The sequence below is a fragment of the Ammospiza caudacuta genome, chromosome 3, assembly GCF_027887145.1.
Source record: "Ammospiza caudacuta isolate bAmmCau1 chromosome 3, bAmmCau1.pri, whole genome shotgun sequence".
NCBI lineage: Eukaryota > Metazoa > Chordata > Aves > Passeriformes > Passerellidae > Ammospiza > Ammospiza caudacuta.
In genome coordinates this window covers 77,456,743-77,520,549 of record NC_080595.1, presented here as the reverse complement: position 1 = coordinate 77,520,549, position 63,807 = coordinate 77,456,743, and the positions used below count along the sequence as shown (strand labels likewise).

Below are 63,807 nucleotides of genomic sequence, written 5' to 3'. Positions count from 1 at the left end.
GTGTGAAAAATACCCAGGCTGAAAGTATGGATTGACTTTTTGCTTCCTTAAAAAAAGAGAAGAACGTACTAGAGTAAAAGCAATACATTAACATATCAATGAGAGGAAAAAAACCATCATATAAATTAGTCAGGGAGAAGCTTTCCTGTTGGTGACTCATACAGCAAAATCACAGATATCCTGAAGTCAGCATTAACAAATTTTACCATCCTTTTTCTCCAAGATGAATTTTGTAGGAAAACAGCCTAATTTGGAAGATCAGTGGTTTCTTGTAAAAAGGACTAGAAAGTAATAAGAATGTATCACAGTGAGTTTTGTGATTATTGAATTTTACTCTTGTTTACTGAATTAATCAACTTCATTTTGGGATTCCTAATGTAATGTTCCAAGCTTCTGTACTATTTGTTCTAGTTGGTTGCTGTTAACAATATGAATTATCTTTTACCAGTATGAGTCAGTTTAACTCAGTTCCAAACCTTTTAAACTCATAACAGATGGGTCACAAAGTCAGGGTTAGAAAATAAGCTGAAATATGACAGCATGATATAAAGTTTCTCCAAACCCAGGACTGTTTGTGGGTTACTCACTGTATGCTCAGATTTTCTTTAAAAATCCTAAACACTGAACAAAAATTCTTCATTTAGAGAATCAAAATATTCAAAACTAAAAGAGCTGTGTTTCATTTATAGCAGCCTCCACACAGTTGAGGAGCTATGAAAATGTCTAAAAATAACATGATCTAAAATGGTACTTGCAATATCTCAGTGCTTTCACGTGAACAACAGTGAGCACTGGAAATGGAAAGTCTCCTGTACTCACTGGCAGCTTCCCCCTTCCAGCCTCAGCCTGGACTTGCCCCTCCATGAATCTTGGCAGGGTGAGCAGGAGGAGCCTGAGCACCTGAACACTGCCTCCTCAGTGAGGCAGGGAGTCACCTCCTAATGGCTGTGACTTCTTCACACGTGTGCTCCTTGACTGGCTTTGCAGCTGGGGACGCCAGCAGGCGTCCAGGAGGAACACTGTGGCAGGAGACTGGTGCTGCCAGAAGAGCTCGATGAAGCTGTTTACACAGAACCACCATCAAAGGAAAAGTGTATGTACAAAAAGGAATCAAAATCTGAGAGAAAACAGTGTTTGCCAAATTTCTGCTATTCTCTTGGTGGGACGACACAGGCCAGCAGGTGTCCAGGAGGAACCCTGTGGCAGGAGACTGGTGCTGCAGAAGAGCTCGATGAAGCCGGTTATTGTGAGTCCCTGCAAGGTGTGCTGCACAGAACCACCACCAAAGGAAAATCATGTGTACTAAGAGAATCAAAGTTTGATAGAAAATAGTGTTTGCCAAATCTCTGATATTCCCTTGGTGGGATGACACAGGTCAATTTTACAGTGGCCTTTTCCCCAGAAGACACAGAGTTGTTTCTGAGATCAATGCATTACAGTGTCTGTGCAGTCAGTACGGGAGGATCTTTCCTTTGCAAGAACACCTGCAGGGCTGAATGTCAGGGATGGCACATGCTAGAAAGTTCATTTTACCTTGAAAAGATCCGTGGGCCTGGGTCTCATTCAGTACAATCAAAGAAGGACAAGGTTTCCTATATCTGATTTTTGTGGCCCATGACTTCAAAACCCTCTCTCACAACATCCAGCTACCCTTAGAAAATACTCAGCACTACAGAGTAGCCCATAGCTACTCTGCTATAGTAAAGCATAATAAAGAAATTATTTCCTGCCAGGCAATTAGCATGTCTACCTGCTAGTCAGCTTGTGCACATGTTGGCTGTGCCACCGATCTCCACATTGGGTGGGACCTTGATAATTATAGACAATTACAGTTATGGATAATTATGGAACAGCAGGCCAAATTCCTCTCTATGGGTTGCCTGTCTTTACCCTGGCAGTGTTACACCATGGTTTGAGTGTGAAACTTCAGCCTCTACATCTGCATCCTGCTGTCTGCCTGCAAGTAAACACAACTTTGTAGGTCAGGAGCGTGTCAGTTACATAATCAGCCACGTCTTAATGCCAATGGATTCATCACATCTGGACATGGCTCTTTTATTAGGGATATAGCCAATCTCCCCCCTTCAAGAGCTGCCCACAAGAAAGAGCATCATTAGAAAAATAGAGCAGACTGAGTTTAAGAGAAAGTGGAAACTTAAAGCCATGTATTTCATCATTTACAGCTGCTGCTGTAACAATTAATTGCTTGCCCCTAACGAGATCATAGATGTTTGCCAGCCACACTTCATCCCACATCCCACACTGTGGCTGCACCAGAGGCTCGATTTCCAGCTGCTGGGCCATTTGCAGGCATGTGGAGAGCTTTTGGCTGTTCCTAAGGCAAGTGCCCCTCAAGCAGCTAATGAATTGCTGAGGGAAAAGGCAGGGGGTGCCAGCTGGACCTGGCCCATGAACTGGCAATTAGACTACACTGAGTTATTGAATGACCAGAGAGCTACTCTCTATTTACTCTTCTAAGGAATAACATTCAGTTATAGCTCAAGCAGTGCTTCAGCATGTTGGGGGGATGTTGAATCTTCTGTCTGAAGATTTTCAATAGTCTCCAGCTGGCAAAGATCAGAGACTGGGAGAATGCACACATCCAGCACACCCAGTTATGCCTCCTGAAGCCAGGAGCAGCAGAGCAGGCTGATGATCTGCACAGCCTCTGTCCTAAAAGCACAGAAACCAGGGATTCACCTGAACATGTGGCGATGAAGGCGAGTTTCTTCAGAAACTCAAAGCTTTGTCTGATTTTCAAAGCAACTGCAGAGACCATTTATTAAGCTGTGCAATTATTTTTCAGCCTCTGACAAATGGGAAGTGAAAGAATGGAAGTTGACAGAGTTGCTTAGAGTTTTGTGTTCTGATTTGGTTGTTTTTGTAAATTCAGTTCTCTCACTCTGCATCCTTGGGAGCCTGTGCAGCAGCACTGCTGGGGGACATGGTACTGGAAGGTTCCAGGCACTGCCACAGCCATATCAAACAAGCAACAACCAACATACCCTTTCCTAACTGCTGACAAAAGAGATTAATCACACAGGCATGCTGTACATTGCCACCTAATTTACCCTAAAAGGTGCTTTTCAATTATTTAGGAAAGCCTATGATCAAGAACATTTAGTTGTAGAAGGGAATTCTTTTTTGCCTACATTAGAGAGTGGTATTAAATAATGTGCTGCTGTAAACTATTGAGCCCATCTCTGTATTAATGTGATGAATTCCCAGGGGTGAAACAGTGAAGCCAGAAGGAAAATGCAACCCTCAGACACCACTGAAGTCAGGAAGAGGGGTACTGAAGAATTTGACACAAAAACAGTAATATCATTTGTGCTGCTTGTCATCAGCACCTCATTCAGCTTGTCAGCGTTATAAGTCTGGATTGTTATTTCATCCCAACAACAAAAGAATGTCACTCGGATTTCCTAAACATTGAAGAGTTCAGATGAAGGGAATCTCTTAAAAAAATTACAGTACCTCAAAAAAGCTTGAAAATTGAATGGTTCTAGCAAAAAACACGTGCTCTTACTCAAACACATACAAATTAAATAAAATACCTCATGAGTGTTGGGCTCTGGACAAAAGTTTTAATGTTTTATTATAAAAACAGTGGCATTTGAAATACTGAAAAATGTTGAAATAAAGCATAATTACAAAGACATCAAAACGTTTACAAGCAGATATAGAGAAAAAAAAAAGCAGAAGAAATCTGTAGTCCATCAAGAGCTTCTCTTTATCTCTTTTTTTTCTTTCTTTCTTTTTTAGATGACAGTGCTTCAATGCTAAGCAAAGGCCATGGGCAACATCCTGGCCCCAATGAGGTCAATGAATGTTTTCCATTGGCTTCAGAGATAGCAGAACTTTGTTCATTACCCACATACTCATTACCACATCTTCTAAATCCTTGAACTTGCTGTACCTGTTCCTCCAGCAAGGCCATGTATTTTCTTGTTATGCATCCATTCCAAACCAGTTACTTTCCCCATAAAAGGTCTTTGGTCTGTTCAGTCCATTCATGAACTGCCAATATTTCACCTACACTGAGACACAAACACCAAGATGTGCAGATCCTAGACAGTGGGCTGTTAACTGGCATAAGTTAAGATTACCCCTCCCTTGCCTTCTGAAACAACCCTACTGTGCTAAATTTCAGGGCACACAGTACAGCTAACTACCCCAAAAATCACAGCACAAGAGTGATTCAACATATAGTAGCTTCAACATATAGTAGCTAAACTCTAAACACAAATACATTACTGCAGTTAATTGCTTCTCTGAAGGGTACAGCCAATCTGACAGCTATGCAACAGATGAAGGCCATCAGGGAAAAGTGTTGAGCTGCAAGTAAAGCTTAGACAAGCTGGGACTGGGGATCAGGGATGCAATGGCAGAAGCACAGAGCTCTCCTCTGGCTCCATGATGCAAACAGGAGTGCAGCTGTGGCACTGTAAAGCCACTGACATCCCTGGTTATTCACTGTCCTAGTGAAGAGTTTCACAGCATCAGCCCAAAGTCTACAAATGTGCACACATTTAACATGCATTAGTAACTGTCCCCCACCATCTCCAAAGGCACAGAGTCAAATGCAGATGGAGATTTGAGAAAAACGCTCTCATCCTGTGAAGCAGCACTTCTGGGATGGGTCAGGCACAGTCTCAGGACTGTCTACCAGCTACAGAAGACCCCCCAGCTACCAACAAAGCTGCAGCTCCTCTGGGGATAAAGGGCTTCTGCTTTTAATGGTGTCAGTTCAGCATTGCTTATAAACCACAGTATTCTATTGTAACACATTCTCCTCCATACTATGAGCCCTCTGACAAGGAGAAATACACACCCTTCAATAAATACTAAACTGACTTAAAAACTTCATTCACAAATTTAGTTTATATTAGAATATTCAAGTGACAAAATGATAAAATCTTCCAAACATCAGATTAAGAAAAATAATTTTTAAAAGTTACCTCAGCCTACTATAAGTACAAATGCAACATGCTTTGGACATACAGACTTTAAACTTTAGCCCACCATGAAATCCAGGGGAAAAAATGGGTTTAGACCATCTTTCCAAACAAGTTAAAAACCTCCTTTAGAAATGTTCTGTGAGGAGCAAACTAGTCTGATGTGGGGTAAAAAGTATAAATATGGCAAGGTAAGAGGCAAAAGTCTGACAAATAGCAGCCACCAAGGATTTAAAAGAGTTAGGAAGTTGGAGAATGATCCATGTTATTCTCCCTTTGTTTCTGAACAGTGCTTCCTTCTGTACATTACCAGCCTGTCGATGAGCACCTCTGCAGAAATGCCAGGGGAGACCAGACTAGCTGGGGGATCCTCCATGGGACCAAAGTACAATCACAGTCAGGTACAGCCCCACTATTTCTACAATGGCATAGAACACTACAAGTTGACAAACAACGTGACAGCAAAAAACTGAAAGGACTTAATGCAACCAGTCAAACCCCATTCAACAGCTTTTGATCAAGGGCAGCAGCTTGCAATGAACAGCCACTCTGTTTCAAAACCACCTCCTGTGCACAGCCTGCTCCCTCTCTCCTCTCTCACACACTCACGCTCTCTGGCTCACTGCTCCTCTTCTCTTCCTCTCGCTGGGAGGTCTCCCAGAGCCTCTCTTTGCCTGGGGCTCAGCGGCATCGCAGAAAGCAGAATCCTTGCAGCTCATTGGCATGTCTGCCCCATCAGGTTGGCACTCTGGCAGCTACACAGCTCCCTCAAGTCTCTTTCTTCATTTTCTTCCTCTTCCTCCTCTCCTTTTTTCCAGGTACACCTGCCATACAAACAACAGGGACGATGCTTCCACCTTCCACATGCAATTGCATCTCTGAGAACTGTTGGCTTTTTGCCTGATGAAGAGGATTTAAAGGTTTTTAGGTGTGTTTCACAAGGGCCACCTACTTTCTAGGGTAATTCAAAATCATGGGGAGGACTCAGTGTTTTTAAGTGGGCTCTGACTCATTCATATTTGCTTCTGTTTCATGTTGAAAAGAGCTGTGCAAAAATTACAGTCACTAAATGCAATTGTAGCTTTTTTTTTTTGCTCAGGAACTCTGAGAGGAACAGCAACAAGTATTTGTCAGAATAGCCTCTGAGTAATACAGAGCCTCTCAAAGAATTAAAATATGCAGCTAAAGGAGAAACATTTCACATATTCACTTAAAAATACATTTGTGAATACTTCTTAGATTACACATTATTCTGAAAATTCATCAGATGTGCAAAAACAATCACTTACCATTATTGGGTGAATTATTAACAATGTCCAAGGATTTTTCGAAGGAAGCACTGACCGCATCACTGCTATCTCTTGTAGATATCAAGTCCCTGGGGCCTTCTTCCATTCTTGTTTGCAAACCTTGCTGGGGCTTAATTGAAACAATATGCTTCACTAAGCATATGAGTTAAACGAAGCATATGCAAGTACAAAATATGAGAGAAAATGTCATTATTGTGGGGCATTTAAAGAAACTGCAGGACAAATTAGTTTTTATATTATTAGAATAGTTTGCCATGTTATCTACCTACCTCTTATTTATTTGTTTTAGAGGGGATTAAAGTGTTGAAATTGTCCTTCAGTGTTATTTTTCCCCTTGCTTCTCCCAGTGAACAGAAGAGCAAAGAAATACTGAGATGAAAGTACTGTCATTGTGTAGTGACACTGAAGAGTAATGTGTCCAGTAACTGCTAAGTGACTAGAGTCCACAGAAACACTGCAGGCAGCACAAGGAGTGGGATGAGCAATTTTGTGGATCTGGCTTCATAAGTAATTTCATTTTTTATGTCCAAAAATGATTTTAAAAGGTATGGCAGCACTCTGGGAACTCTGGGATATCCTGATGATTATGTGGACTGTGGTCAGTCAGGCAGTTAAAACCTTTCCCTTAAAATGGGAGCATCAGGAGATCTGGGAGCAAAATCATCTCAACGATCATGAGACCACAGTGGGTGTGAGGGAAAGACAAATGATTTAAAAAAAAAAAAAGCAGCTGTACACGTCCAGAACACATTCTGTGACAAGTGAATGAAATACAATTTGGACATTTCGGGCATTTCCCCCACAATTTCTCATTTCACTGAACACCAGTCACAGGCAAGCACTGGACCAAAAGCCAGTCAACACTCTGTTCCTGGCACTTCCCATCCCAAATGAACTGACATTCTCCACAGCCTTTCTTTGTTACACTCTGAGACATTTTTCTCTAAATAAGCTTTTTAGTGGTATAACAATGGCCTTGTTTTATCTTCACTGACTTTGGGAACCACCTTTTCATTACTGTTGATATCTCTTATCTCTGGGTGACCCTCAGCTACAGATGAAACACAGGCCAATTGTACACTAAATTTGGAGTGCATCTGGTTTTAATCATGAATGAAAAAATGTTTAGGCAGATGCATTCCAAGTTTAGTGCACAACATTCTGTACTGCAAATTCAAAGTGTTTTGAAAATATGTTAGGGAATACCATGTTGCAAAACTCCACTGTTCCCCGTGCTCATAACTGCTTTTTATGGGAAGACAGGGAGAAAAGAGAAGAGAAAGCCAGAAGACAGAGAGGAAGAAAAGTCTCCCTTAGGTCATCCTAACAGAGAAGAATCCCCCTCTGCTAATGGAAAACCAAACACTACTCTTGGAATACAAAATACTCACATGCCTCAGTCCAGCTCCACCCTTTGTTTCCTTCACTTCCATCTTCTTCTTCTTCCGTTGTGTTTTGCTTTCAGGTCCACAAAGACAGAAACGAATGCCTACTTTGCCTTTTGGCAAATCCTGCAATCATCAGAGATTTTGTAAGAGGAGTCATGGGACAGCTAATTTTGGTTTTTTTCAGGAAAACTGATTACCTCCAGGAGTATGTGTTGACAGTGTACAAAGGGCTGTCTCTCTGGATAGGGTGCACACCTCAGCTTAACAGGTATCTTTGCAAAAAGCTCAGCCTGCTCTTCCCATGTTGCCCGAAGGGAACATTTCTCTGGGCTTCTAGAAAGCATTTAAACAGCAAGACGTCTGCTTCTATATCTCCACCCAAGATACCACTGTATCACTGTCACCAAACCCTCTTATCAGCAAACTTAAATAAATATGTCCTGGCTGCCTGAGATGCTGTGAAGGTTGTGTCAGCTCTGGGCTCCATACCTCTTTTAAGGCCTGGGTATTTGAGAAGGTCAGCAGCAGTAGGGTGCAAACACCCAAGGTTTGGTGCTTAGGGCAGTCACCACAGGGGGATGATGAATTCCCAGAACCAATCAGCTCCCCCCAGCCCATCTCATGCCTCCTGCAAGTGTGTTCCCCAGCTCCAGCTATCACAGACAAGTGAGGCAGGGATCATGCCAAGCATTTCCTCCCAGCATGAGAAAGCCCCCACAACCAAATGAGCCTGGCTCCAGGGCTGGACTGGAGACCCCAGTGTGGATGAGACTGACCCCATTGGATCAGGTCTCCCTTGGCCATCCAGAGCACTGCCTCACCTTCTTCTCATCCCTCGTCTGATGCTCCTCATCTCCAGTCCAGTTTCCCCACTCCTCCGTGGGAGCCTTCCAGTCTGAGTCCAGGTCAATCATGGAAGGGTCACCTATTAGGGCAAGCATATGAATGAATTATGTTCAAATCCATACTACTTCCCAGCCTCACATGAGCAGCACAAATGCTGCAAAAAATACCTTCTTGCTTGCTCAAGTGATATTTGGATGTGCATGTATTCATGTCTTAAATGTGTTAAAACATTTACAAATTTATTTTTAAAATTAATTAAGACATATACACTGACTGCCAATTCACAATAAGTGACAGCACTCTGCAGGACAGGAGAAAAATTAAAGAAAGGCAGAAAAGCACATAGAAAACCAAAAGCCCTTCTAGTTCTGTAAAGCTTGTTTTTCAAGAAAACAAGCTTTACAAAACTAATAGAGTGGCTTGTCAAATATTTCCTTTTAATTTTATGAAGAAGGATTGAGGCATATCCAGAAACACTGGCAGACACAGCAGGCTCTTCCATTCACTGCAACACACCATCCTCTGGGCAATTATTCATATGGAAGAGTAACATTAACAAAGGATTTGTGCGTTCATTATTGCTCTCTTTGTTGTTTTCTTTCTTACAAAAAATAGAACCAACTACATTCTCAACTTCATCTTCCTTTTCTATTTTCTTTTCTTGAATGTAAGCCAGAAAAGCACCATTCCAGCACTGATTTCCAAACCTCCTTAATATACAACTCTAAACAGGCATGAAATAGAGAACACCTCCCCTGCGTCAATTCTGATAATTTCATGGGAACCGGGCAAAAAACTTTTCAAAATAGTTTAGGTTTCTCTATCTTTCAGCATCTGGTACCTTTGAAGATCTGGCTGCAAGCCCTCAGCTGCCTCTCCACAAAGCACTGGCAAACTATCCTCAGTCAAGAAGGCAAAACAGACCAGTTTAATTCCTTCACTCAAACTGAATGAGGTGCAAAAAAGCAGATAAATCAGCATAAGATGTTGAAAGGACTACTTGATTATTTTTTAACAATTTGAATGTAACAATCTTAAGTCTTATCCTAACAGGAAGAATGACTTTAAAAACACAATATAAGTTTGAAAACATATAATAATAACTCTTAGCTGATTACTTCTCTTAAAAAAAAATTCCCAAGCGGGATGGAAAGACTTCTACTTGAAGCAGGGCCAAAACCAAAAGCATGCTGGGAATGATAAAAGAAAACTGTTTCCAAAAAGTTGCTCTAACCAGTTTGCTGCCAAATGTTATAAACATGATTATAAACATTATTCAAGCTTCTCAGTTTAAAATCCATGGCATCTATATAGACAATATCTCTTTCCTTCTTCAAAGGGGAAAGGAACAACTAATTTTGAATGCATTCCCTCATCAAATTCCAGTCCAAAACAGAATTCAGCCCTCCTGAGCTGCAAGACAGCAGCTCTGCTCATGGATGTTCTTGTGGGTGTGCAAGCAAAACAGACCATAACTTAACACATGGAAAGCCACAACTGTTGTTTTCACCTTTTTAACTTCTGATATCTCAAAAAGTGCATTTATGTATATGCTTCTAAACATGAAAATAGTTTTGATGGCAAATTGCCTGCAATGGGCTTACATTAATGCTTCACCCTTGTCACATGTGGGCATGAAACTTTGCCAGACAGCAGTGACTGCCTCATCTCAGAATTACTTGTCCCAAAGTACTGTGTCCCAGGGGTGTTTAAAATCAACTCAGACTAAAATTAAGGGCAATATAAGATTCTCTGCAATTTGCTGGATTTGATGGGGAAATCGGATTAAATGTACTTATCCCAAAGCTCTGATTAAATGTACTTATCCCAAAGCTCTGACTTAAAATCTCTTCTGTTGTGTAGCATATTTCCCTTCAGTGACATCTCCCACAGTGTCCTTAAACTTTGAATACTCTCTAGTATTTTTAAATCTGATTCTCCTTGGGTCATCAATTCTCCAACAGGCTAAAACTGATCATTAATGCCTGTGAGCATAAACACTAAAAGAAATGTGCCCTGCATGTCCTCCTGCTCCCCATGTGGGTTTAGCCCTGACAGAGGTGATATCTCTCTCAGCACCAACACAGGCCAACGTCTTGGCAATTCCTGCTGTTCATTTTTACAAAAGCAATGATGTTAAATGTCATTTTCCATTTCAGTTCTTGCTTGCAACCCACCCTAGTCCTCCAGCAAACTCCACCCAGACAAAGCTGTACTTTTCTGTTGGCAGCAAATTTGCAGAGTGCATTTCAAGGCCAAGGTGGTTTCCACGCACCCCATGCAATGAAAACACATTTAGATCCTGAAAGGCACAACACTGAAGACGTCTTCAGAAACCAGGGAGGCTGCCAGCACCTCTGCAGGCAGAAAGTCCATCCCAGCACCAACTGCCTGAATGCCCTTGGTCTCCAGTCTCTCCCCTGTGTAACAAGGAGAGGACAGGGAGCGGATGGCTGCGCCCTGGGGGGTGTTGGGGAGCAGGAAAATAGGGCCCCAAGCAGCAGGATCTGCTCAAAGGGGACAGTCAGCAACTTCTCTGTGCCTGCTGATAGACAGGGTGGAGTGCAGTACTGTACAGGCTGAACCTAATTATCTGGCCTGGAAAATGAAACTGGAAAGTACTGCAGCAAAACAGTCTGTGTCACCAAGACGGGGATTCAAAATTTTCTAATCTGGAGTTGTACATTCGGATTCTAATCTACCAGCACCTCTCTTGCACGCTGTCACAAAATATGGGCAGCAGAAACTTAAGGGAGGCTCATCTGGCAGGGCAAACCCCTCAGTAGGCTGCATATTGTCCATGGCACTGAGCTTTTCTGTGGCTGCTGTAAAAAACCCATCCCTTTGCAAAGGGCAGTTTACTGTGTTAGGAACACAGTCCTAACCCAAATCCTTGCCAAGACATCACTTGTAGACTAAGTGTAATACATTCAGTTAAAATGGGTAGATAATTTCCAGTCTAAAGCTTGAATTTCTGTGTTACAGGTCAATAGCTGGGTGGAAGAATCCCTTATTTGGCGCCTTCCTTCAGCATAATTCAGTAGAGGCAAAATATCAAATAAACCCCAGACTGAAGACTTCTTTTAGTGGAAAAAAGCTACTGATTCCCATAAAACAATTGATTGTAACAATTAGTTACAATTGATTGTAACTCTGGAACAGAAGAAAGGTTGGGACTCAGGAGACATAGGATCAGGAGACATCGAACTTTTCTTAAGGTTATGGGGAAAATTTGCTTTGGCAATCAAGAGATTCATTGGGAGGATGCCAAGACACAGATAAAAAGTGACTCTCGTGGTCATGAGCTGTTGCATTTGCAAAGCAGAATGTGGATTTTCTGAGATTGCACTGCGCTGTTGCCAAAGCACAGGTCTGCTGCACTTGGAAGCAGATGCGTGGGATAAAATTAGTATTCCCTTGCCTTGGAACCAGACACAAGTGCTCTAAAACAGCCCAGCTGGCCACACTGTGTGGGTTACATGTTTTATAACAGCAGAACCAGCCACAGCTTGCAATGCATTCTGTGGGACAGCAAGGCTCAAGCACATAAATGTCACCACAGGGGCAGTGGCAGATGTGTGCCATAGGTACACAAAGGGAGTATTAGGAAGCACATGCAAGTAAAGCTTCCCAGGCAGAGAACAACTCTGCAGAACAGGAACAAGAAAGGCACCTGGTGAAAGCAGAGCACTTCCTGGGCTCAAAAATGAAGTGAATTATGTCAGGACCAGAAGAGGTTCAGCCCCCTTTCTTTCTCTTTGTGACAGGAATGAAAAGTATGCAAACACTAATGATGAGTAGGGGAAAAAGATGACAAGCAAAGCTTTCCACTTTGGGGCTCTCATGGCAGAGTCCTGGCCACCTCACCCTGCTGGTGGGACTGGTGGGACAGCAGCCATCAGTGCTGACCATGTGGCTTCAACTCCAAGACACTGAATGCCCCCAGCTAACAAAGACTTAGATTGCTAAGGACTAATTGTTTGAATATGCAGAGACAATGACTGATGACAGAATGAGAATTTCAGAATCAATGAGGTCGGAAGTGGCCTCTGGAAATTGTCTAGTCCCACCTCATGTCTCTCAGAGGGCTCAACTACAGCAGGTTTCTCAGGAATGCAGCAAAGTTTTGAATAGTTTGAAAGGTGGAAAGTCTGCAACCTCTCTGGGCAAACTGTTCTGTTGCCTGACCACTTTCCCCATAACAAAAAGTTTTCACTTATGGATAAGTGGAAATTCACCTGTTACCCATTTGCCTGTTCCCCACTCTCCAGGCCATGACCCCATGAGGTGCTCATACACAGGCATGGCTGGACCTTCTCCAGCATATCCCTGTCTTGTACTGGGGAGCCCAGAAATGGACACAGGACTCCAGATATGACAATAATTGAGAATTAACCACCAGCAAGCATGTATCATTAATGAATGTCAACACAGGAGTGTGTTGTTTGGAAATCAGCCTGATTGAGAGTCTTTTAAATATTCCAAAAGTGACTGCCTAGCTCCCTTTACCACTAACTCCCTCTCTCCCTCTGTGTATATATGCTTTCAGTTGTGCCAACACTTAAATCTCAAGCCTTTTGTAAGTGAGGGTGTTATTATTGCTGGTACTTCACAAAAAGATAACCTGATGTAGAGCAGGGAGCAGGCCAAGGCAGCTCCACCAGCCAGGCTAGAGGCAGGAGTCCAGCATGCATCTCCTTTGGCTGTACCAGCCCAGCACAGAACAAAGAGACTCATTACATGTACTGCCCTGGATTTGATGAAATGACACCAGGTCATATTTAGGCTATGAATGGCTTTTTTTTTTTTTTAGTTCCCAAGCCTGCAAGAGCCAACAGGCCGTGTTTAACTGTCTAAGAGCTCATTTTGCTTGCAGCGCCAACCTTCATGCCAACCATTACCTCATCTAAATTCAGGGAATACATGTTTCTGACGCACCCCTCCCCTGCATCGAGAGCAAGGCTGATGAGTCAAAGGAAAAAAAATACCAGAACAGAAAAGCAAGCTGTAAGACAGACTGAATCCTCTAAACACTTCTACTCTGATGTTTGCAGAAGCAAGCTCCTGAATTTGCTCCTATCATTCTACTCTCAACAGATATGGAACTCCAAAAGCAGAGCTCTGCTTGGCTGTGCAAGTGCAGATCAAGCCCAGAGTGTGTAGCCTGACATGTAGCACGAGAACACTGCTGAAGAGCTGCCCACACTGCCTCCCTCCATCCCGCGTGGGCGCAACAGGGCTCCGAAGTTGGAAAGGGCCAGGCACCCTTTGCAGCAACGCAGGGGTGAAGAAACACAGCACCAAGGGAAGGGAAGGCTCAGGGCTGGAGGTTTTGTTTTTATTCTTTTTAAAGCAAACTGTGTTATTTATAAAATCACGGCCAAAATGGTGCATCTGCTGCAGAGCTTCAGTTACCGCTGGGCAGAGAAGGAAGACAACCACAATCTTTTCTCCTTAATGCATTCCACCCCTCTGGGTTCTCCTGCAGTTAAGCAATCAGAGCAGCTAGAGCACAAAGAGGTTTGCTCAGCTCATCAGCCATCATTCCTGCAAGAGCAGGGAAAGGCTTCCCAACAACAGGGGTATATATATATGTATAAATACTTCACTCGATCCTGACCAAAAGGTCAAGTGAAAAGGTCATCTAATACCCACACTGTTCATGCCAAATTATTCCAGCCACTCAGAACCCATGCTTGTCTTTCTTTTAAAACTAAAAAAACCCATTACCAGTCATAAAAAGACTGAAATCCTGACTACCACAATGCACTGGAGTTGTATTCTGCATCTGGGTTCAGGGCATTTCCAAGGAAATTTAAGGTTTTGGCAAAGGTACATGGAGCTTGAAAAGCACCCTGTCCTCCCATGGCTCTCCCCCAGCCACCAAACTGAGCCCAGGCTGCAGCTGCCTGGAAAAGGCCACTCAGCTCCACCTTCCCACACAACCATAGGAGGGAGGGAGGGAAATACAATGCTTCAGTTATGAAACCCAAACACAGCTTTGAACTCGTTTCACAAATTCAGTAATCCGAGTTGACTGCTAACACATGGGGCTTTTTGAAACACAGAGCCCATCCTGCTGCCTCTGGCTCAGGAAGTCCCTGACCCACCCTCTGCAGGGTGTGGGGAGGGATCACCCTGTGCTTGCCCTGTTCCTGTGCTTATCTGCCCACAGCTGATAGCAGGGCACTGCTGCAGAGCCTGCAGACAGCCCCCTACAGCTGCTGCTGCTGCTGCCCAGCAGCTCTAGTTACACTTTGCACCAGTATGTACATACCAAAACACACACTACCTACCACATTATTTGTTTTTCTTCAGAGGGAAAACATAAATGAAATGCACTTTCTTGCCTTAAAGGTTCCACCTGGACAACCGCTGCCCTGACTGACTCACAGCGGCTCTGGGCACCTGCTCAAAACCAACCCACATGGGATTTCTCCCTGAGCAGCAAATGAGCCACGTGGGAAGTGGACCCTGATGTCTGAGGCTTAGGGAATGGACTGAAGAGAGTTCCTGCATTGGTGCACTTGTCTGTCTACAGAAGAAGGGCAAAAAAGACGTACCCTGCCCCTGCCAAGCATCATCTGCTGGGAGGAAAGTCGAGCTGCCATGCCAACAGCATCTGGAAGGACTGTCCTCAGATGATTTACTCTTCACGTTATCTGCACACAGGAAAGCATCTTCATTAAAAAATTAAACCAAAAAAAGCCCAAATCCCAAACCTAAAAGATAATCACATAGGTATATTCACATTATTAAAACCAATTAATCATATCTCTGTCTGCTCGCTATGTCACGATGCCTGGATGTTATGTAATTTAAGCCACACATTAATCTCATCACTGTGGATTTATTAACAAAGGCTGGACGAGGACACTACATGTATAAGTTACTAAAAGCAACTCACTCAGGAGTGGCTACGCTAACAGCATTCAGAAAAGTAAACTTCTGGCACATCTCTGTTGGGGACCTAAGGAGGGAGCTGTAGTTCCTGCAGAACAAAAGCTGCATCCAGAGTATCCAGCTCCAACTCCCACCACCTTCAGTGAGAAGGCTTCTGCTCAAGCTAACAGAAATCCATAATTACCAAATTAATTGCTCCATGAAAGAGCACAGGTGAGAGAGCTGCTGGAGGAAAAAGTTGCTTTGATGATTACTTTCAGTAACTAAAGCAACCAGTAAGATTCACATGCCTCCCTGAATGACTCCCCTTAGCCCTTTCTAAGGCCTGTACAAAATAGACCAGGGTATTCTTCACATCTTTCATAAATTGGGTTTTTTTTTCCTTTCTTCCTTTCACTTAATAAACTCTGAGGTTTATGCAGTTGTGTATCAGTTTGTTTTTTTGGTGCATAAATGCAGATGTTAAAAAATATTTCTCCTTGTTGAGTACTTATACATTAGGAACTGCTAGAATCCACTGACAAAGTATTGGAAAACAGATGGTTAAATATGGCATATGTTATATTAATTGCCTTATCTGGCTTTAGAAGCTGATATCATCATTCTGGCTAACATCACACACACTGTTTTGTGCACAGATATCTATATATATCTGTGCTTGTCTTTAGCATCTCTAATAGATTCAGGACCAGACTTTGCATTCATCATCCAGCTAAACTTTCAATCAAAGTGAGTTTCTGCTAGGCAGGGAATGTATGAATCAGGGGTGTGTGCAGTCAATCAGTGAAGACTGACAGGTGCAGAGATGCAAAGTGAAAGCCAAAAATGAGGCTTAACTCAATGCAAAATGAGGAGATGCTCCATCCTTCTCAAGGCCATGCATGGAGAGGCTCAGGCAAGAAACCCCTCACTGTGCTGGATGAGAAGGTGCTGGCTAGGCAGCCTCTAACACAGCCTTTCCAAGTGCACATTCACTCCCTCCCTCGCTCTGGAATTCTCTGAATTTGTTGGTTATCAGAGCACAACAGAAACCTTCTGTGTGAGTCAACCTAACAGAAAGAATCTGCAGGGGAGGCAGTATTTTTTAAAATTTGTACCAAGATGAGTACATGAGTTTTGGAAAGCACTCAGTAAAGGTTCTAATGTTGCTCCCTAAAACATCTGCTGGATTGCAGATGCAAGAAGCTATGCAAGGGAGAGTGACTAATGAGACGTGGCTCCAGGGGAGACGACTCATGTATGATCAATGAGAGCTCTTTTCAGCCAAGCAGCTAAGAAAGTGATAGAGGAATTCAGACAGAAGTACAAGAGGCCACTCACCTAAATCCCTGGAGAGATCTGACAATGTCCCAAAGGTCACAGGGCAGGATTTTACATCTGCAATATCCCATGTTCCTGAATTTAAAATGAAAACAAAATCTCATGTCATGTTCATAGTTCCTACCTTTTGCTCCCAAGCTCATTACAGCCCTTCCATGTTCTCTTCATTCCAAGCCTACACCCACTGCTGTTGCTGGACAAGCCTCCAGCAAGAAGAAATCACCTTTATGGACAGGGAGAGTCCAGCCCCATCACCACATTCACCTTCTCAGACTTTCAACATGCATGTCACACCAGCATGGCACTTCTCTGGACTAAAATTCCTCACTCATCTGAACTGCTGCCCCCTTTCTCCACTGCTGGCAAAGTTCTCATCATGTATTGGAATTTGGCCTTTTGAAAGCATTAGAGTAAAAATGGTGCTAATGTCCTCCCCCACCAACCCTGTACTTGGCAAGAAAAGGACTCTAGCAGAGAAGGCAACTCACATGAGGGCAACCTAAGAGCATTTTCTGACTCATCAGAGTACTGGATTACTGCTGCTGAAGGTGAGTCATCATGTGGCCTTATATACCATTCAGTTCAACCACCATGCTCAATAATCACTGAGAATGTAGTCAAAATCAAATGCTTTCAGTTTAGGAATATCCTGCCTTTTCCTTTTTTGAAATACATGGATATACCCTGCAGCCTAACTCTGACCATGTGTGAGCATCCTCAGAAGGCAAGGCTTTGGTTGTAAAAGACACAAATAGTACCTGTGGGTAGAAAACAACTTGCACCCAGCAGGTAGTCTGCAACACAAGGGATTCCTGCCATAAGGACCCCTCTTTTCACATTGCTGGGAAATAAAGGGTCCTAGGAGGGTGGACAACACTGTGTGTGCAGGATGAATGTCAGTGGGGCTTCAGCAAGGACACAGCAATTTGCGAAGCTTCACCTCAGCAATACTGGAATGTCAACACTCACCTACATTGGAGAAAACATCATCTTCTAATCTGGAGGTTGCCAATTCTTCCCGTAGAGCTCCTGAGCCCTTCAGCACAGTCCCACACTCTGCCTTGGCAAAGAAAGCACCTTTTCCACCACCACCAGTGTCCTCTGTGAGCGGCCACACTGCTCTCTTCTCATCCCAGTCAAAGGCTGGCTCAGCCACTGAGCTACCCAGAGATGCTCTGCTGGGGTCTTCTCGGGAACAAACATTACCACAGATCATTGTTATTCTTAGTTACAAGGAAGAGTTTGTTCAAGAGAGAAAACAGAACAAAGCCTGATCTAAACCCATCAGACTCTCTCCAACTGAAATTATTTACAGACATGGTGGCAGTGAAACACAGCTCCTGGGACGGGACACTGAAGTGGAGAAAAGGAAGGCCAATGTGAGAAGGACAGCACCACAGTGGCCTTGGGCATCCCTCCCTGGAGGGGAGGCTCAAAGCCTCCAGAGTCCTGCTGGGGGCCCAGAGCAGTGAAGGGAGAAAAAGAGAACAGCTGGACCTCCAAGAAAAAAGAAAGGAAACTTCTTGGATGTTGGTCATTCAAGGCTGCTACAGAAATCAGTGCAGGCATATGAATATTTTAAAAAATGACAGTTATCTCCAACATTTTTGTTCCAAAGGACTCCTCAAGAGTTTCATGACTCCAGCCTTCAGAATAGCTCCATTTTCTGGAGCTCTGGTGAGGAGGAGACCACCAACTGCTGACACCAACTCCACCTTCACATCCCTTAATGGTGATGCTGCTGTTTCTCCCCTGCCAGGGAACAGCAGCCAGCACTCGGCAGGGTTAGCGCTTCTTCCTGGATCAGATCTCACTACCCTGGAAATGCCCATGCCAGCATGATCAGGGGGTCAGCATACTGCACAGCCCAGGCTGCAGGACTGCACCAAAGACTTCTGGTGCTTCAAATGAGACTTGGTGAACTGAGCTCCCTTTCCTGGGTCAGCAAAGCCCTTAACACCTGAACGACCTTAGGGTTAATCCCTATGGGGTTCTGCAGATGGAGCTGGCACCATTGATGTCAAGAGGTCAACTTACATGAAGATGAAATGTGGACCCACTCACTTTGCTGGAGAAAAAGTGGAGACCTCAGCACCTCCAGCCTCCAAAGACCCTTGATAAACCCAGAGTTAAAAATCTAAACTCTTGATATTTAACTGTATATAACCCAAATGATAGATAAAGTGGTCCCAAGGTGTCTGCATATTTTTCTATTGAAATTTCCTGTTCCCTTACCCTTCAATTTTAATAGAGCACCTGAGAGCACTTTAAGAGCCTTACTGCAAACAGTGCACTCTCAGACATATATCCAGCTACTTCTCCTAATCCACTTACGTCCCTCCAATATCCAAACTCCTATCTTAGCTTCTAAATTACTCTAATATTATAAACCTAAAGTTATTTTGATCATTTTATCACAGATAATGAAAATACTTCCAAATGTCTTAATTCCATGATCTGCTTTCATATAGTGGTTATTACATATAACATGATTAGCAGACGTGTATAGGCATAAGTGCACAGCAGACACCCTGAAATCCCCAGAAAAAAAAGGTGGAGTGAGCACCAAGTGTTGTGTCATTTTATCTCATTAGGATAAGAGTATATTCTTTTTACAGTTCTTTAGTCTGGGCAATCCTGGACTAAAGAACCTGTTTGGAACTGAGAAAATTATTTGTGTTTTTAAACATCCAATATCCGAATTCCATCCAATTTTCCATATCAGAAAACTTCTGTCAAGCCATGCAAAAACAACAAGCCCACATGACACCAAGCCTTCCGCAGATCTACCATCTAAGCGACATCTGCTTTCCAAGTCCTGTGGGTAATGCTGTGTGCTCTGCTGTGTGTTTTAATGAGAGCATGGAGTAAAAGGCAAGCTCCAAGTAAAAGCTCCCAAAGCTGTTTTTTCTTAAGTAAATAGCCTCAGTAAGTGCCTGGATTTTGCTGCCAAGTGATGAAGAGAGCAAACAGACACTGGGCTGTGGGGAGGGGTAAGCAGCCCAGCCAGATCAGGTGCGTAAATTGAGCCTGTACATTTACCTTTTTGTTTCAGCCTTTCCTTCCTTAAGTGTCTCTTTTCACGGCTGCTGATCTTGGTCTGCCAAACTCCTGCAACAGAGAGCAAAGTTCATTTTTAAGCTATCAAACAACTTTCTTCATTGCCTTTACTGCTCAGCACCAAGGTAAATAGCCATCTGAAAGTTTCTGATGCTGGCTGTAAAAGAGGCATCAGATCTTGTGCAGCATGTCTCCTGTGTGCAGCCTTTGCTCCCTCTGCAGAGATGTGTTACATAAGAAATCCCCATCACAGACCTGTCTGTTGTGTCCTGACCCATGTAACTGCACATATTCTTCTGTCCCGTGTGTCAGCCTGATGTGACACCCATTCCCTTGGGGGAGGTGTCACAGCAGAGCATGTGACACCTTATATGTCTCACAGTGGGGAGAAGTTAATGTAAATCTTAACCATTAAATAAGGCTTCTATTTACTGGGCTCCATATCCCTAAGACCTGTCCTACAATGTGGACACTCTCTCCCACTAATCTGGTTTACATGCACATTCATTCCCACCTGTGGGGCCACATCCTGTCTCCATCCATGCCCTCCATGGCCCAAGAAGTCAGAGGAGGTGCTGGCAAAAATGGTTAACGAAGAAAAAAACACAGCCCTGGAGCTGACCAAAACACTTCCTTTCTCTGAAGCATCCCTGAAGAGCACATGAAGCATTCTTGAAAAACACATGAAACAGTTCAGCTGGCTCATCCATTCAAAAAATTACAGTTCCATTTGCAGGAAGCCTCTGCTGTGTCCCCTCCTCCCCCAGCAGCCTCACAGGCCCCACGAAGGACTCTGGTCCAACAGCAGTGAGGGCTTCTCTCGCTCTCACCACCACACTAATCACAGTGTAATCTTTTAAGCCCAGAAAAGCTTAGAATTTGTTGTTTTCAGTGCAGCCCTTGGTGGGGGGAGGCAGAGAGGGGCTCATGGGATGTAATGTATTTTCCAGTGAATTCTAGCTGCCTGAGCCTTGCTGGCCTCTGCCAGATTTCTCTGCAGATCTGCTTGAAACAAAGGTCTTGGCTCTGCTCACAGGCGTGCTACAAGCTGGCTGTGAATTGCCCCAGCACCTTTACCAGCCTCAGTCATGGGCACAATAGTGTGCTGCTCCATCTGTGCATCAGCATGGCAGAGGCCACAGGATTAGGGGAAGGACCCCCTGACCACTGGGCCTCTGACCACTTCAGAGATCCCTCCTCACCTGCAGATTTGCCCTCCCTGTGTACACAGTCAGGACTTGGAGAGTGGGGCAGGAAACATTTCATTCTCTGGCCCATGTCTGAGACCGAAATGTTGTGGTTTATGCCTTAAAAATGTTTATGAAGGACTTTTGCCCTTTATAAGAAAAGTGCATAATGAAACTGCACCCCCAAAGCCCTCCCTGGATGGGCCTCCTGACTGAAACCCCAAACTGTGAGTTAAACCCATAGGACAAGTTGAGATAAGGAAAGTGACACTATTGTTCAGAGCATCTGGAAGAGCACCCCTGGCCCAGCCCAGCACATGCTTTGAGGTGGAGGCCACAGTCCCAGGTTTATCAGCTGCCAAGCTCACACAGACCCTGCAGCAAAGGGGAGAGGAGGAAAGGGTCTGGGTGTGTGGCACAGCCTCTGGCCAGTGAGTGCTCATCCTCTGCTGGGCACACCAGCTCAGCTGTGGGGCCCCTTCACCCAGGACAGCCACATTCAAGGGACATCTATGTGAGGGACAGCAGAGAGGGTGTCATGGCCCATCAAAGGCCCCTCCCAAAGAGCCCTCAGACCCTGCACCAGAGCACTGCATGTAATGCAAGAGATCCACAGTACTGCAAGGGACAGTGTCAAACCTGCCCCCCTCAGGGGAGGGACATGGCCATTCCCACCTGCCCAAATGTATATTAATCTATGGGATTCCAAGCTTTAAGGCAGGGGACCACCAAGAAGAACAGATGGAGGGAAACAACGAGGCATCCTTGGAACCCATGGAGGGGTGATACGTTTCTAATCTTTGTCACTCTCCCTGTTCCCTCAGACACCTCATTTTCTATTTTTCTTTCTTTCTTTTCTCTTTCTTTCTTTTTGCCTCTTTTACTATTAAATGAAATATATCAAGTTTTTTTATATCAACATCTAAGTTTGTTTGGTTTGAATCACATTTTTTGGGTATATTCAAATCTTCCAGGGTTTGATCCATTTTATTCAAGGAGAGTTTAAAAAGTTCCCTTTACACCTCTGTAATTAAACCAGATCACAACAGCACCTGTCCACGTAGCTACACATAGGAAGGAGCAGGTGATAAAATAACTCTCAAACTGGCAGCTTTCCCCACTAACACAGAACTCTAGAATAGTGGAGAAAGCCTCCCTTTTGACATATTTCATCCCATGTTATTATTTGGTAATATGCATCAGATAACAGAAGAATCAGATCTTTTGTTACCTTCTTCCTCTTGCAGTTTGTCTTTTTCCACAGAAAGCAGATCTTTTGGCACTTCCTTTTCTGAGCACTGGGTTTTCCTCTTCTTCTTAGGCTGCAGTATGGAGGAGATATAGAGCAGCAAGATAAAACAAGTATTTGTTATGTTTCATCCAGAAGAAAAAAAGAGTCAGGGCAATAGTTGTGAAATGGATACAACCCATGATACTCAGAGAGAGTAGAGGGTTGCTGGAGTCTTTTCAGTATGTGCAAAAGTCTTCCTGAGCAGATTTTATTGTAAATTCCAAACCAATAAATGCTATTGCTTTGGACCTACAAATCTTAATTTATCTGCTAGATTAGAAAGTTCACATTTTTCAGGTACCTGCTCTGTAGTAAGATTTGCATTAATTCTTCCTAAATTCTAATGTTCTTCCTCTGAAGGAGGAAAGTCTAAAGTATTTACCCCCTTTAAAATCAGGAATGCAGTAATCAAGAGTTAGGACCCTGCCAATGCTTAACAAAAAAACCCCAGCCCCACCTTCCCCCCCCACACTTCAAACCATGGAACAGCCTATTTTTAATGAAGGTATCTGCAGTTTGCACTAATCTGAAAGGGCACAGGAGTAACTGAGGCCATTTGCATACAGCTTGATGAAATGGTAGCACTAACCCTAAACCATAAATTTTAAATGTTCTAGTTTAAACAGTGGCTCTTGATTTGTCCAAGGTTTGAAACCCCTGCCAGAAAATACAGTTCCCTGCCCAGGCTCAGGAGCTGCTCCTCACTTAGAGTCACAAAATCACAGAATGGTTTGGAAGTGACCTTAAAGTCCATCCAGTTCCAACCCCCCTGCCACCTTCCACTAGCCCAGGCTGCTCAGAGCCCCATCCAGCCTGGCCTAGAACACCGTCAGGGACAGGGCAGGCAGCTTCTCTGGGCAACTTGGAACTTGCTGTAAAGCCTTGGAGGCTCTTTAAAGCATTAGCCTCTTCTTCCCTACCAGTACAAGTGCTCAATGCCCAAGGTAAAACCCTTATACAGACCCAAGGAAATGTCCCTGTCAGAGCTGGAATGGAAATACCGGAGATTCCAGCACCCACTTCTGGGCTTGGATGATGAGACCATCCCCCTTGTGGTGACAGTGACAAACTTTACAGTGTGGTTGTGCCAGAAAATTACATGGTCATATATTCCTGCATCATCTGCAGCAAACCAAGGAAGAACAAACTATCTCAAAAAAGGAACATTCTTAAAACAACTGTCTCTTAAAAGACAGTATGTAAACTCTAAAACTCTTGCTGGTACCTTGAGGAGCTTTTTCTCTCTGATGTTGACTGATGTGATAAGATGGCCATTCACTGGAACCTAGGAAGAGGATAATAACAAAATGCATTATAGTACATATACATGTGTGTGTATGTGTAAATAAATATAAAAATATATTTATTTCAATACCTTTCTATAATACATTTAATAGTCTGAAAGATACAGCTAAGTAACCCCCTGTACAAATCTGGGCTAGAATTTGTGGCCTTGTTCCAACTGGAGTAATTTATTCCAAATTAATTAGTGTATGCTAAGCCTTTATGAATGTAAATCCAGAAACTCCACAAAGACTTATTCCAAAGCAGACATATTTGTGGTTTATCATAAGATTTGTCTAGGATCAAAGTTGTTTTTCAAATAGGGTAAGCCTGTCTTAAAGAAACAGCATAGACATGAGAGGGCTTATTTTAATATTCTTATTTTTAATTCTTGTTTACCAGTTGGGGTGGGCCTTATGTTCCCTCTCAAGTCTATCTGACCAACTAAAAGAATAGATTTTATCCTACCTAGATCCAGTAAAGTAAACAAGAAATGTTTAAGGACTTTTCAAATTATAGTCTAACTAATGTCTCAGCTGTCTCAGAATTCCCTGGGAATTGCCAGCCACAGCTACAGGGATGGAAGGCTGTAAATCTGCAGCTGAGACAGCAAGGGCCACTGCACACTATGCAGAGCCAGCAGCATCCAAGACAAGGCTGAAGCTCCCTCCACAGGTGCCTCTGGCACACAGAGCAGCTCCTTGCTGGATGTAAGGCACTTCTCTGACTTATGCAGGTTGCTCTCCCTGTGCAATGCACCTGCTGCTCAGCCCTGCCCAGGCTTCCTTCACCATCAGACCTGTTGGGCTGCCCAGCCAAACCCACATCTCCCAGAAGGGAGCCTGACTCAGGCAGTCACCCAAATCCCTGATCCATCCTCTGCCTCCTCTGCTGGGGACAAGGGGGTCCCTGGCACATGAGGGCAGCCCTGCCTGGATCCAAATCCTGTTGAATTCAGGGGCCCAGTCCCCTTGGGGAAGGGAAGGCAGCTGATGCTTCCTCCTGCCTCCTCCCTCTCCCCACTCTCACAGGTCATCTCTGTCCCTGAGATGGGGCCATGACTAGTTAGCAGCAGATAAAATCCTGTGGGTGACTGCCCATGTCTCTCCCCAGCAGACCCAGTGGGGCTGTGTCGCAGATATCTTTTGTGAAAATCGTTTTCTTTAGGATTTTTTCCCTTCTGAGAAGCTGAGGCCTCAGACACAAAATGTAAACAATGGTTATCTGCTGCTGTGGAATGCATCAAGTGGATTTTTGATTGGGCCATCTTGAATGTTTACAATTAATGGCCAACCACAGACCAGATAGCTTGGACTCTCTGTCCAGGCCACAGATCTTTGTTATTCATTGTTTTCTCTTCTTAGCTTAGCTAGCCTTCTGAGGAAACCTTTCTTTCTATTCTTTTTAGTATAGTTATAATGTAATACAGATATATCATAAAATAATAAATCAAGCCTTCTGAACGTGAAGTCAACATTCCCGTCTCTTCCCTCATCCAAGAACCCCTGTGACCACTGTCACTGTCTGAATCCTTCAGACTCTTAATAGTCATCTCTTTGATATTTTGAGGATTTTAGAGCCATTTTTCACAAGTCTCAGAAAGGTCTGGTTTGAAGTGCATGACAGGCACCTGTATGCTGGCAAATGCTTCATCCCTGGAGGTGTTTGCTTGGAATTCCAGACCAGCTACAAACCCATGGTGGACACAGACCCAGCAGGCTGGTGTTCATCCCAAGTTCCACAATGATTAGGAAAGGAAGCCCCAAAATGGTGGAATTTGCACACAAACAATACTGATTCAGGGTCTTCCAGTAAAACATCACAGCAGCAGGAGGCAAAACCCTGCCTGTTATATCAGTAATTCCACCAGCTTCACATTACAAGCTTAAGCCAAAATCTCCTCCGTCTCCCTCGGCTGTCAAACGCAAACAATAGAATTGTTTACAATTATGTTATTCTGAACATTAGTAAAATAATTACTTCTCTGTTAAAACCCAGCAACATTTGTCAGTAGCTAGCAAGGCTGTCTTGTTTTTTCCCATGGGCACTCTCTTCTAAGCCTCTCAGGTTCATTTACTAGAGGCACTCCATAAATCCCACCACAAAGCAAATAATTTTCCATCTCCTGCTCTGCTCAAGGGAAAAATTCCACTCTACCTGCAGCAGGGAGGGAAGCAGCTTCTCACATAAAATGTGGGATATAAAATACAAAACCAGGGGCATTTTGGTGAAAATTTGAACCATGTAGATATGGAAAATCTTGAGTTTATATTATTCTTTCTTTCTCAGCATATATTTCTGTCCAATTAAATATGTGAAAATACAGATGGATCTTGTCTCAGAAGACAACAATTCCTATGCAATATAGAATCCTGGGGGAATGACTTTCAATCATACAACAGCACTTCAGGAAAACTGAATTTTATCGGATGAATGCAAGAAAAGATGACTGAGGGAAGTCAAACAACATGTAAGTGAAATATTCCTTCCTGGTGTCATCAAACCCTGGTGATTTTCCTGTTTTTCCCATAATGAAATCTTCACTGTTTTCTAAAAGCTTTGCAAATGGACCTCCCAAGTGAAGGCACTTTGAGCAAGACTGCCACCATGGGCACAGAAATAGCAACACCAGCTTAGGAGGCAAGGAGGAGGATGCTTTACTGCCGTCTTTCAGAAACACAGAGATGAGAGGATAAGAGACAGCCCACCTCCTGTTAGACTCTCTTTATATCAAGATGCTTCTGCAAGCACGAGGGACTGCAGGCAGAGACAAGGAAATGTCAGGATTAAGGACATGAAAGTGCCTTCCTCCCCAGGCCGTGTGAGCGAGCACAGCCTGAGGCTGTACAGGGCCCTCACACAGGCAGGCAGAATCCAGAAGGAAAATGCTGAGTGCAATAACAGATCAGGGAAGATGCAAACGATATTGGCTCTGACAGACTTGTCTCAGCTGGGGCAGGATCACGTTCCTGGACCTTCTCTCTATAAATGACAACAAGCAAGGAGCTGGAAAATTGCAGCACTTGGTTTTAGTGCTTTGCCAACCTGACTGCTGCGTACTTTTACCAGACAAGCACAACTTTTGCTACTGAAATGCTATTTCACCTGCTAGACAAACGTCCCCCTGTCTCTCCATCACTGACTAAGAGGTTAAATATATACTGTTGACAGTCATTTACTATGTCCCAGGGATCTTCATGATGACTGAGTGGCTATTCAGCCCTAAGTGCCCACCTGGGACTCCTCAACCTTGTTGCATCCCTCCTAACAAGCAGCTGAGTGCAAAAAAATGCCAAACCTGACCACTGACTGATGCTCAGCAAATGTCCCACCACTGTGGTGATGCTTTTTTCTAACCTGAAATATCTCTTGCTTCTCTGCCATCCTTCAGTAATGCCAGCAACTCCCTTTCTTTCATCACCAAGAATTTTTACTGAGTTCTATTTCCTTTCAGTGGAAATGTATTATGTCAGCCTGACCTTTTGTATTAAATCCTGCCCTTATCCAACCCTTTTTCAGGCAGTAAGCTGGCTGTGTGGCTGAGGAACCCCTTTCTTTCCTTTTGAAGCCCTTAGGGTAGGGGATTAGTCATGCCTCTTTATCGTGCCATTTGGCCACTATGAAAAGGAAAAAGGAATTTTCATTATTTTATTTCATTTAACCTAATGCAATCATTAAAGAGAAATTAATATTGTCAGGAGAATTTTTTCCTTAATGAAAAATGTCGTTTTGTATGGGGAAAACACATCTAAATCCACCACATTAAATGACTATATTAAGTCATAAGTGCAATTCCAAATACATTAAATATATGCAGAGAAAAAGAATCAGGAATTTTAGTGGAATCAGACTTAGCATATTAATTTCTACTCACATTCTATGGAACAATAGAAAGATTATTTTTAGTTCATGGCCATTTGGTTCGTGACCCAGTGGAACAGGATTTCCCCCCCCACCCCCTGCATTTTTTTCCTTTTTCTATGTAACTTAAGGTTATATTTCTGATGATAGTTCTGAACCTAGCAATTTCTGATTCTCTTGAGCTAGTGTTTAATTTATTTCATTCTTTTAATATAGTTCTACATAAAGTCACAAAGGAAGGAGGCAAAGTGATACAACTCCAAGTACTAAATAATGCTGAGTTTAGTATATAAGCCTTGTATTCAAAGTCATAAAGCTGTACATCTAGAAACTTAACCTTTATGCATTTTAATAGTTTTGCTAGACTAGTCATTTTTATAAAACCCAACACCTTTGTGTCTATCAGATCAGGCTGCCTGCTTTCACATCTCAGTGCCACCAACTGGTTAGAGGAGTAATTAAAAATTGTGTGAATATCACCTTCAGGTTCACTAACTACCCTTTGTCCCTCTTGGGAAAGGTGCTTAAAATTGCCCTCCTGAGGAAGGCATGGAAAAGTTTGCCCAGTAGAGGGATACTAGGACAAAATAAACTCAGCCTATGAAACCCAAAGGGAGCTATTATATGCTTCCTGATTGGAAATCAGGAAATTCATTTAAGAACATGAATAAAGATTCAGAAAATTGTTCTCAGCTACCACTTTCAGAAAACTCAAATTAAGTGGGTTGGACACTGGAAATGAAAGGAAGCAAAGCTACCCCATTCTGGCAGGGGGTCTGTGAACACAAAACCATTTCCAGATTTAAGAAGTACTTCAATTAAATTGTTTCATAGTGCTCAATTCCAGTGAAAAAAACTGGAGTTTTTTTTTCACTTTGTTACAACACATGAAAAATGTCATGGATGTAGGCCAAAAGGCAATATTGGTATGACAAAAGTAACACCAACACGCATTAAATTAAAATGTTAAGGGAGGGAGTGGGAGAAAAGAACAAAAAGGACTTTCTAAGCAGGGAAATAAATAATCTCCCTTAAACATGCTCTGTTACAACTGAACAAAGTATGACTGCACTTTTCAGCTTTCCCAGTAGATCTTCAACAAGCTGAAAAGTGAGCAGGAAGGCTTCATCCCTCTCAGCATCCTCTGGAAGATCTGATCCTTGCTCCCTACACTCCATGCTCTGAGTCAGATTGCTCACAGCACCACTTGCAGTTCACTGCTGGCTCTCTGCAGGTGGGTTCTTGTCTCCAGTGCACAGAAGCAGGGGCTGGACCACAGGGAGAGCAAACCTAAGTGCTGCTGCTGCTGCTGCTGCAGCCAGACACGGCTTGCATTTCTCCATCCACGGACAGCGAGCCATCGGCAAGACAAACGTGTTGGGAAACAAAGCAGGGCTGGCTTTCATTAACTCTGACTCATAAATGGAAGCAGACATCCTGGCCAGCCTGGCTTTGCCACATGGTCTCGTCCTGATAATGGACTTTGCTCTGGGAGACCAATTCCCTAAACCAATGGGAACCAGGTGAATGGGAAAAGACAAGCCTGCATTTGTCAGAGGAGAAAGGATGGGGTTTAGGCAGAGGCCATCAGAGAAACAGGAAAGTAGCAGCTTCAAAGAAAATCACTCATTCTAACAGCTAGAGAAAGGATAACAAAATGGCAATTTCTGCTCAGGTAAAAATGGAAAGCCAAAAAAAACATTGGGTTTGTTAGCAAAGGAAACTGAGTGGCTCTCCATGCATGGCAGAAGGACATAAAGGATCTTCTTTGGGACATGGCTGCTCACAACGCTACAAAGACATGTCTGCAAAGGGGAGGGAAAAGAGAGCAGAATCCTGGGTTTTGATCAATACCGTAAGTACTAATAATTTTATTGTTAATAGCTGTTATTGATATATAGTAACACAAAGTTTTCCCTGGCAAAATCATTTAAAATCACAGACAAACATGTTCCCAGTAGGAAAAAAGAGTCTGTTGGAAAGGAAAATTATATGGGAAACACATGCAACGAACAGACAGAACTAAATAGAACTACACACTAGGAATATGTGAAATTTTCCCTTTCCCTTAAGGCACCTAATGTAGAAAAGAAAGGGGCAGTTCTCCCATCAAATGGATATTCCAAGAACCTTGTGGAAAAGGATCTGGGCCATCAGCACAGAAAACCCACTCATCTGCACATATTCCCAGGGATGGAGTTGCCCATAGGAACCCCTTGAGCACAAACACAGGTTGATAACAAGGAGTGGGAGCCAGGACTGCATATGTATGTAGCCATTCACATCCAAAAGCATCTGCACAAGAAAATTTAGGGAAACATCCTTAAGATGATGCTGCCTGCATTACATGTCCTCCAGCTGGCCAGCCTTCCCTGGACACATGAGAAGCCACACAGCAGCCAAAAACACAATCACACATGACACATACCTGCCTCAGTTCAGCTGCCCTCGTCATCGGGGGAAAAAATATATCTGGGGAAAGAGTTTCTGCAGCATGAGTAGATTAAAACTACTGTTGTGAGGAGAGATGAAGAAATCAGTTTCCTGGCATCTTCTATTCTGATTAATTAGAGATCCATCTCAACAAGGGATAAAGGTTCCATTTTAAGGAGGCAATTACCAAACTCCAACACCTTCCAGAATGCTTCAAAAATCAATGCTCATCCAAGACAGCTGTATAAAATTAATTGTGCAAGTGTGTTGCATTGGCATGAAAAATACTGTGTAACCTGAAAGGGTAAAAGAAAACTTCTATTTGCTATTTGTGAAACTCTGGAGCTGAAGGGATGGATATGAAGTTCTGGTACTGTTAAGCAATCCTGCAAGATGCAAAAAGTATCTCCAGTTTATAAAGACACTTCAGAAAAGCAGAAAGCTTTCTTTTGGAATGTATAAGATGGTGCATATTTTTAGAAGCTTTTTAAGGAAGATGATGTCACTGCATTTGTAAAAAATGTTCTCCTTTACAACTGATCAATTCGCAGAACAGCCCAAAAACTTTGAATAAACACAAACCACCCAACTCAACAACTGCCATTCAGATCAGCTGGCTTACAGCAAGTCTCATTAGCAATTTCCCAAAATTAAGGAAAAGGCAATTCTGAAAAAGACTAAACACACTCAGTATAATTTCTAGATTTTTTTTTTTTGTGTGTATGGCTGTGTGACAACAGCCAGAATGTAACTTTTTCTTCTATGCATAATGAGATCACATTCAAAATGTGTTTTTGTGATTGTGTGGAGGCCATGTATCCATTGGAACAAAGTGGTGGGTGAGAGGCTGGACATGACACAGCCATGTGCTCTCACAGCTCAGAAAGCCAAGTTTGTCCTGGGCAGCACCCAAAGCACCAGGGGAGGGGATTCTGCCCCTCTGCTCTGCTGAGACCCCACCTGCAGTGCTGCATCCAGCCCTGGGGCCCCAGCACAGGGAGGACATGGACCTGTTGGAGTGAGTCCAGAGGAGGCCAGCAAATCGATCAGAGGGATGGAGAGCCGCTGCTATGAGGAAAGTCTCAGAGAACTGGGGTTGTTCAGCTTGCAAAAGAGACAACTTCAGGGTGATTATCCTGGTTCTGGACAGGACAGGGTTAATTTTTTGCAGAAGCTGTCAGGTGGTGTGACCAGGACTCGGGAGCCCTTTCTATCCCACCTTACAGTCATGACCAGGGGTGCCAGAGGAAGGGACTCTCTTTTGGGGAGAAGGGGCTCCTTCCAGTCTGGTATTGTCTATTGTCAAGGGGCTTCTGTGTAAATAATTTCTTTTCTTGTAGCCTCTGTCATTAGTATTACTCCTGTTCCTGTTTGTTTTCTTATCTGGTTGCTGTTTCCAGTAGATTGATCTTATGTCAGTTTATGATCTTTACCTTTTGTGCCTCCAAGTCTCAAGTCCATCCCACGGCAGATGGGAGGGGAAAAGCAGCGGAGCAGGAGGGAGGAGCACGTGGTTTTAGGGAATCTTGGCGGGCACACTAAATTGGGCACTACCATTCCTAAACCACGACAGTGATCCAACTGAGGCCTTCCTCCACCTGAAGGGAACTTCAAGGGAACATAGGGCAGAACTATTTACAAGAGCATGTAGTAAGAGGACAAGGGGGAATGAGTTCAAATTGGAAGAGAGGAGCTTTAGATTAGATATTTAGAAGTTGTTCTTTACCATGAGTGTGGTGAGGCACTGGAACAGGTTGCCCAGGGAAGTGGTGGGTGCCCCATCCCTGCAGGTGTTCAAGGACAGACTGGACGGAGCTCTGAGCAACCTGGTCTAGTGAAAGGTGTTCCTACCCATGGCAAGGGAGTTGGAACCAGATGATCTTCAAGGTCCCCTTCCAACCCAAACCATTCCATGATTCTATGAAAGTTTGTTCAACAGACTGATTTCACAAGAGCTGTTGAAGCCACCCAGTCTGGGTCTAACAGGGCACTGTGGCTCCTGGACATTTGCTATGGGGAGCAGGGACACACAAAGGGATGAAGATCAGTCCTACACCATACTGCAGCCAAGAAAGAGCAGATTTCATGGGAAGGCAACCTGACAGCCTACCCCTGGGGCAGCAACTGGGAATCACTGGCAAACATGCATTCCCAAACTGAAAAAATAATTAACCACCTAGGTTCTTTTAATTAAGATCTTGACTTATCCACCACTCCAGGAAATGCAGATGTTTGGCCGCTGGGATGTATCAACACACCTGAGCACTGGAGGCAATTTGTTTCTTGTTTTTTTCATATCTCAGCAGGCAGCAGAGAGGGGGTCCCATCCTGCACACCCCATCTTATCACATTGGCCATGTGTATGAATGGGAGACTTTGTTATTAATGACACCTCTGCTGCTGCTTTGGTGGAGATTTTCATATGCAAATTTCAGCATATCAAAGGTGTTTGGCTGTTCTGGCATCCTCCCATCAGCTAAGTGCCAAAGCAGTGCAGCGTTTTACACTTAAGTAAGGAGATACAGTTTTTGCCCCAAGGATATGATGTTCCAAAGGCAGAGAGAATCTGATGGGAAATGACAAGGAGCAGTGGAGAAGGCACATGGGGAAAAGCAAACAAAAGAGACAAACAAATAAAGGAAAGGGCACAGTACTGTCATGGGAGGACAAGCCTTCGTTTTTCTTTTCAGTATGCAAGATATTTTCTCTGGGTTATCTATCTTTAGGATCTTTTAAGTTATTTTTCTTGATCATCCTCTTCTCATCCTCCACCTCCTCAGGACCATGTTTTCCATACTCTCCACAATAATCAGTGGGTCTCATACAGAAGATGATGCTACTGTGTAAATGCAACTGCTAGAACCCAGTCCCTAAAGAGTAGGGATTGCTCAGCACTGGAAAAGATGAGATTAATGGCAGAAACTGCACATGACTGTAAACAAATTTATCCCTTCAGTTTATCCCTCCTCCTCTTTGGTTTCTGTTACTTAGGCCTGTGAGATGCAGCATCTCTGACTAGAAGGTATCTATTCAAATCAATGCCTTCAGCTTGAACTAATAACCCTGCCACCATCACAGCACCTGGACTGTCTCTGACACATTTCTGTTCATGAAGAACAAAACCACTTATTTTATAGAGCACATTTAAAAAATCCCTGCAAATTCATTTTGCTTGTCTTTTTCCCAACTGAGACTTAGGAGATATTAGTAACAGATTAAACAATAAAGTGGGTGTCTCCCCTTCCTGTCCCACACTGCCTCCAGTATTGGTGGCTCTGGAAAATTTTCATTTGTTCTGCAGGCAATTCAAGTTATCTGGTATTGATGATTATAAAGGTATGATAAAATTGTTACTGAAATCCTTCTTCACCCCTTGACACTGGCAGCTCTATTCAGATTGCTTTTGGATTTAATTGTTCTTTACTAATTCAGGGGTACTTGTGCTGCCAGGTCAAGATTCTGCTCTGACTGATGAAAAAAAAATGCCCTAAAATGGAATAGTTATTTAAAATATAACTATAATACAACTAAAAGCTAAAGCTTCCATGACAAAATAATAAACCCTTGAAAACTAGCGTTACAATGGAAAGCCTGACACATTTCTGTTCCTGAGGAACAAACCCACTTATTTTATAGCACACTTAGAAAAAATCCTGCAAATACATTTTGTTTGTCTTGCTCAGAAATGAGACCTAGGAGACAACAGTAACAGATTAAAATGTTAAAAAAGCTCGATGCATTAATTTTAAGTACATACTTGTGTTTGGTAAGTTATTCTGTTACCTTTACTTTCCATATTGCAGTGCCTCAGTGAAATTGTTTTCTGTAATTTACACTGAGATTTTCTGCTACATACAGCTTACAGTGTGTCAAAGCAACAGTCATGACAATGTCATACAGAAACTTCAACACTGCATCAAATCAAACTCACAGCACGTATTCAACAGGGTGGCCATGGTCATCAGCTCACAGCCAGGTATTCATGCTGCAACAAGAGAGCTTTGATTTGGAGTAAATACACACAATTAGCACATTGTATTAACACCGTAGTATGGATACTATTCGTGTATATTCCTTCTTAACATGATGGACATTAACTGGAGTTTTCTCAATTCCCTGCAAAGAAAATCAATCTCAAATGGAGCTGTGCTGTCAGACAGAACGGCGGATGAAAGGCCGGTGCCAGCACCCCCAGCCAGGTGCTCGGGCAACCTGCTGCCCTGCACTGTCATCTTGATGGCACCACAGGGTTCAGCGGGGAATGCTGAGCCCCTCACCCCTGAATCCCACCGAGAGGTTCGGGACGGTGCGTCCAGGGCGGGACGGGATGGGATGGGACGAGACAGGGTGAGATGGGATGGCAGCAGCCCGGCGGGGCCGGACGCAGAGAGTGCAGGACTGTTCTCTGCCCTGAGAAGGTGCGGGGAGGGAAGAGGGAAGGATGCTCGTCCCGTCCCGGGGAGCCGGCCAGGCGCGACCCCGCACTAACCTTACCTGCGCCGTGCGCCTTTGTTCCTCCGGCTGCCGCGCCGGCAGCGCCCCGGCCGCCCGGCCGCCGGCCCCCGCGGGGCCATCCCCCTCCTCCTCCTCCTCCTCTTCCTCCTCCTCCTCCTCCTGCGCCTCCCCGGCGCTGCGGCGGCGGGGGGGTCCCGGCACGGCCCCTCGGTCCCGCAGCCCCCGCAGGACGAGCAGCGCGGCCGCGGCGGCCGCCAGCACCAGCACCGGCCAGAGCAGCGCCAGCAGCCGCCCCGGCAGCTCCCCCGCGCCCAGCGCCATCCGCGCCGCCGGCCCCAGCATGGCCGCGCCGCCCCCGCCGGGGATGCTCTGCTCGCTCCGCTCCCAAAGTTGGTGCCGGAGCCGCGCTCGCCGCCGCCGCCCCGAGCGGCACCAGCGCGGCCGCGGAGCAGGCGGGGGACCGGCCGGGCGGTGCGGGGGGGGCGGGGGGCGCGGACGCGTCGGTGCTTACGGGAGCCTCGCGGCGAAGGGCGGGGGCGCCGTGCGGGGGGCGGGAGTGGGACCCCGGGCGCGGCCGATCCCTGCTGCGGGGCAGGAAGAGGTTAATGCACGGATTGGGTCTCCCCTGTGCAAGGATGAGAGTGCTACGCGATGAAAGGTGAAGGCGATGCGATTGGAAGCAGCAGCGCTGGTTTGAGAGCAGATGTTTGGCCGGCGATTGGGGTATGCGGGGATGCTCACAAGTGATGCTTTTCTGCAAAATTCCCCGGTCTAGACGGAGCAGTGTTTTGGGATGTACTTGTGTTGTCAGGCAGCGCTACAAACATGTCGTTATCGAGCACCATCGCTGTGATGATGACAGGCGCTGCCATGTAACGCAGCGCGAGATGCGCTCTCATCTCCCAGAAGCAGCGTCTCACCGCCGCCAGCCGAGCGGAGCGGAGCGCCTCCAACCGCAGACCCCTCTGCCGTGCTCGATGGAAAATGTCTACAGCCACCTGATGAATAAGTGCAGATGATGCTCTCTGAAAGTATTTTTTTTTCAAAGTCACCGAGTTTCTTTTAAAGAGGAAAGCTGAGTTTTGCCGTGGTCAGTCTAGGGGGACAGCCTCTGAGCAATTAATAAACGTTGAATAGCAGTGAAGGGAAGGAGTGAGCTCCTCGTTCTCTCAGCATGGTTGTGTCTTGCACCTGGCACAAACACAGAGGGACTTACCAGGGGCCATAACTACCAAAAAAAAACCCAACCCCAACCCTCTCCCCCAAAGAACCCCCCCCCCCCCCAAATCCCCACAAACGTATTTAACTAAAGCAGCATAAAAAGTCATGTTTGTAGTAAACCCAGCACAGAGAAAAGGCTGGTAAGGGAATGGCTTTGATCTGTCATTGTTTATTTCACACCCAGCAGGGACTGCTCTCTCTTGAGCGTGGATCCAAGTGCTGGAGCTCAAACTGAAACCCACTGAAAAGATAGCAATGGGGAAGGCTCATTATCCATCCTTCCATTGGATCACCCACTCTTCAGGGATTAAAGATTTATTTTTCCCACGTCCCGGGCTGAATTACAGTTAATCCTAAAGGAGTCTGGGTTTTGAAAGCACAATAAGGTGTTTATAGCACTCTAGAAATTTCCAGATGAAATACAGGAGACTTGTGAATAAAATGATATGTTAAATGGCCTTATGGGGAGAAGAAGGTTTTGGGAGGGAGGGAGGGAGGGAGGGAGAAATGCTTAATATACAGGAGGGAGCTGTGGGGGTATGGTGGTGCTTCAAATACAGTTGTTGGGATAGGAAGCTTCTGCTTAAACACGGATCACGCAAGTTATCATTTGCTGTCTGTATCTCACACTGCCTATCTTCTAAAATTCAGCACTGAATAATCTTGTGGTTTAAAACCTCAGGAATGTGAGTCTTTCTGTTCCTAGGCCTGATACTGATGTTTTCTGAGAATATGTCTATCTTGCACCCATCTGGAGCCCTGAGTTGATAACTGAGTTATCATGTGCTAATGCCAGAGAGGGGGACTTCCTCCATAGTTAAAAATCGCAGTTAGGTGGTTAGTACAGATACTTGTATTTTGTTTTTTTCCTTATCTTGATTTTTATTTTTTTCCCTTCTTTATTTCTCTGTAAAATGAAGATACATCTCTTCAGGTCTGAGCTGTTAAAATGCATACAATCTATATCTCAGCTCATACATAAATTCACTACTTTCAGCTCATCTAAAGTAGTTTGTTTTTCTTTTCCTGGGAAACATAAGCTGAAAGACATTTCAGGAGTCAGCATTGCTTAATTGAGTATGAGATTACTGCTTTGCACCATTCCTTTCTATTTCTTTTTTTTTTTCTTCAATAGAGGCAATTACTGTGGCTGGCCTCTAATGGCATTTATTTAAAAAGATAAACATCATCATATTAGACCTTTTTTTTCCTAGTATTATTACAGGCTCATTTGGCAGCATATCTCTTACATTATTGCTCTATGAAAATAGCACAAATTATTATCATGTCATGTTTTATGGAAAGACTGAAATTTTATTGCAAACACAAGCAGATATTTTTCCATTTATGTGTGACATGAGCTAATTGCAAATGTCAGATAGGGAATTGTTCTCCCTTCATACCTGGACAGAAAGTTCAATAATTAGGGGCTGGAACCACCTATCTGTTGTAGATCAAAATGTGGTGGATTTCCACTGACAAAATAGTGCAGACACTAATGCCTGATGGCCCCTGGTCAAACCTGTCTGCTTCTGTGCTGAGTTTGTTATTCAGGGTGCTGAAATTATGAAGGTAGGCTTTGGGAAGTTTTCTGGAGAAAAATCCAGTTTTATTAATATTTAAATATTTCATGAAAGCTGTTTGATTTTGACAAAACCATATGGCAACTGAAAAAAAAGGCCAAAATATTGGTTTGGGCAGTTTTCATGGTAAAGGCAAAGCAGAGTATTCTAGCTGAAATTAAAGCATTATTTTTATTTCTATTTTCTATTGAAACATTTTAAAATGAAATGTACTAAAAAATGAAGAAATTACATTATTTTTAATACCATTTCACAGATATTATAAGGTTCTGACCTGATGTATTAACAGACTTAAGGATTCTCCTACAAAAGCCAAGAGAAATGCCCTACCCTGACACTGCTCATGTTTAATCAAGAGCAACAGACATGATAGAAAAATTAGGGATTTCAAAGAAGTCAGAGATATAGAGAGGAAGCTTTTAAACTGCCCCAGCAAAACCATCTTTTGAGGTCCCATCAAAACCATCTTTTGAGGGGCAGTGAGGAGACCTGTTTAATCAGACTCCCTAACCTTGAGGAGTTCAGCAAGCTGCATCTGGAAGAAGGCAGGGAGTTTGTTTCCAAGCAGCTGCTCAGAAATCCCTGGGTCAGGGCAGAGCAGGAGCTGTGTCTGCCCTTGGAGGAGCCCTTGGTGCTGACCAGGCTGTTCAGAACAGACACTTCTTGTAGGATCACAGGGCTTTGCCTTCCCCTCTCTGAGCCTCGGGAATTTGGAAAACAGGATACTGGGTGGAAAACAGTAGGGGTTTGCACCCATTTGAGTGCCATGGAGCACTCCTTGTGTTTCTGAGCCCACAGCTGGGAGAGGTTTTGGGGGGCACTGTGCAAACGTGGGCAGGAGGATGTTTGGACGTGGCTGAGATGAAAGCACAGGTCTTTGTTTCAGGCATTTGGGGGCAATGAGATGCTGAGTGAGGATGTGTCCCCCAGCAAGCTCCTGCTGCAGGCCCTGCTGTGGGCTGGGACCCTCCTGCTCTGCTGTAATGGAGATATTTACAGGCTGAGATGATCTCACACCCTAGTTGTTTACAGGTTTGAAAGGACATTTGCACCAAGTCCTGAGGCTCATCTGCTGATGTGTAGGGCATGTATTCATCACATATTTGCGTAATTTGCAAACTTCTCCCATTTTTTCTCCTGTCTGAAGCCCTGGAGCAGCAGTGACTTTCCCTGGACAGGTCTAAAGCTGATGAAGCACTGAGCTTGCTTAGCCTGTGGGTGAGGAAACTGAGGAAGGTGGTGGCTGCACGCCTGGCAGCAGCGTGACAATGACCAGTAATGAGAGAGGAGTGCTCCATCTGCTCAGACTATTCAGCTCTTTTGCACAGCTGCCCACGTGGCCAGGTATTTGCCATTAAATAAGATGATTAATTCCTTGACAAGTTGGTATCTGGCCTAGCAGTCCGGCATTTCCTTTCGGCATCTGTGGCTGCTTTGAGGAATGCAGCTTTATAGAATTTTACTAATTATCTAATAGCTTTTCAATCTCTTGTTTCAGTACAGGGAACTGCTGTTAATTAATTGCAGATCTTCAGCATACCATTCTTAACTGATTCCCCTAGTAAATATGTTTAACACTTGCCTCGGTTTCCTGTACATGATTCATTCAGTTGGTAAGTGATCCATCTTTGTTTGCTGTCAAAGTCTTTGAGCTGGAAGAAGACTTTAATCATGTTACTTGGCTTTCCTGAATAGAGAGAAGCAATGGAGTCAAAAAAGCACGCAATGGTAACGCAGTCAAAGAAAGACCATGGCCTGGGTTTCTTTCACCAATAAAAAAGCTTCAATTTCCCTTTCATTTTCATAAAGAACATACTGGAAGCATCTATTCAGCCAAAGACATGAAACTAAAACAAAGAAACAAAAAACATCTGAAAGGAGGAAAGAAGGCACTTTCCCAGCTTATGCATTAATTAAGACCAGTCAAAGAAAGCGGCTTCAAAGGAAGGAGGAAGCCAGTGGTAAGCACGGCTGCAACTGCTTTAATGGGCTATAGCAATGACATGCATGGCAGGCAGAGCCAGAGCAGGCATCAATGCTGCAGTGGCAGTTCAAAGGCGACAGAGAAAATGTTGGAGGCAGAACTGAAGTTGCTGAATAGTAAAATTGTTTCACTAGCAGATTTGTCAGCCACACTGTGGGACAAAGGAACTTGTTTAGCAGAACACATCATCTTGAGAACCGTAAACACTGCTGGTTTAAAGATAAAATCAAAGGCCTTGAGAGCAAAGCAAAAGTAGACATAAAAGTATGCATAACTGGCTTTCCTGGAGGTGAAGAGGTTTGCATCCCTGTCAAACAATTCAGAAAGGAGCTGTTAAGTGCCCCGGGTCACTCGCACCCTGAGCACCCATTCTTCCCCTGGGTGGAAGCCTGTGCAGAGCTGCCTGAATATACAGCAGGATTGGTAGGTTTTTTGCACATCTCAGTGGTGATCTGGGAGTCTAGCAGGGGAAAAAAAAAAAAAGCTGAATGCAACTTACAACGTACTATTATAAATATTTTATACAAGTAATAACTGTATTTGTTTAGAGGCAAAAGACAGGGCTTTATTATGTTCTTTCCATGCATATTTATTCTCTGTGCTTTTCAGCCTGTGTCCCACATCCAGCTGTCTGGGAAACCAGCTGGTAATTTGCTGTTTCTTTTGACAAACACTTCAAGCTCATGCTTTAAAGACTTCCTAGGTCTCTTCATCAGCAACCAGCAGCACGTGTGCAATTTTGCAGGAACATGATGTCTACAGAGAAGTCTCCAAATTAAGATGTCTCTCCTTGCTTTAATCCAAACTGGCACACGACACAGTGAGCATGCAGTAAATGAGTGATGACACACAGTTTATTGCTATCAAAACCAGCATTCTGAGAGATGCAGCTGACACACTGGAGGGAGGGCATCACTGCCCTCAGGGAAGTTTTAGTGTCAAAAATGTCTGAATACACATCCACTGGTAAAAGTGTGGCTACCCTGCAGTGTTGAGGCAGTTTCCCATTCTCATGAGATCTGGGTATTAAAGGCATGGCTGTCCCTGGATGTGCTCAGATAAGCTTCGCATCTGAAGAGGATCTTCCACTTTGATCTGGAGATGTGGAGGTCTGAAAAATGTACCACATCCACCACATCCTCCATGGTTTCTTCTCATGTTTAGTCATCCTCCACGTGAAAAAAACCTTCATCTTGTTGCTAATTTAATGTTATCAAGCTCTGGTTTCCCACCACTGCTTTCTGTGACTTGCTCTGACAGCGATATCATTCTCCTGTTCCTCCTGAGAAGGTGCTTCAGTGTCACATCTATGTTACCTCTTAGACTCACTTCTGATAAACAAAAAATATTAAAACTGTATTTCTCACCAAAAGGCATTTCCAACAGGTCTCATGTTGGTTTTGGAGTCTCTTATTTTGCGCATTCCCTTGACATCCTTTTTCTGCATTGTCTTATGGAGAGGTAACATTCAGCCTTTGTAACTTATTAACTTCATCCTAGACACATGGTGTGGGACCATTTTAGCTCTCTTTTCCTCATCAGCATATGAGGGGCACCAGTGGAGCCGGCTGCTCGTGTTTTGTCTGCTTCCTAGCCAGTTTACTAATTTCCTTTAAATAAAATGTGACCCCAGATCCTTCAAAGGAGGAGTCACAGTGGAGGGCTGAGTCTCCACCATGGCTGGCAGTTGCCTGTGGATCCAGGGCACATAGGTTTGCTCCAACAAAGTCTCTGTCCTGTGAGCAGCCAGGCCACAGGGCTACACTAATCACAAAGAAAATTCTGGATCTGGGTTTTTAGTAGAAATCTCTATTAGCAACTAAGTCCTAAGGTTTTTCAAACTACCATTTTGTCTGGATCCCAAGACTGTGTCCCTGATTTGTGCCCCAAGGATCCAGACAATCAAGATTTGTTGGGTTTGTTGCCCTTCTGCTCAGTCTACGCAAAAAACCCCTCAGCCACTTGGGATAAACCCCACATTTATCATCTCCTTCCACAACCCAGGGTGCCAAGATTTCACCATAAGGCATGTGACAATGAAATAAATGGCACCAATGGTTTCCCTTTTTATAATTGCCATGGCAACTATATTGTAACTTTTCTGATAACATTTCATTTCTGGGGCTGCATCTCTCTCACAACATGGCATAATTTAGCACTCGGTGCCATCCCACCAGCCTGCCAGCCATACCATACAGCAACATGTAGTTGCAGCAGTGCTACTGGAGACTCCCATGCACATTGTTACTTGTTCTTCCAGATTTCTTCCCAGATAATGCAGCATTTTAGAAAGGAAGGCTGCATATTTAGTAGCTGTTTTTCAGGAGGGAGTACCTTGTAATTTTCTGAGTGTTTGTAGGAGTGTGTGCTTAAGCTAAGTTCAAATCCTTTAGCAGTTCCTTACACTTCATGTTCCTTTCATGTAATGTTGTTCTAAATTTAGGGTATTGAGCTTAAATTCACTGTATGAGACATCTCCACAAATGAGATGTGTCTTTTCTCAGCCTCCAAAAACTGTACTGCCTGCAGCTTACCGTGGTCATTAGATACCATGCAACACATGCTATTCAAACACACAAACCAGGAAAATAAGATCTGTTTACCTGGCATGGATCAGAGGCAGTCCTATTTTTAAATCCATCTCAGGAATGTGGGAAGCAAAGTGTTCCAGGAGGCAATCCAGGCTGGAAAATGTAGGCAGTCATGCCAAGGCTCAGTTTCTTTGTCTGAGTGGTGGTGCTGCTGCTGGGCAGAGCTGTTCTGGCCTCGGGACAGGCAGGAGAGGGCAGCTGAGGCAGGAGCAGGTGGCTCCATGTCCAGCTCCATCTCCCAGGTCTGTCCAGTGATGGCTGGATCCCAAGGTCTCCCTCCAGGAGGAGCTCACTTCCCTTCATGTCTTGCTCTCACCCAAGCCCTCTTGGTCAAAAACTCACAGCTACTTTTGCCTCCTGCTTTCAGCCCTCCTGTTTTCATTTGTAGTCCTGCTTCTGGCCCAAGGCTCACTCTGAAACCTCCTGAAGCCAGGAAAACTGGGAAAGGTCTTCAGCACCTTGACCTCTGTACAGCTCTCCTCCAATTAGCCTCAGGCTGCAGGCAGTACTGGGAGAAGGCAGCTCCCATTGAAAAAGGGCTTGGTGTGGATGGTAGGTCCTGTGGGAAAAACTCAGATCCTGGAAGGAAATTCTGGCCATCATTAAGTCAAAGGTCTCTGCTGACACTTCATCATGTTTCTATCTGAAATTGAATGATTTGCTGTTATAAACAAATTGTAAGATGATTAAATGAAGCAGAGGAGGAACACCAATATTAGCCACATTCTCAGTCTGCAAAAGGGATTTTCTACTTGTGTTCCTGGTATTTTCCATTTTATTTTTCAACTAGAAAACAAACCATGGTTTACATGACCTTTGGGGGCCACGTTCACTTCCCAGCTCTGCTGGGTAACACTGGTGAAGTCATTTCAGCTCAGGAGCTAATGGCTTTGCTTTCACATCCTTTATTTGCTTGTCTTCTCAGATAAGCATTCCCCGAACTTCACCAGCCCATGGTCTACCCAAGGCACACCACCCCTTGCTCTCCCTGTGAGCCTCAGTTTTAACTTCAGAAGTGCTGTGCCTCTGAGTAGCACTGGGGCAGGTTCAACAAGCCAGGGACTGGTGTGGCCAGCAGGGTCAGCTGGTGTGGCCAGGGGCGTGGGCTGGCATGGCCAGGGGGTGACATTTTGGTGCAGGAACTGTTGATGGTAGGATGGACACCTAAAGTCTTGGGGACAAGCACTTGGAGGAGCACTGGTGTCGTGCCAGCTGCGAGTATTAATGATGCTTGTTGATCTGGAAGTTCTTCATGCTGCTGAGAGAAAAACAAGCCTTAAAAACTGCCTAAATCCTGCAGCAGAACAGGGTTTAAGGTGTATGCCTCAGAATTTCTAATAAGCTTAGTGTGTGGTGTGCTGGCCATTCTCAGTTTGATCCCTAGGCATATACATCCCCCTGATTAGACAGGTGCCAAAGGTGCCAGGTCCTACAGCTCCCAGTAACAGAATCCTATACTGCTCACATAATTCTGTGTGTAAAATATAAGACATTTCCTTTTCTAATAGTGTCAGTAGATAGCATGTTGGTGATGTGAGGTAGTCAGACATGGTTATAACAGGAAGCAGGAGTGGGATTAAGACGTTCCAGGTCAGTTGCGTCTCTCAAAATGTGGTATTTGTTCCCTTGGAGAGCTCATCCCTATACCAACTGCCTCATTTTTGGAGCACAGCATGCCTCTTCTGCAGCGACTGCCAAGAAGGTGCCCCGTGTTGAAATGTTAAACTTCAAAATGCATTTGGGAATATTTCCCTGCCAGTCTTTCGTGGTAGACCTTTGAGCTCAGAAATGCTTCTGCAGAGGATGTGGGTTACCCTTGTTAGGAATCTGAGTACCCAGTGCACAGTCATTTTCAGTTTTCCCAAAGCGGTGTCGCTTTCATGTTGGCAGATAGGAGAAGCTTGTGGTTAGGAGTGTAATCCAGTTTCAGTAGCAGAATAATATCTCTATTGTTCAGTCTAGTTTTTAATAGCTCTGTGATCCCACAAGCATATAAACAATGGGAACTAAAGTATAAGATTGGGAAGGTGAAATTGCCCATTCCTTAGTTGCCTGTGCACCTTCTCTGTTCATGGAACTGAAGAGCAGAAGGCGGTTCTATTTTTTTGCTAAAATTTAATATTGTAGAAAAGGACTATGCATCCCATGTGTGTCATACCACCTTTGATACTTCTGAGCAGGAGGGAAATATGGAAGCCCTTACATGTCCGTGCCAAAGCAGAGCCCTTCAAAGCAGTGAAATAAATGATTCTGGGATGGTTGAAGCCTCTGACAGGGGTGGCAGTCACTCTACAACGTGTCCCCAACCTGGGGCAAATCACAGACGTGTGTGGCCAGGCCGTCGGAGCTGATTACTGCACTCTGCGGACCCAGGGAAATCTGCAGTTCCAACAGCAGATGGCACAGTCTTAAAACTAAAACCAGCCTGCAAGAGGAAATAATGCCTGGGCTGTGAACCTGAGCGCTCCTTCTAGGGGATCCTGTGGATTTGTAAGCCTAAGCATACTGGTTTTGAAAACAGAGTGTTTTCTCTTTAGGAGAAATAATCATAAAAGCAACTGCATATATGAGACAATCTGATAGCAGTGGAGTTTCGTTTGAGATTCTCAAGTACAGCTGACAGCTTAAGTGTAAGTAAAAGCTTTTTGCATCCATGCCTGATAAATCACTCTTTTGATCTTCCTTGTATGATCTAGAAACCATTTACAGTGTTCATGGATACAAAGAAATTCTATTTACTGGAAAGAAAGTGAAACCCCAGAATTATTTAATTGAACAGTAATGTCTGAAATTTGCTTTTATGTGGACATAATCCTTTTGGGATTCTTAACCATCATCCAGAAACTTACCAAATTAGGCACAAAAAAAATCTTCTGTTATGTTTGGGATTTCATGAACTAAGTGAGATATGGGTAAATCAACTCCATATTCCCAGCCCTCCACATGTGAGGAAAGCAGTGCAGCAGACCTGGCACTTTGGTTCCATCAGCAATTAGCATTTGGGCAGGCAAATGCACTTAGCTTGGGACTTTTTCAACGAACTTACAGAACAAAACCTAGAGATCTTCCTCCAGTAGGTAACATGGTAAGCCTGGATGTGTAATACTGGAAAACCATTCCGTGATGTTGAAGGAACTAAGAAACTAATCCATCCTTTTGATGCACTAAGGAATTGCTAGAGGAATTGTCTAGTGGTTGTAGCAGGAAACTGTGAGTCAAGGCACAGGGGGAACTGTGAGTTCCCCCCTTTGTCAGTGAATCATTTCCTCTTCTTTGGCCCCACAAAACAGCCAGACAGAATCTGTCCCCAAGTAAAATACACCCTTTACTAGGTCTGGTCCCCACATAGCTCCCAGGCTTATGCTAAAAGCTTTCACCTTAGAGTCAGAAAGATGTCAAAATAGAAAGATGTCTTGTAGTCCAGTACATGAATTTTCCCTCTGCAGGCTTCACAGAGCCCAGAGCTCTGTTATCAGCTGCCCTGTGAGAGCACATGGAAGCAGCAATCTCAGCATAGTCGTCATTTTAGCAGATGTCAAAGTGCAGAAAAAAAGAATTTTCCAGTGGTAAGATTCTGTATTAGCAGTGTTTGTATTAGCAATGTTCAAGGAGTGAACTATCCACCACAGTTAAGTATCCCATGACTTTCTTGCAGTTAGAGAGACTGTTGTGTTCAGAGAGAGATTCAATCCACAAATTTTAATTTTTTTCCTTGGGATAGCATGAATTATTTTCTGAAGCTGCCTGTCTCCACTGTTTGCAGAACGAAAGGTTGAGCAATTTTACTCCTAACTTACTGCCTCAACTCAGTGCTTAAATGGGCATCCCAAACTCCTGCCATAGGAGTCAGACCACATTAATTAGATATTCTTCCTAATTAGATATGAGGAAGAAATTATTTACTGTGGGGGGGGATGAAACAGTGGAACAGGTTGCCCAGAGAAGCTGTGGGTGCCCCATCCCTGGAAGTGTTCAAGGCCAGGTTGGATGGGGTGTTGGACAACCTGCTCTAGTGGAAGGTGGCCCTGACCATGGCAAAGGGTTGGAACTCCAACTCAAGCCCTTCTGGGATTTTGAGATTCTGTGATTCTGTGACTCTGTGACTGTGGTTCTGTGACTCTGAGATTCTGTGACTCTGAGATTCTGTGACTCTGTGATTCTGTGATTCTGTGATTCTGTGATTGAGCACCAGCTAAGTCTAACAGTGCTGGTCACTGTGTTGTACTTTCAACAGCTGCAGTTGCTGCTGCTGATTTTGTATTTGCCACACATTCCCTGCCTCCCACCACTTCACACCAAGCACTGCTGTGGCTCTTCTGCTCAGGGTTGTTTGCCCAGGAACCAGCACCTTCCCCAAGGCAGCCTGAGGCAGCAGCAGAGAAACAGCACACGCCTTTACTGCCCAACTCACCAATCGCTCATCCTCTCCCACTGCTAATCAAGCAAACAAAAATATGTGCTCTCAGAGATAACAGGGATTAAAGGTTTTGCAGTTATTTCCCAGAGGGATTCCAGGCATTCCCATGTTTGCAGTGATTCCCAGAAGTTTACATCACAGTTGCCTCCACTGGGAAAGCAGTGGCTTGCTTTCAATATTCAGAGAAACATGAGCTCCAAATCAAATAACTTTGCAGAAATTACTCAAATATTTGAGATTACTCCTTCAAAAACAGCGGTCTGACACAAGAGGAGATTAACTTCACCTAACTACAGTTTTCTAAAAGTTAGGCGGATGAGCAGGAATCCCCAGTAACCAATGGAGGCAGGGAATCAATCTCAAACAATGCAAGTATGAAAGAAATAATGCCTTAAACAAGGGAATAACAATGGCCTATTCTGTTCTTCCTCTGTTTGTCTTAAAAACAATTCCAACTGTAACTTTCTCAGGGAGAAAATAATTTTCAGTTTCCGTTCTCTGTTAGAATTCAGTTTGCATTTTCCTGATTTCTCCCAATTGGTATAGTGTTTTGCTACTCATCTGTTGTCAGAGGCTGTTGTGGTTCAGGTGCGTGAGTGTAGGTACACGGATGGTAGATGTTTACATCTGATTTAGCTATTTTGAGCTCTGATTGCAAATACTTCTGTGACTGCTATTTGTTGTTCTAGGGTAGAGTAGGCCTAATGAACGGCACCCCAGAGATGCTTATTTGTCCTCATTCACAGTGGGAAGAGCCTGGGGTCACTAGCACTGGAGTAAATATCTGCACTGCAAATGTCTAAAATTAGGTGGGATAAATCTCATGCAAGGAGCTTGATACTTTAAGCCCCTGTTCAGCAAAGCACTTACTGACAGCATAAAATGAAGCCTGAGCTTTAATGCTTTGCTGAGCTGAAGCCTCAATTACTGAAGGAATGAGAAGACAGTCGTGGGGATCACATAGCAGTCAGGCTTGTGCAAGGTTTATGTTGGGTTTCCACCGAGCAGTCCTACATACCACTCTACTCCCCTACAGAAAATACTCTTCTTCCTTCAATTTCCTCCTCCAAACACATTTATTTCCCCCTCCTGGGGCTTCCTCTCCCTGGCTGAGTCACCCACACTGTGTAACCCAAAACAGGGGCAGGCGAGCCAGGGGCACCGCAGGCTGCCGGGATCTGCGGCTCTGTGCCACTGCCTCTCACTGCTTCTTAGCCTTTGGGGTTTTGGCTTCAGTCTTTAGCATCAAATTCTTCACCACCCGGCTGAAAACTTTGTCTGAGAGTGGCAAGGCTAAATAAATATCCGGTGGTGGGCTGAGTGAGCTTTGTGTAATTTGGGGCTTGTTTTGTAACTACCCCAGGTAGGTGGCTGGAGCTGGAAGTCTGACCAGCTTGTTGGGTGTGCTGGCACCAGCAAGCTCCAGGCTTGCAGGGCACAGGTCCAGCCACAGGCACCTGTGGGATGTTGTTCTGCGTCACCGAGCTGTCCTGTGTAGCACTTGGGCACATCCAGCCCCAAAACACTCTCCACGTCCTGCCCCCTCCTTCTGGCTACCAGGGACACCTGGCTGTGGGAATAAACCTTGACATTATGCTAATGCACAGAATCACAGAATCCTTAAGGGTGGAAAAGACCTCTAAGATCATAGAGTCCACCCATTAAGAAGCACTGCTAAGTCACCCACCAAGCCATGTCCCTGAGCACCAAATCTACATGTCTTTCTTTTAAATACCTTCATGGTAGTGACTCAGTTATTTTTGTAGCCACCTTGAACCTTTAGGGCAAAACTCTAATCATCACTTTTGTGCAGGAATAAGTTATGTTCATCTCCTGAGCTTGGTCAGGGATTTTGGGCACAAAAAATAAATAGTGGCAGAGATTTATTATTATTGTGCTTATGCTGTAAAGATGTCTGAGGACAAGTCAAAATACTCAAATCAAATTGACATGCTTTGTTTATATGTGCCATCACTCTGCTACATAAGAAACAAAAAAAATTAAATTACTAAACTGAGATCAGCCACCAGAATGAATTGCTGCAACCCTGAGGATGTGCAGAGCATAGACTCAGTGGAAAGTGATAACTATAAAAATACAGGATCACCAATGTGATACTTTTTCCCCCCATTACCACAATTTAGGCTCTGTATTTCTTGTTGGTTAATAGAATCAATGGAGACTCAATCCCAAGTATTGAGCAATACTGGTATTGATAATCACAGAGACATGAATTCACGCAAGTCATTACCTACCTAGTAAACCAAATAAGTAAATTAAACCCAGCAGGGGCAACAGAAATGTAGCTGAGAATTCAGTTAAATCCAGTGTCTGTCACTGCCATGGGCATGGGGACTATGTTAAGGGACAAGGGAGACCACGTTCAGCATTGCCTAGTGTTCATTATGTTTTTTCCGTAACTCTGCAGAACTGACGCCCATTTCCTTGTGTCACGTGCTTTCACCATGTTTACAAGTGCAAATATGAATCATTATCAAATACATTTTTGCTTTTTTTTCTCCTGATATTTTCTATAAGAGTTGCTGCAGATGTCCATGTAAAAAAAAAATCAAAGCATCCTGTCTTTCACTCCATTAGCACTCAAAAACTTTAGTCGATAAGGAGGCTTTTTTACCCAGGTTTCTGCTTTTTCTTCCTCAATATTTAAATGAGAAATAAATAGTTTTTTCTTCCAATTAATTGTGTCAAGTTTTTATTATTAGGTTTTCATACCTACTGCAATAAATACTGTATTTTTACCTTTTTTACACCCTTTGTTTGCAGAAACTATGTCAATATTCTCAGTAAACTGGAGGCTGGAAAATAGATGTGTGTATGTGTGTTATAACTTCCAGAAACGCTTTTTGGTAACATAAATGCTTTTGAAGTGTTTCAAGGTGAGAAAACCTTTCTAATAGAAGTTAAAACACTGTTAATGAGAAATGTTTAATCTCTTCGACAAGTTCTCAGGGAGAAACGAGTGAACAAGATTTTTATTAGCTTCTCTTTTTCATTATGTCATGTATGAATTAAAATATCTCTATAAAATAAGCTGTACTGATAGGTTTAACTTTCCATTACTCTAAAAGCAGTATCAAGGACAAATTTGCCTGCAGTTCTTATTTCTAATTGTCAAGTGCTTAAAATGTAATGAGTAATTAAAAGCTACTAGCAGTGCAAGAAATGTACAAATTCAATAACAGTAATTAAACTCCCTCCTTGCATAACTCCAAGGTTGCACAATGCTCTAGCATTTTTCTTTTATATAAGACAACAACTGAGTCAGAAACTTCAACACATTTTTACAAGCTCAGTTGGTGCATGGCCCCTGTTTGCTTCCCAACCATGGTCATGAGATGATCTACACCCAGTTTAGGCTCTCAGGCTGCAGGTTAGATATTCATTACACAACCCTGGTGACTGTGTGCTGCAAAATTGCATAATGTCTTTGTAAATCTCATTTGAATGAACCAGCCATTGAATTAAAAAGTGATGTAAAGCTCAGTCCTGCCCTTTCAGATGTTGTATTTCACTGTGCACTTTCGAGAATTAGGAGGTGGCAGGATGAGCCTTTGCTTTCCCCATGACAGCCTGGAGGTAATGGCTGGGCACCCAGGGTCATACTCTGACTTGCTGGCTCTTATAAAAGCAAGGTATCCACTGAGGAGTCAGAATCTAGGCAGTTTATATTGCAGCCCTTATTCCCTTGGCATTTACTTTCATTTAATTATATTAATCTGGGGGCTCTAAGATTTCTGCCCACAGGAGGAAATGTCGTAAAATCTAAGGATACAATAAAATGCACGGCAGCATCTTGGTCCTACAAATATAGGGGAAGCTGAAACTTTTTTATTATTTTATTAATTTGCAATAATTTGTGGCACATGCTTTGGCTGTGAAGCTGGATCAGTGCATCAGTGCACCACTGCCACTGAAAACCAGCACGCCCAAAGGGGAGGTCATGTAAAACTTTTTGTTTTGATGATATCATAGAGGCAGGAGTGAGCTTTTATTAAAGCAACCTTGCCTCTTCATGCTGGTGTAGATCACAAGGCCCCTAAATTGCCTGCAGAATGCTGTAGAACACCACACCACTGTGTTACATAAAATTGCATCTCTGGCGTTGTTCAGTACATTTCCAAGGGAAGAAACAATAGCGCTCGCTGAGCTGCCTTTGGGTGTGAGCTGTGCTGAAAGCACTTACAGCTGTTGACAATGAGCTCTCAAAAACCTGTCCCACTTGAAAACCAGTCCCCAGCCTTTTAACAAGAGCAAACAGGCAGAGCAGATCAAGGCAGCGATTTCAGTTTGCCGTCCTCTGACTCTGCAGGAGCGGCAAAATCGCCGTAATCCTGTTGATATTACTCACAATAGTGTAACTGATATCCAGCTCAAGAAATTAAACGCGTTTTTACCTACAGGTAGCTCACCAAAAGTAATGCATTTAGTGTTTTGTTCTTTTCCTTGGACAGTAAGAGCCTCAAACCTGGAGGACAATTTTTTCTTGCTTCCCTCAGGAATTAGTTGCCAAGAGACTGCACCACTGCCTGAAATAATTCCTCTGCCATCTCGTTCTTTCATCTAGTGAGATGCCAGAGGACTGGAAAGTGCACAGGGGTTTGCTGACAGTCTTCCTGTTCAAAACTGCTCCTATGCCTTGGCCAGGCATTAAATGAGAAAGAAGGTTTGCAGTGCAGTTCATCCTGCTGGGAGACAGGTCACAGCCTGGCAAGAAATCCAACTAGAAAACTAATTCCTTGTTTCACCACAGGGGAAAACCACTATTTTTCAAGATGAAGAAATAATAGGAGTGAGGGAGAAGCCTCTCACCTACTTCAGCATAACCAAATGGTCACAATCCTTATTCCAGATGTAGTGAGAGGACATGCAAGCTTTCTAAATTTAGTTTTACAAACAGTATGTTTTTTCCTGAAAAAAAAAAAAGAAAATCCACCAAACTCCAAAACAAACAATAAACCCCACCAAAATCAAAACATCTTTAGAAAGAATAAATCTACTTATAAATCTGGGTTAAGTTTGGCCAAAAATATTGACCCTCAAAATAGAGACATATTTTTTGGAAATCTTACTTTGGTATCCCTTCTTGGCTTTTGCTAAACAAACCCCTTTACTTTTCACTGTAGAAAGCCATCTTGAATTTTAAAATTATCTTAAATTTACCCAAAAAAGCCTTTGAAGGTTTAAGTTCTATCTCCCCTAAGAGACATGTTGGTATAGATCACAAATATCTTAGATGTTAACAGAAGTATTTCTCATCTCCAGAAACCCTAAACTTCTGTTTCTCAGTTCAGCCTAAGGGAAAATTTCTCTTCTAACTGTCTATTCAATCTCTGCCTAAACAGGAAATGTTGTTTTCATACTCAGATATAGATTATAGAGGAAAAGTCAAGTCCCTATTCTCATGTCCAGCTATTTGTAGAGAGGACATTGGAATCCTGGTCTAGGCAAAGATCTCTTAGTTACCTTTGTGTAATATTTTTCTCCTGTGTTAAGCAAAAATCACTTCCTTTTTCCCCCCCAGAACAGATACACATAGTCTAAAAAATAAGTTTGGTTCATATTAACCAAAATTTTCAGATAGAGAAGCTTTCTGTAGGAAATGCTTAAGCCTCTCTATTTGCTGGGGCATTTGTGGCGTGATTTCCTTTCAAATTTCAACAATAGAAACAGCTGTTGCAGAGGTGATAAATGAAGAAATTGGTCCAAAAAGCACCCTTGCTGAGGGAGGCAGGGATTCAAACCACATAGACCCCGTGGTATGGGGGCAGAGGAGTAGCTTCAGCCCTGTCTGTCCTCAGCAATGCCATCAGGACTGGCAGGGAGAAGGATTGCTTTAAGCCCCTTTAATTTTTAAAAAGCTTGACTTAATAAGTATTTCCATGGGAGCATATTTCAGCACAATGTGGGAGTCAATGAGCCCATGAAGCAATAACACATTACATATTTTAAAGGTTTTGAGAAGTAGTGGGAGAAGCAGAAGACAACCTGGGTAGAAGTTAAACCACATTTATGGCAAAACACCTTCATAATTAAAAAGAGAAATTCATTGTCTCACAAGCAGAAAGGCTTTCACTTTCTTTCCTCCTATGTAGGTAAGAAAGAGAAACTAGGAGCTGAGAATCTGAGAAAGAAATGGTGAAAAAGCTAATTTTATTTCTGTACATTGTTGCTAACTTTAAGCCATGCAGATCCAGCTCAGGTGAGTGATATCATGACAGCCATTTACAGGAGGGAGAGAGGTGGTATTTATCCAGGAGGGCTCTTCTGGTGATGGAGAAGCAGATTTCAGTAAGATTTATTTCATGAAGATACTCCATTGAAACAGGAGCCCAAACTTGATATTGCAAGGTCCCAAAATCATCACCTGAGGGAGGGAGGGGGGAAAAGAGGTAGGGTGGGGGGTTGTGGTATTTTTAAGACCTTCTCTTCAATACAAGTGAATTCTTGGGAGTTTTTTCCCCTTCCTGTAATGCAAGGATGTACAAAGATCAGCTGTAGAGAGGACAGACGATGGGAAAACAAAGATAAGACATCCTTTAATTTGTACTTAAGCACAAAATGGCTGATGCCTGCCCCAGCCACGAGGAGGGCTGCTCAAAAATCGCGTGTAAATTGTAACAGGGCCAAGCCAGGCATGTGGCAGCAGACTGATTTTTTGTTTTTCTTTTTTTTTCTATGTGAATCAGGACTCTTCCACAGGGAAAGTCTCCATTTCATCTCACAACTCTTCATTGTTGGCACTGCTGCTCCATCCTGATGCCCGTGGGGCTGGCGGCAGGCCCCGGGCAAGGCGGGCCTGGCCCAGCCCCGGCTGCTGAGGGCTCCTCTCCTCCTCCTCCTCAACCCGCACCGGCCTTGGCACGGCCCAGCTCCAGCTGCTGAGGGCTCCTCTTGGCACGGCCCAGCCCCGGCTGCTGAGGGCTCGTTTCCTCCTCCTCCTCATCCCGCACCGGCCTTGGCACAGCCCCGGCTGCTGAGGGCTCCTCTCCTCCTCCTCCTCATCCCGCACCGGCCCTGGCCCAGCCCCGGCTGCTGAAGGCTCCTCTCCTCCTCCTCATCCCGCACCGGCCTTGGCACAGCCGGCCCAGGCATTTCCCTTCTCCGGAAACACCACGGGCTCTTCCGTGCTCCGAGGAACGCGGGCATTCGGCCTGAGGTGCCCGCAGGGCACGAAACCCAGAGCATTTCTGGCTGTGACAGGGCGCGGGGAATGTCAAATATTTCACATTTCCCTTGATAACTGTATTTTTTTTTTTTTTTAATGTGAGAAGGTGCGAGGAATGTCAAATATTTCTCGTTTCCCTTGATTATTGTATCTCCATGAGTCAGCCCCTCGGGAGCGGGGCAGCCCCGCTCAGGGGCACTGGGAGGGGAGAGGCGCTCACTGCCGGCTTGGGGCCAGCATCTCTCACGCCCTTATCAAAGCCAAGAGTGCCGTGACTCCGCTCCCGGGCCGGGCCAGCAGCCCCGCTGCGGCTCCGAGGGTGTCACAGCAGCCTGAGCTTTGTCCCGTGTCACACACAGAGCCCTCCGGCTCCGAGGGTGTCACAGCAGCCTGAGCTTTGTCCCGTGTCACACTCGGAGCGCTCCGGCCCCGCGCCTCGCACGGAGACAGAAACAATGCCCACGGGCTATTTTTCAAACCTCAGTGCTGTGAAGGGCTCAGTTAGCCCCGTTATTCGTGTGTGCAACACGAAGGGGGTTTCTGTAACATGTAATAAGAGGGAGAATACATCCTGGGACCCGGGAGGAAGGTTTGGGAGAAATACAAGTATAGATTGCAATAGCACTTGGCAAACCTGAACCGGATGTATTTTGTGCTTGATATAAGAACCTTCAAGGCTAACATCAGTGCTAAACATGCTGAGGGTGGAAACAAGTATTTCCAGGCTCTTTTGGATGTCTCTAGCACTGGGGCCATTGTGGCTGTCCAGGCAGGAGGTGTCCTGGCCTGCAGCCCCTGGGTCAGAGTGTGCCAGTAGTGAAGACTTGTAGGGAAAGAAAGAGAAGCACTGGGGTATCCTCAGGGAAAGTGAATTATGAGTAGGGAATGGATGCACCATGTCTCAGATGGGCTGCCTCTCTACCTGCTCTTTTGACCCATTTCATATCATGTGCTCTGCCCACTCTTTTTTTCCTCTTTGCTGTTCTCTGTGTTTTCTTTCCTTACCTCCCTTTGTGCCATTCATCCTCCTGTACTTGAGCACACATCTCTTTTCTTGAGCATCAGGGGACAGAGGGACATCACCCCTCCTTACACTCCCATCACCTCTGGCCATTAGGTAGAGTTACAAACTACAGACCATGTATCATTGAAACATCTACAGACCATGTATCATACAGAAACCATCTTTGTCACTTGCAATAGTAATACCTAGAAACTTTACATTTTTTGGCCTTGGTACAGTGAAAACATATGATAGGAGACAACTGCTGCACCCAGGAGGCTTGTGAACATGATCCTGGGTGTCGTAAAAGGTGTAGAGATCACCAGCCCCATTGGAGAGCCTGGAGGAAAGGCACCCCCAGCTTGTTGAGGGAGCTGTGGGTGGGTGGCCCAGAGGTGACCCAAGGAAGTGATGGCTGCAGAGGGGAGCAGGTCCCTGGCTGTAAGCAGGAGCTGGTACTGCATGAGCCACAGCACCCCATGGGAAAACCCATGGCTTGGAGGTGACTGGGCACCAGTCTGGGGCAACTGGGAGCACCTGTCTGGCCTGATGATTCCATGGGGACACCAGCAGCAGGGCTGGGAACATTGTCCATGGATCCTCAGAGCCCTGGAAATGGCCTGAGCAGGCAGCCCACTGTAACACCCTGAGCACAGACACGTTTCAAGGTAAATGGGACCAGGCAGGAGGGCAGTGCTGTCCCTTTGTGCTGTCACAGCTGCAAGCAGAAAAAAGAGTCCAGGCTAATTCCTTTATAACTCCACAGAGGGGCAAGCCTGGGGCTGGCTGGGTGTTAATTCAGATTTCCCCAACTGTTGCTTCCTTCTGTTTCCTTCCCTCTAATAAAGTTCTGCTCATTTAAAGCTTACTGCTGTGACTGGTGAAACACTGCCTAATCCAAGGTGCACAGAGGAATTTAGTGTCCCAAGTTTCTGAATGTATAATTGAGACTAGGTTGCTCCAGTTTCCAAGGACATGTGGTTCAAAATTGAACCCAGCTTAGCAGCACATGCTGAAAATGTTACAGAAGGTAGAAGACAAAACCCAAAAAATGGGATGACAATAATGAGGCGAGGGATGCTTCCAGGATCTCTCATAAGATATCCTATAACCCAGCTATGGATCCCTTCCAAGCTGGGATACTCTGTGATCCTGTGACACAGCAGACCATCAACAGCACCGTGGAGATGTCTGAGATCTCAGCCTGCCTGAAAGCATGTCCCTCACAGGACTGGCATGGACATGTCCTGACAGATGCTAGGTCATGTGTTCAGGCTCCGTTTGGCAACTGTGAATGTGCCCAAGGAAGTCTCTTACTCATTTATTTGCCAAACCACTCTGTTCCTACAATTGTCCCTTTCTTTGCTCTGTTGGAAGTTTTCACTGTGCAGAGCCTCAGGCTGAGAAATTCACTGTCACTGTCATAGAGGGGGCAGCAGCAGCATAGATATGTCCTAGGAATTTATCCCCACATTTGCTTTCTGTGGTCTATAAAAATATTAAAAACACTAGAGACCAGTGCTGCATCCAGAAACATGATCCACCCATGACCTTCTCTGAAAACACAATGCCATCTCACACAGGCAAAATTCCAGTACCTAGAATCGGAATGAAGACTAATACAAAGTATGGAAATCCGCACTGGTAGCTCTTGATATTGTGATACTCCTCTGTGCTTTGAATAAAACAACTAAGAGTAGCATTTCAAACTTTGTAATTAACTTAATTAAAAGACCAATATATTATTTTATCTGTTTGTCTTTTTAAATTCGTGACATTTATTACAAGTTTCAGAATTAATCCTTAGGAAGTTTGGGGTGGGTTTCAGCTCAGTATTAAGAGGGGCTGTGGGCTCAGCTCCATTGGCCAGACATGTGTCCTGGGATGCACAAGACTTTTATGTGGTCTTGTGGGAATTGACACAGCACAATCCCAAAGATGTTTGCACTGTTGTCTAGAAAAGCCAGAAGAAGTACCACAAAGGTCTCAGGTGATAAAAACAACTTCTCCTTTACCTTATCTGTTGAAACTTAGATGTAGACACCCAAACTTAATGTAATACATTTAATAATGACTTTTTTTCTGCTAAGTCCTGGTGTCTGAATTGCTTCAGAGAGCTTCATTTGCTCCTTTCCTCTCTTGTCTTGGCAAGATAAATCCTAAGATGGCACCACTGTGAACAAGAAAGTAGTTCTAGGACCCTTTCTGCCCCATGGCCTAGAGCTGTGGCATTCCTCATGACCACAGAGGTAAGCAACCTTCTCCCCAAAACTGAGTGGTCCCATTGTAAATGCCTGTTGGCAGTGGTTCAGCTCCTGAACCCTGCCTGAGCTGTGACTGCAGGAGAACAAGCTGGCCTGGGATGAGTGGTGGCAAACCATGGGCCTCTCTACACCTCACTCATGGATTTGTATCATCTTTTCTGAGCACTGCTTGTCAGTGTTATATCCAGCTTTTATGACAACACAATATTTTAAGGCCAGCATGAAATGTGAATGAAATTTTCTAAAATAAGTGTGTTCTGTATAATGAAGTGAAAATCACAACCACAGCGTTGTTTCCCTCAATCCAGGAGCTTTTCACAGATACCCTGCAAATGGCAACTTTACTCAGCTAAGGCAAGCTTGCAAAGCACAGGAGTGCCAGATTTTCTGAGAGTCAACTGGGTTTTGCCCTTTCATCCCACCTTGGCTTCACATTGTAAAAGTGCAGATGCTTAGGAAATTGCCTCCAGGTGTTGAGTGATCTGAGTTTCACAAAAATAATAAACCTTGATCTGAGCTAGATGACCTTGTTGTCAGCATAGGATCTTCAGGCTTGCAGAAGAGAACTGAAAAGGGTCTTTCTGCATTCCCTTGCTGCAGCTGTGGAGCTCTTTTGGAGAGTCTCAGAGAGATTCAGAATTGCTCTGTTTTCTTGGGCAAGAGTTTTTTGATACACACCAAGCAAAAGGGTGATTTGGGAAGATATGGGAACTAATGCTAAAGTTCTTCATTCAGGTACTATCTGCTAAGTTAGATATGGCATTTCAGTACTCAGCATGGAGCAAGACATCTCTTTTGGAGGCATCCAGGACCATAAAGCCACCTGGTGTCTCTGCACAAAGGCCTGGAATGGAGATCTGCCCTCCAGTTCTCTTTGTACATCTAGTGGACTTAAAGCACCTGGTTTTTCTGCCTTCATTTCTTACACTAGAAAGAAGTGTCAGTACTATTTTGTTTTCTCTTGGGGGTTCTGTGTTAGTTGATTTATAAACAGGGATCAAATCTGGAAGTTTTTACATAGGGGCTTACTAGAATTCCAGTCCTTTGTCCCACGTCTCCCAGTAGATAAACTAATGCATTAGGGGCCTCTGATGTGCACAGTGGTAGCCCAGCAACTGCTGCCCCCTGTGCTGATGTGCACAGTGGTAGCCCAGCACTGTCTCTATCACCCATACAATATTTACTGTGCTGCCAGGTTCAACAGTGCTGGAAAAAAATTAATTGTAGATGCAATTTCACTGTAGAAATTGTTTAGAGCCTGCTAAAGCTTTAGCCAGAGCATGTGGGATTTTTTTCTTCTATAAAAAGCCTGAGGGTTCGTGTCTGTTTAATATTCAGGAGGCAAGAAATGCTTCTAGCACTCAGAAATAGTGAAGAGCATCCTTGTGGGATCCCTGAGATGAGATACTAAATCCTGAACTTGCACTCCTTGTTCTTGTATTACAGCAGACATGGAGGGGTAGCACTTGTGTCCCTGCACATCATCACCAGCAGCAACAAAGACATTAACTCAGGGCTGCTAATGAGGGCCGGGTGAGCACTGGAATAGGAAGCTGTGCTGACATTTAAAAGATCCCAGTCATCAGGCTCCATGTTGCCTAATTGCCAGGGCTGTGTGGGAAGCACTGCTTCAATGTCTCCATCTAGTATGGACATGACGGGCAAGAATACACTACTCCTATGGAATGTCAGTTACTTCAGGAAACAATTAGCCTTTCTGAATATTCAAAATATGTCAAAACATTCTTCCTTTTTCCCTTTTAGAGCTCTTCAAAGCTGTGAGTGTGTCAACATCATTCCACCTATGTGGAGGCGGCTCTGGAATATTTGATTCACAGACATTTCTCTTGGTTGGTGTCAAACCTCGAGCTGCTGTAGCCAAATCAAATCTTTGCAAATAATACAGGTGAAAATAGATTTTGCCAAAGGGTGGTCTGGTCAGCATGTACCACTACTATATTCCTTTCCTCTCCAAAATACAGTGCCCATGTCCAAATTTCCTGTAACCTTGGACTATGCTTGTTCCCAAACTGTGCTAAGTGTGTCTGGGAGAGGGCCAGTTGAGCCTGGTCAACAACACATGAAGGACTGTCCTAACAATTTAATAGCATAGGTGATCATGTTCTGGAGTCTGGGCCTGGGTCCTGACACTTTAATTTACTGGCAGAGATAGAGCCAGTGGGTAGTAAGAACAGGATCATCTAGTCAACCAGTCTGATGGTGTATCACAGACTATTATGTCTCACCTTGCTTCCCTTTCATAAGGGTTTGCCTGGGGCACCTCTACTAGGAAGATATCCAATCTTGATCTGAAAACATCAAGAGACAGAGAATCCAGCCCTACTTTTGGTAAGTAGTTCCCAGGATTAATTGCTCTTACTATTAATAATGCATGCCTGGGTTTCTTTGTATGAATTTGTTTGGCTTCAGCTTCCAGCCGTTGATTCCTGCTATGCTCTCTCCACTAGATGAAGAAGATCTTTTGCATATGGTATTATCTTGTGGTGGTACTTGTATGCTTTAATCAAGTCATGTCTCCATCTTTTTGATAAGGTAAGCAGAGAGATTCCTTCCAGGCTTTCACTAGAGAGAGACATTTTTCTCTCATCCTCTCTCTGACCTGTCTCCAGCTTTTACAATTAAAACACAAGGCACCAGAACTTTATGCTCTTTGCCAGTATTAGTCTTACTAGAGCAGTGAGGAGAGATAAAATCAGCTCCCCACTCCTACTCACTACTTCCTTGTTCATACATCCATGAATCACATTATCCTCTCCTGCTTTACAGTAGGAACTCACTTCAATTCAGTCTGCGGTCCTTGATTTCCATGGCTGCCTGCTGTCTACACAATAGGCTCATTCCCTGGTCCTACAGCACTGTCTCTGTTAAGACATATCTTTGAAATCAGGGTTTCTGCATTGTCTGTGTTATAATGTCCCACAAGCGTGTTCTGAAGTTAAATCCCTGTGCTGCTCAGTTAGCATTCTTGTGCATGGAATATAGAGAATAACCAAAAGTTGTTCCTTAGAAAATGAATTGCAAAATTCCCCTTAATGTCAATAGGAGTGGGAAGAGCTCATAGCATTTGTTCATCAATAAGAATCTGTAACTAAGTTTTCCTCAGAAAATGTAAAAGCCGTGCTGTTCTAATACTTTTCATATACAAGATCTTATAACAGCTGTAACCAGTGAATACACGTTGACTCCTTCCCACTGCTACTGACAATATTTTCTCTTCTTAAGAAAAAAATAAATCAAGTCTAACCTGTCTTTCCAGCAAAGATTTTCTGTTCATTAAAATCTGAGCACTGCTGCATGGATTTTGGCTTGATAGGCAGAATGTACCCCATTCATCCCAAAGGCAAGAGCAGTCTGTGTGGCAAAGCCAGCATTATGAAGCTTTTTTTTGAGTCAAATCAGACCTATTCTTTGAAGGACTGTGATTGTGCAACCATCAAGGCATTTTTCAAGTTAGTGAGAAAAGACACAAAGCAAACTGATCTGATGCATTTTAGCAGGTATTTTTTAGGTATGTAGATTGAAAGAACAGCCCTGAAACTTTTACATGAGCAATTCTTACATCTTTGGCCCTACTGATTTTGATGAGGTTTCTGGTTGGGAAAGGATTTCAGGATTTAACTTGCTCAAAAACTTTCAGCCACTAATTTTTCCATGTAAATATGAAGTCACATTGCTGTCATAAGACCAAGAAATCGGTCTTGTGGGCTCATTAACAGGGGACAAGCATCTAGAAGGCTACAGAATTTTGTGGCCAGCTGAGGATTACAGAGTGAAACCAACATATTAATGCACAAAAGAAGAAAGTACATTTAAGTCCATGCAGAGCTCCCAGTTCCTGTGCATGATACACTTTATATTAAAGCTCAAGAGCTCACAAACTCTGCTATTAAAACAGGAATTGGCAGTTCTGAGGAATACTACAGGTTGTGTCTGAAGCTACTTTTAGAGGCTACCTGTGATTAATGTTCATGGATCTTGTCAGATGGACACATGGAATTAAATGGTTATTATTCCTGACGAGCTGGGATGCTCCCTGCAGCACTTGGGAGGGGGAACGCTTCCCCACAAGGCCATGGCTCTTGTTGAGGGCTGAGCACGAGGCTGGGATGTTTGTGGAGACTTGTGCCTCTGCAATATGCACTCACTGTGGTCTGCTTGTGCTTCCCCAGGTCCCTGTAGCACACCCTGTGTGTGAATGCCTCTCAGTGATGTATTAAACCAATCGCCTACCTGTCACATGCGTCTCAGATGCAGGTTTGCAGTCAGAGAGGAGAACTCACCCAGCTTTGGGCCAGTCCAGCATGTTCCCATGCAGTCACATTCTCTCTGCACTTCCTAAAAGTTTAAAATGAGCAAGGAAAGTCAATTACATTTTATAGAAACACAGCAAGATCATGAGCATGAAATCCGTGTTAATAACACTCTGCCCGCAAAGCATTCTGTGAGCAAGGGGTGGGATTTCTGTGTCAGCAGAGCCGTAGCTGTCCCTGGCTGGGTGGCAGTGAAGGTGTGCTGGCTCGTGGGAAACCTGACCCGGGGAGTTCCCAGGCGAAACCAGGTCACGCTGCCGGGTACCTGTCGGGAGAGCAGCCGCACACCCCACCCTGCCCAGTGCTATCTGCCACAGCACCGCTGGCTGCCCAGCCTTTGGAAACTGTTAGAAACAGTGGTTCGATTGCCCAGCTGCCTAAAAACTCTGCTGAGAGAAGAATCAAAATAGCCCCATGCAAAATATCCACTCCCAGCCTCAGCCATTCCTGGGAAGCCAACACGCAGTGTTCTGCAAATGCATCATGGAGAAACCTGGCCAGCAGAGGTCAGATATGGATTTGAACAGTTAGGGAGAAAAAACTTCTCTGAGATATTCTTTGGCTTGATATTGTCTCTTGATATTTGAGGATGGAGAGGTGTTTGGTGCTAGTGTGCAGAGCTGGTATGCCTTGAGCAATTTTAGTTTATTGCTGTGGTTATATTTCCATCCTTATGGTATTTGCTGTGTTACTCTCCTTAAGTACATTTTTAATGGTAAATTTCATATATTGACTCAGTAATGAAAATTAGACCATGAGGAAAGTTATAATTTTAAAACAATATGTATGTCCTTCCTTTCTTCTTTCCTTCTTTCCTTCTTTCCTTCTTTCCTTCTTTCCTTCTTTCCTTCTTTCCTTCTTTCCTTCCTTCCTTCCTTCCTTCCTTCCTTCCTTCCTTCCGCCACTTCCTTCCGCCACTTCCTTCCGCCACTTCCTTCCGCCACTTCCTTCCGCCACTTCCTTCCGCCACTTCCTTCCTTCCGACACTTCCTTCCGCCACTTCCTTCCGCCACTTCCTTCCTTCCGCCACTTCCTTCCTTCCGCCACTTCCTTCCGCCACTTCCTTCCGCCACTTCCTTCCGCCACTTCCTTCCTTCCTTCCTTCCTTCCTTCCTTCCTTCCTTCCTTCCTTCCTTCCTTCCTTCCTTCCGCCACTTCCTTCCGCCACTTCCTTCCGCCACTTCCTTCCGCCACTTCCTTCCGCCACTTCCTTCCTTCCTTCCGCCACTTCCTTCCTTCCGCCACTTCCTTCCTTCCTTCCTTCCGCCACTTCCTTCCTTCCGCCACTTCCTTCCTTCCTTCCTTCCTTCCTTCCTTCCTTCCTTCCTTCCTTCCTTCCTTCCTTCCTTCCTTCCTTCCTTCCTTCCTTCCTTCCTTCCTTCCTTCCGCCACTTCCTTCCGCCACTTCCTTCCGCCACTTCCTTCCGCCACTTCCTTCCGCCACTTCCTTCCGCCACTTCCTTCCGCCACTTCCTTCCGCCACTTCCGCCACTTCCTTCCACCACTTCCTTCTGCCACTTCCACCACTTCCTTCCGCCACTTCCTTCCGCCACTTCCTTCTTCACGCTCCCCACTCTGTCATCTATCCCCTCTTTGTCTCTCTGTCTCTATGCCCTTTTTTCTCAGGCTCACAGGCCTGTTTTGTGAACCTGGGTGCACTGGATGATAGAGTTACACCCACAGGTTCACCCTCCCTGAACACATGCACAGTCAGACTTGCCACTGCATGTTTCCCTCCTTTCTGAAGGAGGGAAAGCTGAACAAATTGCACAGAAAGAATTGAAACAACTCCGATTTCCTTTCTAGCTTCTTTAGATGCCACAACAACTGAGATTGAGTTATTCTTGATTTACTCTGCAGATACAGAGAGCAGCACTCATTGCACAGAGGGGGGAACTGGGTTGGGTTAGTCACAAGTGATAAACACCCTGTGGCTGTTCCAGAGGGGCTGGACTCCAAAGTGAGTAATGTTGGCATCCTGGCGAGGGCTGGGGCAGGGCCTGGGCACCCACCAGCAGTGCCCAGCCACAGCTGCTCAGCCTTTGGGCTCGTGATGCTGACAGTGCTTCTCAAAGGTTTGCTGGAAGAAAATGAAGACAATGTGCTAGAATAAACATGCACTTTTATATATGTAAGTGTCAGGTATTGGTAAACATCAAAGCTGGAAGCCAAAGCCATTTACTATTTGTACCTTGTTGACAGAAATTAAATGCTTCTGGTCCACAGGTGGTTTCCTTTACATTAACTTCAATCATGCCTATCATAACTTCAATCGATTTATACAGTTCTTTGTATAAATATCTACCAGCAATAGTTTTAAAAGTTACATTTCTACTGCAGCTTTTTGCTTCTTTCTTCACTCTTAGCATCTGTTGTAAGACAGCAGGTAAGCTGGTATTAAGGAGAAAAGTACTCAGGCCAGGAAATAAAGTGCATGCTTGGCAAAAGGGCAGCCCGTGACAGACATTTGCAGTTTTCATCATGAGCATCCTAACAGGAAAGATATTTGTTCAATCTAAGCTTGCCCTTTCCCCTTTAAACCATGTTTTGTTTGTATTATACAATTTCCTGATATAATTTCCTGAGCTCAAGAATGAGAAGAAGAGGAACTATTCTGGAAGAGTAGACCTCCTGTGAAGGAGGTTTGTTTTGCTGCTGTGAGTCACACTTTCAGAGGGAGAGAACCCAGATTTTTGTCTCTCAGGAAGTGAGGTTCAACAATAGTAGGAATATTGTATCTTGATATAACAGAGCTGTACCAAGGTCAGGGTGAGAGGGGAAAAAAGGACGACACGAACTTCCCTCATCCAAGAACCCCTGTGAACACCGTCACAATACCTGAAAAACACTTGAGGTGCAATGGACCTGGTTCATAATAAACAGCTCCTTTTCTATGTAAAGATCTAAAAATGGCATTTCTAATAAATGCTG

At 44.2% G+C, this 63,807-nt stretch overlaps 1 protein-coding gene across 1 annotated transcript; it reads right to left on the bottom strand.

Moving 5' to 3' along the window:
- Window positions 1-3,578: 3,578 nt before the first annotated feature.
- LOC131555459 (protein LYRIC-like) lies at window positions 3,579-34,638 on the bottom strand. Its single transcript, XM_058801498.1, has 11 exons — window positions 34,336-34,638; window positions 23,489-23,548; window positions 22,204-22,294; window positions 19,768-19,836; window positions 17,695-17,910; window positions 16,726-16,800; window positions 15,066-15,164; window positions 8,478-8,581; window positions 7,660-7,779; window positions 6,248-6,377; window positions 3,579-5,858 (listed from the first exon to the last, which is right to left on the bottom strand). Exons 1-11 carry the CDS (start codon window positions 34,636-34,638, stop codon window positions 5,674-5,676), a joined length of 1,452 nt encoding a protein of 483 aa, XP_058657481.1. The 3' UTR covers window positions 3,579-5,673.
- Between the last annotated feature and the right edge of the window lie 29,169 nt (window positions 34,639-63,807).

Bases quoted from the DNA above. Each gene is read 5' to 3' on its own strand.
- LOC131555459 (XM_058801498.1), bottom strand. From the start codon at position 34,638: ATGCTGGGGCCGGCGGCGCGGATGGCGCTGGGCGCGGGGGAGCTGCCG. The intron at 17,911-19,767 runs GTAAATGTACAG...GTTCCCGAGAAG, and splicing joins GGAAAGGCTGAAACAAAAAG to ACCCCAGCAGAGCATCTCTG. The intron at 8,582-15,065 runs GTACGTCTTTTT...TTGCCCTAATAG, and splicing joins TGATGCTTGGCAGGGGCAGG to GTGACCCTTCCATGATTGAC.